Genomic DNA, 70,056 nt, shown 5'->3' with positions numbered 1-70,056 from the left:
CTTATCCCACCATTCACCCATCAAGAAATCTCTCATAATGAGGTAATATATTCCCTTACTCTGTCCCTATACCCTCTTTGGTCATAAGCTCTCCTTGGTACTATACCCTTCTTGGTTATATATCCTCCTTAGTTATGTACTCTGTAGACTGTGAGCCCTATCAGGCAGGGTCCTCTCTCCTCCTGTACCATTCCCTGCCCATGTATTGTACTTATTGTATGCTCTCCTTGGTCCAATACCCTCCTTGGTTATATACTCTCCTAGGCCCTATACCCTCTTTGGTTATATGCCCTCCTTGGTCCAATACCCTCCTTGGTTATATGCTCTCCTTGGCCCTATATCCTCCTGAGTTATATGCCCTCCTTGGTCCAATACCCTCCTTGGTTATATACTCTCCTAGGCCCTATACCCTCCTTGGTTAAATGCCCTCTTGGGTCCAATACCCTCCTTGGTTATATGCTCTCCTTGACCCTATATCCTCCTGAGTTATATGCCCTCCTTGGTCCAATACCCTCCTTAGTTATATACTCTCCTTGGCCCTATATCCTCCTGAGTTATATGCCCTCCTTGGTCCAATACCCTCCTTAGTTATATGCTCTCCTTGGCCCTATATCCTCCTGAGTTATATGCCCTCCTTGGTCCAATACCCTGCTTAGTTATATGCTCTCCTTGGCCCTATATCCTCCTGAGTTATATGGCCTCATTGGTTCAATACCCTCCTTGGTTATATACTCTCCTAGGCTCTATACCCTTCTTGGTTAAATGCGCTCCTTGGTCCAATACTCTCCTTGGTTATATATTCTGTAGACTGTGAGTCCTCATGGGCAGGGTCCTCTCTCCTCCTGTACCATCCTTGTATTGTTCATTAATATTGTACTTGTTTATATTATGTATACCCTTTTCACTTGTAAAGTGCCATGGAATAAATGGTGCTATAATAATAATAAATCATAATAACACCTTCCTTGGTTATATACTCTCTTAGGCCCTATGCCCTCTTTGATTATATGCCCTCCTTGGTCCAATACCTTCCCTGGTTATATACTCTCCTAGGTCCTATACCCTCATTGGTTACATGCCCTCCTTGGTCCAATACCCTCCTTGGTTATATACTCTGCTAGGCCCTATACCCTCCCTGATTATATATCCTCCTTGGTCATATTTTCTCCTTGGTCCTATACCCTCCCTGGTTATATACTGTCCTTGTGCATCTTCTTAACTCTCTTAACCCCTTCATGAAGCATCCTATTTTCCTTTTTGCACTTATGTTTTTTCCTCCCCTTATTCTCAGAGCCATTTTATTTATTTTTCTGTCCACAATGACATATGAGGGTTTGTTTTTTGCATTATGGGATGTGCTTTTGAATAACACCATTTAGTTTACCACATACTGTAAATCGATGAAAAAATGATTCCAAATGTGGAGAAATTGTGAAAAAAATGTAATTCTGACAGGCTTTTTTAAAATCGTTTTTATGCTGTACATTTTGTGGTAAAAATTACCTCTCACTATGATTTACCTCATCAGTACGATTATGACGGTACCAAACATGTCCAGTTTTTTTATTATTTTACTAGTGAAAACAAAAAAATTAGAAGTTTCCAAAAAACTATTTGGGGGGTTGTCGTCATTTTCCAAGATTCGTAAGGTTTTCATTTATCAGTTGATGGAACTGAGTGATGGCTTTTTTTTCGGAGAGAGACAAAATTTTTATTGATGCCAATTTGAGATATAAATGACTGTTTTATTGCTTGTTACAGCATTTTTTGTGGTATTGCAGCAAATAAAAAACCTTAATTTTGGCGTTCTTGAATTTTATTTGTTTTATTTTCATAGATTAGACTTTTCTGAATGCGGCAATACCGCATATAAGTATTTTATTTTTTTTTTTACGTTTTATTTTTATTGAGGCAAATGGGGTGGTTTGAACTTTTTTATTTTTTTTATTTTTCATATCTTTCTAAAACTTTCTTTTTACATTTCAATACTTTTAACAGTCCCCTTAAGACACTATAACCTGTGATTGTCTGATCCCTTGTGCTTTATACAGCAATGCCACAGTTGTATATAGCAGAAATCACAGCCTCCTTTGAAGCCCGGCCACAGGCAGGCAGGAGCACTGCTATGACAAGCCCTTTGGTCTTCAGCAGACCCTTCTGCTGTCATAGCAACCCATTGCTGACCCATTATCACATCACAGGTGCGCCGATGGAGACTTAATATACTCCTATGCCTACTTAATACTCCTATGCCGGAGTGTGTTACTTCCTGCTGTCAGAGTTTGACAATACGATTTAACAGATTAACAATAGCAGGCAAAACTCCACTCCAACCGCCATTGTTATTGTCAGGTCCTGGCTGTAGCACACAGCCATTATCTGCTAGGTATGGGGTGAGCTCAACCCGTAAGCCCTCTCCATACTCCCACTTCCAACATGCGCCGTACATGTACAGTGGATGTCGTAAAGTTTGTAATATCCCTTCTCTGGTTCAGTATCTCTTGTTATTTTGATCTTGTTGCTACTGGTTACACTGGTAAATGCTTGTGCTAATTCAGGGCCTGCTCTTCCCAAATATGACGCTCCTGTTTCTCCAGACTGCACAAGTCCACAGCTATCTACAGTCATATGAAAAAGTTTGGGCACCCCAATTAATGTTAACCTTTTTTCTTTATAACAATTTTGGCTTTTGCCACAGCTCTTTCAGTTTCATATATCTAATAACTGATGGACTGAGTAATATTTCTGGATTGAAATGAGGTTTATTGTACTAACAGAAAATGTGCAATCCGCATTTAAACAAAATTTGACCGGTGCAAAAGTATGGGCACCCTTATCAATTTCTTGTTTTGAACATTCCTAACTACTTTTTACTGACTTACTGAAGCACTAAATTGGTTTTGTAACCTCATTGAGCTTTGAACTTCATAGGCAGGTGTATCCAATCATGAGAAAAGGTATTTAAGGCTGCTTTCACACATCCGGTTTGAGCCGTGCGGCTCAATCCGGCTCAGAAACCTATGCAACGGATGCGGTGAAAACACCACATCCTTTGCACAAGTTTTTTACATGCGGCCCGTCCGGTTTTTGCCGCTTGCGGCATGCTACTGAGCATGCGCAGTGGACAAAACCGCATGCGGCGGCCGGATGCAGTTTTTGCCGCATCGCGCCGCATCCGGCGTCCATAGGCATGCATTGAAAAATGCGCCGCATCAGCCGGATGCGACGCGATGTGTTTCTTTTTGCCGCACAAAAAAACGTGCCAGGCAACGTTCCATCCGGCCGCCGCATCGGCTAAATCTGTCGCAAAAGTATATAGTTGTTAGGTATTTATGAGAAAACTTGTATAATATACCCAATTGCTGCACTATTTAGCCAGAACTGAGAGTCATGAAGAGAAGCCTCTCTTTAACTGGAGCTGACTAATACAAAACAACAAGATATCTAGGGAGGAACACAGGTTCATACTGGCCCACCGGAGAGCAGGACAATCCTCTGGTGGGCCCCTTTGCAGTAATATGTCATTTACACCCCAAACATGATCAGTATTTAGCAAAATACACTTGTTTTACCATCAAATATTTATTTTTTATTTTGCAGAAATATTTGAAACATTTATTTAATCTACATCACTAAAAACACCAAGAAAAAAAATCAAGAAAAACATCACTTGAAAAAACAGACAGAGGGAATTTCTGACCATAGGTTATTGGTGAGAGAAGTATAGGGATAGTATACTCAAATCATGAAAAAATATATCACAAATTTATATAATCACCAATATCAAAATATATTGTACCAATAGAACCACTATATATATAAAAAAGCCCCTGTATAAGACTATTATGTCCCCAAATATTCAATTGCTATATAAATCCTATTAGATCTTTTAATAAATATTCAATATAAAAAATGTCATCAATTTAAATATAAATATCCCTTTCAGAACTATTTTAACAATAATAAGTATTCAAATAGAAATTAATTACCATAAAGTTATAAGGGACACAACTAGTTAATTATAGAAAGACTCAGCCCGTATAAGGGCTTACCTATTAGGGTACACTGGGGTGTAGGGTATACTCGTACAACACCTATTTCCAAGGTAGACCGAATCCTTGTTACAGAGGATCTTAATTACTCAGGTATAAATTATTTGTGCAATACTCACATAATATAAGGTCAGAGAAACCCACCAAGGTTTACAAGCAGTCGGTCTACCTTGGAAATAGGTGTTGTACGAGTATACCCTATACCCAAGTGTACCCTAATAGGTAAGCCCTTATACGGGCTGAGTCTTTCTATAATTAACTAGTTGTGTCCCTTATAACTTTATAGTAAATTTCTATTTAAATACTTATTATTGTTAAAATAGTTTTGAAAGGGATATTTATATTTATATTTATATTGATGAAATTTTGGATATTGAATATTTATTAAAAGATTAAATAGGATTTATATAGCAATTTAATATTTGGAGACTTAATAGTCTTATACAGGGCCTTTTTTATATATAGTGGTTCTATTGGTGCAATATATTTTAATATTGGTGAGAGTGGTGGGGTGTCGCTCCAATTATATAAATTTTTGATATATTTTTTCATGATTTGAGTATAATATCCCTCTACTTCTCTCACCAATAACCTATGGTCAGAAATTCCCTCTATGTCTGTATTTCATCTCGTACTGGCCCACCGGAGAGCAGGAGGATCCTCTGGTGGGCCCCTTTGCAGTAATATGTCATTTACACCCCAAACATGATCAGAATTTGGCAAAATACACTTGTTTTATTATGTACAGACAAGGCAAGTATCTCACCATTATTTTTACAGACTACTCAGTATATTATAAGAAACATAGGTAAATTTGTGAATGTATTATTTGCATGTAGTCAGTGGCCTTCCGGAGTCAATGTTACTGGTAGGCCCCTGCTGCCTCTGTCTGACACTGGAGAAACATATCTAAAGACATGGTCCTTCACCTACAATCTAAATTGGGACTATCGGCTAACAAGAAAATCCTGGGATCAGAGTCTCAACGGCTCATTAAAAAAGACAAACATGCGAAGCGTCATATAAATAAACCCAAAAAATCAATCAGTGACCAATCAAATGTCCAAAATTCTGTTGCGAAAAAAAAAAAGGTTTGGGTGGAATTACAGAATAGCATCATTATCCTATAATTTATTCTATATGATATACAACACTTTAATCATTTACTAAGAGATATTTAGAAAAAGTCAACATTTTTACCTTTTCGTGCTTTTGCAACAGAAAATATCGAAATTGTGTAATCCCAATGTAAGATTTTTTGGGGATTTTACTAGTTGTCATTTGCCCAAAAACAATTTGTGCATTCTAAGAACTAAATATTACAAAAGCCAAAATAGTTTTTGTTGAAGAATCATTTATAGGTGCAAAGTTTGGAAGAGAATTTATAATTAATAGAATTAATAATAATTATTAATAGAATTAATATTTTTTTTTAATTTCACTTGTTAGAGATGAGCCACGTTAGAAATAGTAAATTAATATAAAAAATCATACAAAAATACGAAAATTAGTTAAAATATTAAAACAAAATAAAAAATTTTGAAAATGCACAAAACAAAAAGTATCAATAGGGTTCCAGGTCCACAGACTTAACATTTGATAAAAAAAAATTTGCTTAGAAGTACGGGCAGAAAATGTGCACATCTACCCCCTGAGTTGTGCCCTTCTAAGTCGCCTTTTGAGCAATCAGTGAGGGTCTCAGGACCCTCCAAAAAATAATTAAAAAAAAATTACAAAAGATTCTTAGCTCTTCAAAGAAATAAAAACAAAAAAAAAATGGAAAAGCATCCAAGTAAATAACTAATCATATGACACAATGCAATAATACCATAAAGTAGATAATGATGCTCTATATATTATAATGTATGACACCTACTCTCCACTTACTTACAAAAGTTGAAGACAGTCCTGGTTCTGCTACATTGATTTCCAAGTGGATAAAAGTTTTTTTTATTTTCGAGAACAATCTAACCCGGCCGGCTGAGTCTTCACTGGGTATTCCTGTTGATATACTGTTCCTGGCCCACTCATCTGAGCCACATTGTAACTAGAGAAGACAATACAGGGTTTACCCTTAAGCACAAAATTCTCAAGATGAATCATGTTCAATATACGGCAGATACATTTTGCCACAGAGAGGAAAATTTGTAATAATAGAATAGCTGGGTGAGTCCCAATACTGTCAGATACTGACATAACCAAGGCTGCAACCGGCAAAGAAGTCTCAGGTGTTCAGTGGTGCGTTGATCCAGTAGGTTCATGCTGCAGTTCCTGAGGTCTAGTGACGCCCCAAACCAGTAGGTTCATGCTTTGGATGCAGAGATACAGCGATGCCATGGTCCAGTAGGTTCATGCTTCGATTACTGAGGTCCAGTGACTCCACAGTCCCATAGATTCATGCTCTGATCCCTGAGATCCAGTGGTGCTACGGTCCAGTAGGTTCATGCTACAATCGCTGAGGTCCAGTGACTCCACAGCCCAGTAGGTTCATGGTGCAGTCCCTGAGATATAGTTGTGACGCCCTGGCCTATCAGGTCGTCACAGGGTATTGTGCAATCTGCCCTTCTGCACAGTATCCACCTCCTCCTTGGTTACAGGTTCCTGACCTTTGGTGTGGCCAAGAACAAGCTAATCAAAATCCTAGGAACAATCTGCACCACACCCACCAGACACACCAGTGGCTAACCTGAAGGGAATAGGGTCGCCCACTGGGGGGGCTGGTTTAGGGGGGGTCAGGAGTGTCAGGAGACAGTCAGTTAAGCAGTCACTCTCAAGAGGAGAGGTCACAAGTGAGTTGAGTGGTGACTCTCGAGAGGAGAGGTCAGGAGCTGGGCTCCTTGAGACTACTAGGTGGCAGATGTTGGTGTGGGCCTGGTAGGAGCTGGACCCCGGTCGCAGGGGATCGTGACAAGGGGCACGGCCTGTCGAGGACAGCCGGCGGCCTTGTGCCATCACCGGACAGGGGCCAGGGCACGACGGGGTACGTGGACCCTAGGTCAGGAAGTAGCTTCAGGCATCCTGGCAATTTACCCGATGAGGATGGAGTCTTCAAGATCCGTTCTCTACCTGCTCCAAAATCGGGATACTAGTGCAATGAGAGGGATAGGACTTTCCCACTACATAGTCCAGAAAATCCCAAGCGTGAACCCTGAGAGCAAGCTCACCCAGTTAGCCATACTGGTGAGCGGGTCCCGACCAAGGGACCAACCAGGGAAACTAGGTGCCAAGGTAAAGGTCACAGACTAACAGGCAACACCAACGGGCACGGGATCCAGGCATGCTCCCTCCCAACGGCAGCGGTGTCAAGAACTTTGGTTTACCACGGTTGTTGGTGTCAGCGTTATTGGACTGAGTGAGTACACAAGCGACTCTTACCGCCCCAACGGCACCTCCCCGTCACCTTCATCGAGTCCCGGGGCATTCCCCCTACCCGTGGAGGGTTTAAACACCTGGCTGCCCACACCATCGCTACCGGGTACTCCCAACTGCAGCGGTGGTACTCCACCTTACCACACACCATGGGTGGCGTCACAAACTTCAAACATAACACCCCGTGTAAATATCCCCACTTTATTCCGAGTGGCCGCGAGACCCCGACCCCCGGGTCTGGAGATCCCTCTAGCCATCGCGGATACGGATCCGAGCAGCTCGGCTGCTGACGCGGGGGCGGCACATAGTAACACCATAATCCAGTAGGCTCATGGTCTGGTCGCTGAGGTCCAGTGACTCCACAGTCTAGAATATTCATGCTCCTTTCCCTGAGGTCAAGTGATGTTACAATCCAGTAGGTTTTTGATCAGTCCTTGAGGTTCAATGACACCACAATCCAGTAGATTAATGCTCCAGTCTCCAGAGGTCCAGTGATGCCAAAATCGGAAAGAGTCACAGTCCAGTCCTTGAGGTCCAGAGACGCCACAAACTAGTAGTTTCCTGCTGTGGTTGCTGAAGTCCAGTGATTCCACAGTTCAGTACGTTCATGTTCCTATCCCTACGGTCCCCTTGAGGTCCAGTGATGCCACAATCCAGTAGGTTCCTGCTCCTGTCTCTAAGGTCCATTGATGCTACAATCCAGTAGATTTATGCTCTGGTCCCTGAGGTCCAGTGGCATTATAATCCAGGAGGTTTATGCTATGGTCCTTGAGATCCAGTGATAGAACAATCCAATAGGTGCATTGTCTGGTCCTTGAGGTCCATTGATGCTACAATCCAGTAGGGTCATGCTCTGGTCTCTGAGATCCAGTGACACCATAATCCAGTAGGTGCATGCTCTGGTCCCTGAGGTCCATTGATGCTACAATCCAGTAGGTTTATGCTCTGGTCCCTCAGGTCCAGTGACACCACAATCCTGTAGCTTCATGCTCCAGTCGCTGAAGTCCAGTGACACCACAAACCAGTAGTTCCAAACTGGCACTGGGACGAAGGGGAACTGGAGGTGAAACCAGCCAGTCAACACCTACCAGCAGTGAGTAAACCAGTTGCACTAAACCTCTGTGTGGACTACTTTCTTCCGACGCCCACTACACCATCTATCCTCTGGGGTCTCCCTACTTGTGGAGGGTCTACCACTCTAGCTGCTAATACCATCAGCCCCAGTAGAGACATTCTGCAGCGGCGGCTCCCTACACTTAGCCGCAACACCACAAGTGGAGTCACATATGAACATTATCTCATTATTCCTTGTAAATATCGCCATTACAAAAAGGGTCCAGGGCACGGAACCGGGTAACGGCCACCACCGTGACTTCCCCAAGACCTAGACCGAGTACCCCATATCTCTGGGTGCTACAACCCTCATACAGAAGTAACCGACCAAGGGAGACACTTATTAGGATCTCTGCAGTCAGAGTCTGGAGGCAGGGCATACCCGGAGGCTTCTCTTCAGTGCAATGAATCATCGAGTCTAATAACAAAATGTGAGAATGACCTCAGAACGTAAAAGTCTGAGACACTAGATCCTCCGGAGGAACGAGAAAGAAGCTGAGTCAAATGAAGAACGATAAGGGCTGTATATTTACAGCAATGGATAAATGTGAAACCTGCTACTCCCACCGCTGCCTTCAGTCTTACAGAAACTGCACAAGAAAAGTAGATTTCACTTACTGGATGAATAAGGTGTTGAGATGGAAATTGTGCTCCGTTCTTCAGATATAAAATATGAAATGGAAAGATCTCATTGTTTTCTGTAAGACAGTAAAAAATATAACTATGATTAAGAGCGGGTCTATGCTCGAAACGAGTTGGTCGATGCTGTTAACTTGTTAATGTTGGAATAAATAAAGAAATGGTTTTATTCATGAAGAATTTTGCTGCTTGATATCGAACATTCTAATATGTGTGTGGCGCCCTGGACTAGCCAGGTCGTCACAGGTACTACAACACACCCCCCCACCCTGAGACAGGCACATCAGCCAGACACAAAATCCTTGTTGCCTCCCTCCAGGGGCTGATGTCCACACCAGGTGGGGTGGAGCCAGGCGGTTGGCCCCACCCACTGAGGAGTACACAGTCCTGGAGGCAGGAAAAGGAAGTCAGTTCAGTTCAGATCAGTGAGTGAAAAGTAGAGTTCAGTTAGGGAAGTGGTAGGAGAGGAGCAAACTGACCGTGTCCGGGTGCGTGGCCCGGGCACTAAGAGCAAGGTTGGCAGACGGTGGTGGCCGTCTGCAGGAGAGGCGAATCAACGTGGAACCGTAGGACCGGGGACGGGCGGTGGCCCGCCGATACCGAACCAGGGAGCGAAGTGAAGCCAGCACACTCAGGCAGGGCCTGCGGACCCCGACCAGGCTTGGAGTCACCATTAGAGGTCAAATCCGTCAGTGACCGGAACCCCAGGGGTTTCCTAACAGCCAAGACCCGATTGAAGGCAACCGTCCGACCAGCAAAAGGAAATACAGCTACCGCCACAGCTAGAGTTCCAAGGGCCAGAGCCTGCGGGCAAAAGGGCTCCTCCGGCACATATATACGCTGGGGAGCGGGTTACCGGTAGGAATCCATCGGGGCCGAACATACACAAAGGTGCAGGGAAAGGCAGCCACCACAAACCGTCCAGGAGCAGCCACAGCAGCCGGCTGCGGGACCCATCCATCCAGCCGTTTGGTTTACCAGAGACTTTGCGTACCTTTGTGGCTCAGTGAGTACTACCGTGCCATCTGGCACCGCGCTGCGCAGTCCAAGCGACTCTGCACCCATCCAACCCTGCCTCCCCGTCATCTCACCGGGCCCCGGGACCACCAACCCCTACCCACGGAGGGGGAAAACAACATCCCAGCTGCTCCCTGCAATCGCTCCCGGGATCCCCGTCACCAGCAGCGGTGGTGCCCAACCTCACAACAACCCGTGGATGGCGTCACGGACCAAATCCCCAAACCAAACTTACCCCCTTTCACTCACGGACGAGGAGCGCTGCTAGAGTCCCCGGATCCGGCCCACCGCTCGAGCCACCGAGCAGCCATCGCAGCAGGGCCGGACCCGAGCGTCAGCGAGCGCAGTGCAGCGGCGTCCTTCCCCGCCCGCGACAACTTGGCATCATGAACAGGATCTTACCGTTCTGCCGGCTGGTAGAAGTGCGCCTTGTGCCCCGCCGGCGGTGTCTGGCCGAAAAATTTTAGAATCCGCCATCTTGGACGCGAATATTTTCCCGCTCGAGCGTCTTCTCGAGCAGTGGAGGCGCGAAAGCCGAAGCCCCACCCCTGAAGAGGAGGTGCCGAGAAAAGACCAAGGGGGGCGGTAACAAGATGTCTGCGCCCGACGAAGCCGCTGGGGGCGGTAACAAGATGTCTGCGCCCGACGAAGCCGCTGGAGGAGCGGCAGTCGCAGCCGCAGCGGCACCCGTGGATGGAAATGGACCAGCCCGTGCTCCGGTCGCACGAGCAGCGGAGGCCGTGGCCCCCGCCATTGCTCAGGTGATGCCATTCTCCTTCCTCTATGTGCCCGGAGCTACCTGGCTGCCGCAGTACGACGGGAAACCTGATGCTTTAAAGGTCTTCCGGAAGAAGCTTAACCCGGTCCTTAAACTGTATCCTCTGACCGATAAGCAACGTGCAGCGGTAGTGCTGGGGCAGCTAACCGGCGCGGCTGAGCAGGAGACGGAGACCTGGACCGAGGGGGACCGGTCCTCCGTGGCCACTATCTTTGAAAAGCTTCAGATTGCCTTCGAGACCCGCACCGAAGCTGAGCTGTGGATGCAGTTTTATCAATGTCGACAGCGTCCTGCAGATAGTATTAGAGACTATGCCTTGCGCCTGCAAACCTCCCTCCGTATGCTGAAGCGGGTGGATACCATTAACGATGCGGACAGCAACAAAATGTTAGTCGAGCAGTTCGTGCAGGGGCTGGGATCCCCGGAGGACCGCAAGCAGCTCCGGCTGTGGGCCCTAGAACACCCTAACGTGGACTTTGCCGTGCTGAAAGAACGGGCCATCAAAGTTCTGTAACCCCCAGCGTCCGACGTCCCTGAAGCGGCCCCATGGCCAGCTGAGACGGCTCTCATCTTGGTGGCCCCTCCTCTCCCGGCTCCCTCGGCCCCTGCAGCCCCTGGCGGAATGATGGAGGAGCTGGCTGCCCAGGTCCGTCGCATGGATGGAGACCTCGCCAAGAAGCCAGCACACTCAGGCAGGGCCTGCGGACCCCGACCAGGTTTGGAGTCACCATTAGAGGTCAAATCCGTCAGTGACCGGAACCCCAGGGGTTTCCTAACACCCAAGACCCGATTGAAGGCAACCGTCCAACCAGCAAAAGGAAATACAGCTACCGCCACAGCTAGAGTTCCAAGGGCCAGAGCCTGCGGGCAAAAGGGCTCCTCCGGCACATATATACGCTGGGGAGCAGGTTACCGGTGGGAATCCATCGGGGCCGAACATACACAAAGGTGCAGGGAAAGGCAGCCACCACAAACCGTCCAGGAGCAGCCACAGCAGCCGGCTGCGGGACCCGTCCATGCAGCCGTTTGGTTTACCAGAGACTTTGCGTACCTTTGTGGCTGAGTGAGTACTACCGTGCCGTCTGGCACCGCGCTGCGCAGTCCAAGCGACCCTGCACCCATCCAACCCTGCCTCCCCGTCATCTCACCGGGCCCCGGGACCACCAACCCCTACCCACGGAGGGGGAAAACCACATCCCAGCTGCTCCCTGCCATCGCTCCCGGGATCCCTGTCACCAGCAGCGGTGGTGCCCAACCTCACAACAACCCGTGGATGGCGTCACGGACCAAATCCCCAAACCAAACTACCCCCTTTCACTCACGGGCGAGGAGCGCCGCTAGAGTCCCCGGATCCGGCCCACCGCTCGAGCCACCGAGCAGCCATCTCAGCAGCGCCGGACCCGAGCGTCAGCGAGCGCAGTGCAGCGGCGTCCTTCCCCGCCCGCGACAACTTGGCATCATGAACAGGATCTTACCGTTCTGCCGGCTGGTAGAAGTGCGTCTTGTGCCCCACCGGCGGTGTCTGGCCGAAAAATTTTAGAATCCGCCATCTTGGACGCGAATATTTTCCCGCTCGAGCGTCTTCTCGAGCAGTGGAGGCGCGAAAGCCGAAGCCCCACCCCTGAAGAGGAGGTGCTGAGAAAAGACCAAGGGGGGCGGTAACAAGATGTCTGCGCCCGACGAAGCCGCTCGAGGAGCGGCAGTCGCAGCCGCAGCCGCACCCGTGGATGGAAATGGACCAGCCCGTGCTCCGGTCGCACGAGCAGCGGAGGCCGTCGCCCCCGCCATTGCTCAGGTGATGCCGTTCTCCTTCCTCTATGTGCCCGGAGCTACCTGGCTGCCGCAGTACGACGGGAAACCTGATGCTTTAAAGGTCTTCCGGAAGAAGCTTAACCCGGTCCTTGAACTGTATCCTCTGACCGATAAGCAACGTGCAGCGGTAGTGCTGGGGCAGCTAACCGGCGCGGCTGAGCAAGAGACGGAGACCTGGACCGAGGGGGACCGGTCCTCCGTGGCCACTATCTTTGAAAAGCTTCAGATTGCCTTCGAGACCCGCACCGAAGCTGAGCTGCGGATGCAGTTTTATCAATGTCGACAGCGTCCTGCAGATAGTATTAGAGACTATGCCTTGCGCCTGCAAACCTCCCTCCGTATGCTGAAGCGGGTGGATACCATTAACGATGCGGACAGCAACAAAATGTTAGTCGAGCAGTTCGTGCCGGGGCTGGGATCCCCGGAGGACCGCAAGCAGCTCCGGCTGTGAGCCCTAGAACACCCTAACGTGGACTTTGCCGTGCTGAAAGAACGGGCCATCAAAGTTCTGTAACCCCCAGCGTCCGACATCCCTGAAGCGGCCCCATGGCCAGCTGAGACGGCTCCCATCTTGGTGGCCCCTCCTCTCCCGGCTCCCTCAGCCCCTGCAGCCCCTGGCGGAATGATGGAGGAGCTGGTTGCCCAGGTCCGTCGCATGGATGGAGACCTCGCCAAGATCCTCGCCGCACTCCAGCTTCCGATGAGATCCAAGCCCCCGGGGAGGATGCAGCTCGCCGACAGCCCGGAGGACATCCCCTGGATGCAGCGGAGAAGGGCCAATGATTCACGGTATGGACCTCCAATTTGTTACAGGTGCAGCAAGCCCGGCCACTACTCCCGACGGTGTCCGTTAAACGAGCAACCCCTGGGGCCAAGGGCCAATCCTCAGGAGTAGAACCCAGTGGCCCCCCAGACTTGTGGGACCGGTACATTGGAGCCCGTCCCATCATCCCTCTGGCAGTAGACGGCGTCCCGCTGAGGGTGTCCAGACACCACCGCTGCTCTGGACGGGGATCCCGGGAGCGATGACAGGGAGCAGCTTGGATGGTTCTCCCCTCCGTGGGTAGGGGGGTTGGTTGTCCCGGGGCCCAGTGAGGGAGGGATGGCAGGCGGGCTACGGGGCCTGGTGAGGTGCAGGGTCGCGGGGGCAGCGCTGTGCCGCACGGCACGGTGGTACTCACTCAGCCAATAATGAATGCAAAGTCTCCGGTAAAACAAACGGTTGGATGGACGGGTCCCACAGACGTCTGCGGTAGCTCTCCCGGTAGGTTGGTGGTGACTGCCTTTCCCTGCACCTGTGTTGTGTTCACGGTTCCAATGGCTTCCCACCGGTAACCCGCTCCCCAGCTTGGATGGATACTGAGGGAGCCCCTTTTGCCCGCAGGCTCTGGCCCTGGGAACTGTAGCCTTGGCGGTGACTGTATTTCCCTTCACGGTTTGAGCTGTTGCCTTCAATCGGGTCTTGATTGCTGGGAAACCCCGAAGGTTCCCTTCTCTAACGGATTTGACTGGTTTTACGGCGACTCCTAGCCTGGTCGGGGTCCGTAAGCCCTGCCGAATAGTGCTGGCTTGTCTTCGCTCCCCAATCCGGTACCGGCGGGCCACCGCCCGTCCCCGGTCCTTACGGTTCTCTTCAATCAGCCTCTCCTGCAGACGGTCACCACCGTCTGCCAACCTTGCTGTATGTGCCCGGGCCACGCACCCGGACACGGTCAGTCTCCTCTACTACCACTTAACTCTCTAAAACTCAAAACTAATCTGACTCCTTTTCCCGCCTCCAGGACTGTGAACTCCTTGGTGGGCGGGGCCAACCGCCTGGCCCACCCCCTGGTGTGGACATCAGCCCCTGGAGGGAGGCAACAAGGATTTGTGTTTGACTTCGGTGTGCCTAGCCGGGGTGTGGGGTGTGTTGTTGTAGTACCTGTGACGTCCTGGCTTGTCCAGGGCGCCACATTGGCGCTCCTGGACACTGGATCCCAGGTAACCACGATACCATACACACTGTATCAGCGGTATTGGGGGGATGATGAACTTGCCCCTCCAGACGGTAGCATGACAATGATCGCAGCTGATGGGCTCCCCTTGACCCAAGTGGGATACAAACAAGTGGCCATGACCATAGGACTGGCTGAACTGCAGCACCAGGGAATGATTGTGATAATGAATGAACCCAGCGACCATAACCCGAAGGTAGTGCTAGAGACTAATGTGATGGAGCACTGCATGAGTGAGGTGCTGACCCTCCTGCAGCAGCTGGCCACCACCGCAGCAGGAGGCCGACAGAGGGCTGTGCAGCATGAGATCCGGGCCTTGATGTATCGGCAGCAAGTGAACTCAACAGGAGGGGAGATAGGGGGAGTGAGAGTGATGGATGCGGCCCCTTTGATTGTGCCTCCCAGGAGTGAAATGATGATTTGGTGCAGGGCAGCGGTAGGTCCCCAGGGGCGTGATTACCCAGCCATGGTGGAGCCCATGCCCTCCAAACACTGGCCCACAGTAATGGCCGCCCGAGGGGTAGTAGACGTTAAGAAGGGGAGAGTGCCCGTAAGAGTGTTAAACTGTGGGGAGGAGGAGGTCAGGCTTCCCCGATACGCTACCCTTGCCAAGCTGCTTACCCTGGACCCCCACACATCCAGGAGGCCGTTCCCCCGACCTCACCGCCTTCTGCCAGTCACTACACATCCCCTGAGCGGTTAGATGAGTGGTGTCAAGAGTTACATGTAGGCACTGATGTTACCCCCACACATCACAAAGAAGGGGTATACCGGGTGGTACAGGAGTACGAGCAGGTTTTCAGCAAACATTCATTAGATTTTGGGCGGATTAAAGGGGTCCAACACCACATCCCCACCGGCGAGCATCCCCCCATTAAAGAGAGATACAGACCTATCCCACCCGCACACTACCAATGCGCCAAAGACATGTTGAGGAACATGAAGGAGGCGGGGGTTATTCGGGATAGCTGCAGTCCCTGGGCCGCCCCGCTGGTGCTGGTAAAGAAGAAGGATGGCACCATGAGGATGTGTGTGGATTACCGGAAGATTAACCAGATAACGCATAAAGATGCCTATCCTCTGCCCCGTATTGAAGAGTCACTGGCCGCACTGAGAACCGCTAACTACAGCGGCCTTTACACACTGCGATATCGGTCCCGATATCGCTAGTGTGGGTACCCGCCCCCATCTGTTGTGCGACACGGGAAAATCGCTGCCCGTGCCGCACAACATCGCCCAGACCCGTCACACATACTTACCTGGCCGGCGACGTCGCTGTGACCGGCGAACCGCCTCCTTTCTAAGGGGGCGGTCCGTGCGGCGTCACAGCGATGTCACTGAGCGGCCGCCCAATAGCAGCGGAGGGGCGGAGCTGAGCGGGACGTAACATCCCGCCCACCTCCTTCCTTCCGCATAGCGGCCGGGAGGCAGGTAAGGAGAGTTTCCTCGTTCTTGCGGTGTCACACAGAGCGATGTGTGCTGCCACAGGAACGAGGAACAACCTCGTTACTGCTGCAGTAACGATTTTTGAGAATGGACCCCCATGTTACCGATGAGCGATTTTGCATGTTTTTGCAACAATGCAAAATCGCTCATCGGTCTCACACGCAACGGCATCGCTAATGCGGCCGGATGTGCATCACCAATTCCGTGACCCCAACGAGTTTGCATTAGCGATGTCGTAGCGTGTAAAGCCCCCTTACTTCTCCACCCTGGACCTCACCAGTGGGTACTGGCAGGTGGCTGTGGCGCCCGAGGACCGCGAGAAGACTGCCTTCGCTACACCCATGGGACTCTGTGAATTCAACAGCATGCCGTTTGGGCTGTGCAACGCCCCTGCAACCTTCCAACGGCTGATGGAATGCTGTCTGGGACATCTGAATTTTGAGACCGTCTTGCTGTACCTGGAAGATTTAATTGTATACTCACAGACGTATGAAGCCCACCTGGAGTACCTAGCTGAGGTGTTCACGTCCCTTGCCAAGTACGGGATGAAATTGAATCCCTCCAAGTGCCATCTATTGAAGCCCAGGGTGCAGTACCTCGGACATGTGGTGGGCGCGGAAGGCGTCGCCCCAGACCCCGAAAAGATCACTGCCATTCAGGACTGGCCGAGGCCGACCACGGTGAGAGAGGTGAGACAGTTCCTGGGTCTGGTGAGCTATTATCGCCCCCATGCAAGACCTCCTCGTGGGACAGGCCAAGGGTGGCAGGTCCCCTGGAACCCCGTTGGTGTGGGAAGAAAAGCATGAAGAGCCCTTCCGTCAGCTGAAGACGGCCTTGACCGGGGAAGAAATCCTGGCGTACCCCGACTACAGTCTCCCGTTCATCCTCTACACCGATGTCAGTAATGTAGGGTTGGGAGCAGTCTTATCCCAGGTCCAGGACGGAAGGGAGAAGGTGATCGCCTATGCAAGCTGGAAACTCCGACCTACAGAAAGGAACCCTGAGAACTACAGCTCTTTCAAGCTTGAGCTCTTAGCACTGGTGTGGGCCATCACCGAGCGATTCCGCCATTATCTAGCGGCAGCCAAATTCACTGCTTATACGGACAATAACCCGCTAACCCATCTGGATACAGCTAAGCTGGGTGCATTGGAGCAGTGGTGGGTGGCCAGGTTGGCTAACTATGGCTTCACCATCAAGTACCGAGCCGGCCGAAAAAATGCTAACGCAGACGCACTCTCCCGGATGCCCCACCTGTTGGGAGAGGGGCCGGACGATGATGACCTCGAATAAATCGAGTTGCCTGTGTTCCACCGGCCGCCAGCCGAGAAGTTGCATGTCCAGCAACAACAAGTGAACTTAGATCCGCTGCCCAGCCAAGGGTGGCGAGAAGCCCAGGACCAGGCACCTGCTGTCCACTTGGTCAAGACCCTGGTGGAACAAGGCTCTGCCGGAATAGACCCTGCCGCCCCCGCCGAGGCCCAACGACTGTGGAGAGAACGAGCCCGGCTGTACCTGCACCAGGGGAAGCTGTATCGGGAATTGATCAACCCGAAGACCCATGAGAAGGTTCGCCAGCTGGTGGTTCCCCAGGCTAACGTGCCCACTGTTCTGCAAATATACCATGATGGTGCCGGACACTTTGGGTGGAGGAAGCAGGAGATGCTGTTGAGGGAACGGTTCTATTGGAGTGGGATGCGGGAGTCGGTAGAGGCCTGGTGCTGGGAGTGTGGTCCCTGCACGCTGAGAAGGAGGGACGAAGCTAGCCAGAAGGCCCCCCTACGCCCAATAATTACCCATCAACCGCTGGAGATGGTCGCCCTCGACCACGTGAAGCTCACCCCTAGCCGAAGTGGGTACACCTACGCTCTGACCATTGTAGACCACTATTCGAGATTCATGGTGGTTGTCCCAGTTAAAGATCTGACCGGGCGTACTGCAGCCAGAGCCTTCCAGGCCTACTTTTGTCGACCACATGGGTACCCGGAGAGGGTGCTGACCGACCAGGGTCCAGCTTTCGAAGCAGAAGTGTTTCAGGAATTTTGCCAGTTATACGGCTGTAAAAAGATCCGGACCACCCCGTACCACGCCCAGACTAATGGCATGTGTGAAAAGATGGACCATCTGGTCTTGGACCTCCTTAAGACCCTGCCGTTGGAAGAGCGGAACTTATGGCCGGAAAAGCTGCCCGATCTGGTAGACATGTACAATAATATTCCTAGCAGCTCCACCAAGTACACGCCCGCGTACCTAATGAGAGCCCGACCAAGCCGGTTGCTGGTGGACCTAGAAATGGATCTGGAGGCTCCAGAGGCCCTTCCTTCCACTGCTGACTGGGACGCCCGGCGGAGGGCGCAGTACCGACAAGTCCAAGAATACGTAGAAAAGAACTTGTGCCGGAGTCGGGGACAGCAAGAACAGTGCTTCAACAGGAAGGCCCCTACAGGGCCCTTTCAGCCTGGGGATGTAGTACTGAAGCAAAAGAGAAGAACCCATAAGCTGGATGACCAATGGGAGAAGACCCCGTATGTTATACAACCCACTGAATGGGAGAACGGGAAGGCCTACCAGATCAGTCGTGACCAGGGGAAGACTTCGGCCATGGTTTCCAGGGACCACCTGAAGAGGTGCCCACCACCGTTGAGGGTGGCAACAGAGGTTCCGGCCCCCAGACCGGCTGGGGAGAAAGAAAAAGAGGTAATCTACACCATGATGGGCGATTTCCTGGCAGACTGGCCTACGCAGAACGGGGCAGTGATTCTTCCCTTGCTACTGTTACCACAACCTGTGGAGGAAAAAGAGATGGAAGTAGCCACCAATGAACCAGTGCCCAGGGATGCACCTGTAGCCAGCTCCCCTGTGTCTCCGCCTGCCCCACACGATAGACGTACAAGATAAGGCAGAAAAGGGGTTAATGCTGCGCATCAGCCAAATGAAGACGTATAATGTTGATGAAGATGAGTATTCTTTTTTTTCATAGGTCAGACCTATGAAATAAAAGAATACTCATCTTCATCAACATTATACGTCTTCATTTGGCTGATGCGCAGCATTAACCCCTTTTCTGCCTTATCTTGTATGCTCATCCACGTGGGGCTGCAGCAGACGCCATTATCTCATGCGCACTGGTTGTTGTGACTGTCACAACTGATCCAGGTGAGTGTATATTTTCCAGGTATACCCCACTGATCACTTTGGTGTTACACTATCAGCGCTCCTTATTTTCAGATCTATACCCACACGATAGACGGGAAGAGGAACCAGTTGTTTCCTCTGCCCCACTGCCTGTTCCCACTAACAGTGGGCCCCGAAGGTCCACACGCCCCAACCTAAGCCGACCCCCACTTAGGTACAGGGAAACTACCATTTAGGGGTGTTATATGTTGAATGTGTAAATGAATGAATCAACTGAGAAAGTAACCTGATTGACACCGTGATTGACCCGGCCGTTGCCGGCAAGTTGTTCCTGTAGGGACCCTGTGTACCGTTGGCATGAGGAACTCTTCATGGACATGCCTGAGAACTTGCAGGGCACCCACGAACTGGTGGGATTATAAATATGTTGGGGCATGTTTCCGTTGCCGCCTCCGGTGTGGATGATTTGGAGGATGGGCCTGGAAGAAAGAGATGGCCCAGGCCTGCCACTACCGCAACCGGTGGCAATCCTCCGGGGGTCAGGGGTCCCCCATGGATGTGGGGTCCCCTGAAGTGACAGCTGGGTGCGAGACACCGAACCCGTTCCAGCTCGGGCAGCCTGGATCTGGACTGGGGTCAAGGGGTGCTGCCCACTTCTTAGGGGCAGCATCAGGGCTAGGTTGCTTGGGTGGGAGAGCAGAAAGCCGTCCGTCCGTTATTATTAAATGTGTATGTATATCTATGTGTTTTGCAATGTTCAAGTAACCTGCCTCCCGTAAGGGAAGATTTAAACTGCATAAACTGTTGATGTTTTTATATTTTTACAGTTCAAAAAGAAAAATAAAACCGGTGATGGACGGGCAGCCCGCGGACGGTCTGCATTTAACCAACGGGGAATGTGGCGCCCTGGACTAGCCAGGTCGTCACAGGTACTACAACATACACCTCCACCCTGAGACAGGCACATCAGCCAGACACAAAATCCAAAATCCTTGTTGCCTCCCTCCAGGGACTGATGTCCACACCAGGTGGGGTGGAGCCAGGCGGTTGGCCCCACCCACTGAGGAGTACACAGTCCTGGAGGCTGGAAAAGGAAGTCAGTTCAGTTCAGATCAGTGAGTGAGAAGTAGAGTTCAGTTAGGGAAGTGGTAGGAGAGGAGCAAACTGACCGTGTCCGTGTGTGTGGCCCGGGCACCAAAAACAAGGTTGGCAGACGGTGGTGGCCGTCTGCAGGAGAGGCGAATCAACGCGGAACCGTAGGACCGGGGACGGGCGGTGGCCCACCGGTACCGAACCGGGGAGCGAAGTGAAGCCAGCACACTCAGGCAGGGCCTGCGGACCCCGACCAGGCTTGGAGTCGCCATTAGAGGTCAAATCCGTCAGTGACCGGAACCCCAGGGGTTTCCTAACAGCCAAGACCCGATTGAAGGCAACCGTCCGACCAGCAAAAGGAAATACAGCTACCACCACAGCTAGAGTTCCAAGGGCCAGAGCCTGCGGGCAAAAGGGCTCCTCCGGCACATATATACTCTGGGGAGCGGGTTACCGGTTGGAATCCATCGTGACCGAACATACACAAAGGTGCAGGGAAAGGCAGCAACCACTAACCATCCAGGAGAAGCCACAGCAGCTGGCTGCGGTACCCGTCCATCCAGCCGTTTGGTTTACCAGAGACTTTGTGTACCTTTGGCTGAGTGAGTACTACCGTGCCTTGCAGCACCGCGCTGCGGAGTCCAAGCGGCCCTGCACCCATCCAACCCTGCCTCCCCGTCATCTCACCGGGCCCCGGGACCACCAACCCCTACCCACGGAGGGGGAAAACAACATCCCAGCTGCTCCCTGCCATCGCTCCCGGGATCCCCGTCACCAGCAGCGGTGGTGCCCAACCTCACAACAACCCATGGATGGCGTCACGGACCAAATCCCCAAACCAAACTACCCCCTTTCACTCACGGGCGAGGAGCGCCGCTCGAGTCCCCGGATCCGGCCCACCGCTCGAGCCACCGAGCAGCCATCGCAGCAGCGCCGGACCCGAGCGTTAGCGAGCGCAGCGCAGCGGCGTACTTCCCCGCCCGCGACAAGTACACAAGCTGGAGACCACCCTCTTTCGTGATGGCATTCCATACCTGGGAGCCGGACCAGGATTTGTCCGTGCACCGCACCCTTGGCTGAAAAACATTTGTGCTATAGAAACTGGTGAGCTAATATGAAAACTTTACTTATGCAGTATACTTAGTCTATAATCCCCTAAAATTATGGTGCAGGCCAGAAGCTCCCCCATCGCTACTACTATAACAGTGACATCACTTAGGGGTACTTTGCACACTGCGACATTTCTTGCCGATGCTAGTGATGCCGAGCGCGATAGTACCGCCGCCATCGCACATGCGATATGTAGTGCGAGCTGCCGTAGCGAACATTATCGCTACGACAGCTTCACACGCACTCACCTGGTCGGTGACGTCGCTGTGACTGACGAACAATCCCTCCCTCAAGGGGGAGATGGGTTCAGCGTCACAGCGACGTCACGTCAATAGCAGCGGAGGGGCGGAGATGAGCGGGATGTAAACATCCCGTCCACCTTCTCCCTTCCGCATTGCCGGTGGACGGTGGACGCAGGTAAGGAGATGTTTGTCGCTCCTGCAGCTTCACAGACAGCGATGTGTGGAGCTGCAGGAACGCCAAACAACATCGTACCTGCGGACGCACCGACATTATGAAAATGAACGGCGTGATACAGATCACCGATTTTTGACTGTTTCACACTCGTTCATCTTCTCTCCTAGGCTTTACACGTTGCGACATCGTTACCGGGGCCGGATGTGGGTCACTTTCAATTTGACCCCGACAATATCGCAGGTGCGATGTCGCAACGTGCAAAGTACCCCTTACTATTGAGGCCTTCACACCAAGAAACAATAAATTGATCACAATTATTAAAGAGACAGAAAGTGGATTTAAAACTCCCATCGACCCCCAATTGTCATGTGGTGTTCTGCTCTACACTCACCAGGTGTCATGGAGTCTTCAGACCCTGTTCATACTGGAGAGTCTGACACGCCACCTGGTGCTTTTGAGTTGCTCACTCAGAGACGGGCGTCGACCATGTTTTGTGCTCACTGGTGATTGGTTTAGCAGGAGTTAATTCCTGCTGGCATGTGGATTGCTGCTCGGGTCACGGTTGCTGAAGACCTATCACAGCTGCCTCCGCACTTTAAAAGATGGTGGAACATATTCCTCCATGCTGCTTATAGCTCTAGCTTTGCTCTAGCGATACCTATCCGTCCCACACACAATGCCCCTCTGTATAATATCACTCTATACATGCATTGCCACTCTTTATAATATCCCCACATACACTGCCCCTCGGAATACTTTGTTAAGATGGAGGTAGTGGGCACCCAGTGTAGTAAATAAATAATAAATAAAGGGATGGGTGCTAACTAGTGATGAGCGAGTACTAAAAAGCTCGGGTGCTCGAGGCTCGGGCCGAGCCTCCCAAGATACTCGTGTACTCGGCCCGAGCACCGAGCCCAATGTTATCCTATGGGAGACCCGAGTATTTTTGTGAAATGACCCCCGGCAGCATGTAGAAACCATAAAACTGTAAATTAAATAAAAAAACGTACGTGTGTGTGTAAGCGTGCATATAAATATACACGCGGAGTGGAGTGCGGGAGGGGCCGTAGCCGAGCGGGGAAGTGTCGGGCTAAAGGCACGGTCATTCTGTGAGGGCCGGCCAATCACTGCAATTCCACAACAGGGCTGTGGCATTGCATTGGTCTGCCAGCCAATCCCTGCATAAGGGCTGGCTCTAAAAAGAGCGCCAACATGAAGACCACGAGTACAGCATGAGTATCGCGAGATTACTCGGTCCCCGCCGAGTAGCCCGAGTACAGTGATACTCGTGCGAGTACCGAGTAGTAACAAGCATACTCGCTCATCTCTAGTGCTAACAAAAACTGTGCAAAAAAATGAATTGTAACATGAGAGGAATTACCTCACAATAAGATCATTGTGGTTGTCTATAGCCACTGCAGAAGTAACTGGGGCCTCATTTATGTGAATTGCCTCACAGTAAGATCGTTGTGGTTGTCTTTAGCCATTGCTAGAGTAACTGAGGCCTCATTTATAAGAATTGCCTCACAGTCAGATTGTTCTGGTTGTCTATAGCCACCTGCAGGAGTAACTGGGGTATCGTTTATGTGAATTGCTTCACAGTCAGATCATTCTGGTTGCCTTTAGCCACTGCAGAAGTAACTGGGGTATCATTTATGAGAATTGCCTCACAGAAAGATCATTCTGGCTGTCTATAGCCACTGCAGAAGTAACTGGGGCCTCATTTATGAGAATTGCCTCACAGTCAGATTGTTCTGGTTGTCTATAGCCCCTGCAGGAGTAACTGGGGCCTCATTTATGTGAATTGCTTCAGAGTCAGATCATGACTTAGGAACGTCTGACTGACGGCCCTAACTTGCCGTTCTGACCCAAACCAGTTATCCACCTTTCACCACTTTTCCACTAAAATAAGACACAGACTGCGTGACATTGGATGTAAAGGCCACAGCAGCCTCGTTTATTAACACCAAAATAATCAATAACATTTTATTCATAAATATAGTAAATAACTCCATAAGCATAACCACCAGCAAAGGAGGGGGGGTAAGTGAAGAGTCCCTTTGTCCATGATTGCAACACCAGCTCCACCATGTGCCCTCAGCCGCACCACACCGACTCGAGGACACCCAGCCGAGTGTTGCTCCACCATGTGCCCTCAGCCGCACCACACCGGCTCGAGGACACCCAGCACATTAACATGCCCTGCTGTGACCCAGCACAGCAGGGTCCCACGTTAACATGTCCCGCTGTGACCGAGCACAGCAGGGACCCACCAACCATACCATTGCACACCAGGGGTAACCCGCTCCTGCACTGGGTTCCCCCCCGCTCTTTGTGCAATCCACCGACTTCAAATACCCCCCTCCTTTCCGCCACAGCGAGCACGTATGACACCTTGTACGTGCGAGCCCCACCACCAAAACCCGACCCGAGCCGACTCCTCGGGTCGAGCAACCAATACTGCGGGACCAATGTCAATCAAGCAAAATGACCTCCCAATAGACTTTACGATGTCAACCTGCACTAAACCACCAATACAACAAGGTCAGCCGACCCAAGACCTACAACTAGCCGAACACATCGTCCGATCCTATGTACCGCCTGCGCGACCAGTCCCCAACGAGCCACCAGAGCCGCCGCCCCCATCTCCCCGGAATAGGGGGCAAGCTTGGCCTCGTTGAGACAGCTACCCTGCAGGCGCCACTGAAATTTACACATCCACTGATAATCAAACAAAGCCAACCATTATTGGTGTACCAGTACAACAAGGGCAGCCGCCCCAAGACCAGCAACTAGCCAACCACGCCGTCCGATCCTATGCACCGCCTGCGCGACCAGTCCCCAACGAGCCACCAGAGCCGCCGCCCCCATCTCTACGGAATAGGGGGGGGCAAGCTTGGCCTCGTTGAGACAGCTACACTGCAGGCGCCGCTGAAATTTACACATCCACTGATAATGAAACAAAGCCAACCATTATTGGTGTACCAATACAACAAGGGCAGCCGCCCCAAGACCAGAAACTAGCCAACCCCGCTGTCCGATCCTATGCACCGCCTGCGCGACCAGTCCCCAACGAGCCACCCGAGCCGCCGCCCCCATCTCCAAGGAATAAGGGGGCAAGCTCGGCCTCGTTGAGACAGCTACACTGCAGGCGCCTCCAAATCACATATCAGCTGGTAATTAAGCAAAGCCAACCTTTATAGTTGGAAACAAAACAACCTCCCCTGTTTCTCCAACCTCTGGTAGATCCTAAGACATACCAAATAATGAACCGCTAGACAGTCATGCCCCTGCGAACAACAACACGAGCACGCCACCCAGGCAGGAAGAAATGGCCCAGGGCAATCAAGCCCGATGTCACGGATCAAGCACCCCGGATGCCCCCCCAGCGACCACGTCTCCTCCACCCACGTGCGGTACCAAAACGCTGCTGTTCCCGTAAACTGTGTATTATCACACCGATCCTGGAATTACCACCCAGTCCAATAGCCAAAACCATTCCACCCCAAAGACACAACAACACGGGACCAACGACAGTCAAGCCGACCACCGACCTGAAGAAAAGACCTTAACTATATCCCACTGTGTAACCATACTCCCACCACCAGATGATTTCCCTAATTAAGTCAGCATACACCCTTCTGACCACCGCATAATGCTCAAAGCCCCGCAAAAAGGGGGGGGCGCATAAGCACAGTTAATCATTGGTATCTCCGTGTGCTTTGAACCTGGAAGCACAACCCTACCGTTGCCACCCTCTCACCAAAGGCCAACTGCACACCACACCCCATCCCCGCCAAACTGCAGACTCAATACAACTCACAAAATGAGAGAACAGAAACTCCCACTCGACCCGTAATCCAGAGAAACACAAACACCATATTTCTCCGAAATTGCAGACACCATAAGCCAGGGCCAACCGTCAACGTTGCACCCACGAGTGTCTGGTGCCTCCCCGCCATTCAGCCCTAAAGCGCCGCAAAACAACCCCCCAAACGGGGCACCGCCCCAGACAATTACCACGTCCTTAAACCATAAGAGCCAGTGCATACCGCACTGGCTACCCCAGCCATCCAGCCCAACATTGCGGGAGGTAATGGCATAATTGCAACCTACTCACACACTACTTCAAATACCTCACCCGCAGCTGCGCCGCACCACTGTGCACCCGTGATACCTGCCGGTCCCGACCAATACGTAAGACCAAAGGAACCGCCCGGCAATGTACTGCCGGGAGGGGCTGCACCACCGCGTGGCAGCCCGCGAAACCCACAACAGGCCCCACAGTCTGTCCACATAATCAACAAATGGAGCAACACCCGCCAGCAGCACTACCTGGCTGGAAACTACCGCAAGTCGCCAATAGGAGGCCCCCCCCCGACACCAATAAGCCACACACTAGATCACCCAATGCAAATGTCACTTATTCCTTGCACCGACACATTACCCGAGCCCCCTACCCGGGGGGCACCAGGAAGAAACACACCAAGACGAACCATATACCCATAAGGCAAAGCCAAGTCAGCTGTACCCAGAAGAAACACCCCAAACCCATCGTAAACGAGAACCACCTACTCTTATTATAAACTCCTGTGGAGCTACTATCAACCGCCAGAACGAATGCCGCCCAATACGGACTGCCAACGTTAAGCCGGCAACCCTACTAAGAACCGCATACCAATCCGCGTGTATAAAACTTGTTAAAACTGCCCCTGTGCAGACACTGCCGGCAGACTCCCGTAATCTCCCCATGAACCCCCAAACGGCACGTGAACCCACGAATTCAAGAAGCCAAACTGGACCACAAAACAGTAGCATGATATACACGGGAACCAGATAATGGCCCGTAACTGTACCTCAAACATAGGGCCCCACCTATACAAACCACACACATCGATTTATCCCACACATTCTAACTCTGCAAATACACTCTGGGCATGAAGAAACAGCTTAGCAAGCCCAGGTTGTCCCAGAAACAGAAAATAAGCACTCAACCATCCCGAATATTGGAATAATACCCAACTATGGGAACGAACCCGAACCATAGACCCCAATAACCGGCATTGCGCAACCATAAAACATCCAGCTCCACACAATACATGTACGAAAGATATCGGAAACAAACACTGAAAAACGATTACAGGCAAAGGCAACAAAATCGTGACTTTTTTTTTTTTTTTTTATCGCCTCTTACTCCTGTCAATAGACGGCTAGCCTGGGCACCGCATACAGGTGACTGGTCCACTTCAAGACCCCCAGAAAGGTGTCGTCCACCGCCGCAAGGAAGGACAGATATCCAAAACTGCTGTCCCCATCATCTCGACCTTAACATCTGGCCGCAACAAAACATGCCGCGCCCCAGTGGACCAGCAAAATACCCCCAGTACTCACACAACACCAGTTGGAGAACCGGGCTAGCCCGATGCCCATAAAACTTAAAGCACTCCTCTTAAAACACAACCACCTTCCCCTTCACCTCTCAAATAGCACACACCCCATGCAACGCTCCAAAGTAAGACGCCGAATGCAAATGCGCCCCCGCACGCCGGGCCACCATGTCAGTGGACTACCATCAAACTCTTATCACATATTATGAACCGAGATAATCCTCTAGCTAAAAGACCCCCATGACCATTACAGAAACCATGGAATTGCCGTGACCATGGCTATCCACAACCCATTTGTAAGTATTCGTATCCCTGCCTCAATCAAGAGAATGCAAGCGCCATTACGCCATCCAGAATAAACAAAGTCGTCACCTATAAATAGCCCTACCATAGCAAGGCACCCGGGACCACGTAGCCACCACTCACACACAAAATTCAACGCCGTACTCAGGGTCCCCAACCTCCTGCCGAAACTTGCTGACAAACCCACTACCGCCCTAATGCACCCAAAATCATACCTATCGACACCCTTACCACCCACCATAATTCAAGCATTAATGCAAGGTTTTAAGTGAGCCGTAACTTACTAGGCTGACTCCATGGGATCCCACGGAACAGCCGTCACATGTCCTCCGCGTCGAGCACCGCCATCTTCTCCACGGGTAAACGCAGGTTGCAGCCCTCCAGGGCCGCAACGCAACCGGCCGGACTGGCCGGCCAGCCGGGGACGCTTGTCAAGTAGTCACCGGCTCGGAGCCACAACTTAGGAGGGGGTGGTGCGCTCCAGCCGCACATCCGCCAGCTGGCATATGCAGACGATCGCATGACAAGCCCAGCTCTGGGTCAGCCCTGTCGTTTGCTGACCCCCCGAGCCAGCGCCAGACGTGCCGCCACTGCCTGCTGGACCCCGTTCAGGCTGTTCCACCTAGATCCCTGGCAGTAGTAGACGACCGAGATGCCAGGGGCATGTGACTGCGCCGCCAGACCCCGCACCGCGCCATGGGTCACGTGGCCGCGCCGCCCAGGTATCACGCTAACCCCCGCACCGTACTGATCTGAGGCTGTCAGGGCCAGTGATGTCACTTACCACTGCCCGCACCGCTGCTGGACGGTCGTCTGGGTCTGCGAAATCCTCCCCGCATCCTGCTCTGCAGCCGCCGCCGATCGCTGCAGGATTCATCGCCGACACTTCCGGGTCAGCTGACACCAGCGCCGAAGCACGTGACCGCATCGCCAGACCACGTGACCGCGTCGGGTCACGTGGCCGCGACGCGCGCGTCACCAGTGCGCGCCGCAACCCGGAAGTGGAGGAGAGGCCGGTCACGTCATACCGCCCCGCTGCCGACATCCGATGCAGGTCACTGCGACGTCTTCCACTGGGACCGCAAGTGACCGCGCCGCCGGCCCACGTAACCGCGCCGCCCGCCCACGTGTCACCGCCGACCCACGTGACACTGCCGACCCACGTGACACCGCCGACCCACGTGACCGCGGCGGGTCAGGCGAGCGCGGCGGGTCAGGCGAGCGCGGCGGGTCAGGCGAGCTCGGCGAGCAAGTGAGCGCGGCGGGCCACGCAGCCGCGACGCGCGCATCACACTGCGCCCCGCGAACCGGAAGTGGAGGGAGGCCGGCCATGTCACTCACCGCCCCGCTGCCTTGATGCCCGTGGCCCGACTTCCGGCCCAGGCCCCGCTTTGTCCCGTTTCTTTAATCTGCCGCCGCTGCCGTGGGTCTTCCGCTGGGGCTCCTTCTCCGCCGTCGGGTCCTCGGCGGCGTCTCCAGGCTGAGGCGCTAGGAAACCGCGGTCTTCACTGCCGCTTCGGAGGCAGGGGGGGGGGTCCCCATCTGCAGAGCCGCCGACTTCACCGGGCCATCGCTGCAGCTGCTGCTCCTCCTCTTCATCTGTACCCCGAAGCCCTCAATTTTCAGGATCCAAGCGAATCAGCGACAATTCAAGACGTCTTCCAGGTAGTGAATGACCTCCCACCTCCTAATTTAGCCCTGTATATACTCCCCTACACTAGCAACCCCCTGACCAATTACATGGCCCCACAGCCCTATAACTCCACCTCCCACTTTTCCCGCACAAAATACCCTGTACCTTAACCCCTTGCTAACCCTCAGGCCTAGCATCCCTCCTCAGTCATGTTGCCCTCCCTTGAGCCCTTTCAGGGCAGGCGTCCGGGCTTTTCTTTCTGGTTGCCTTTAGCCACTGCAGAAGTAACTGGGGCCTTATTTATGAGAATTGCTTCACAGTAGGATCGCTCTGATTGCCTATGGCCACTGAAAAAGTAACTGGGCCTCAATTATGGGAATTGCCTCACAGGAGGATCATTGTGGTTGCCTATAGCCACTGCAGAGGGACCTGGGCATCATTTATGAGAATTGCCTCATAGCAAGATTGTTGTGGTTGCCTATAGCCAATGCAGGAGTAACTGGGCATAATTTATGAGAATTGCCTCACAGTAAGATTGTTCTGGTTGCCTATAACCACTTCAGAAGTCACTGGGGCCTCGTTTATGAGAATTGCCTCACAGTAAGATCATTCTGGTTGCCTATAGCCACTGCAGGAGTAGCTGGGGCCTCATTTATGAGAATTGCCTCACAGTCAGATTGTTCTGGTTGCCTATAGCCACTGCAGAAGTAACTAGGCCTCGATTTGGAGAATTGCCTCACAGTAAGATCATTCTGGTTGACCAGAGCCACTGTAGAAGTAACTGGGGCCTCATTTATGAAAATTACCTCATAGTACTATTGTTCTGGTGGCCTATAGTAACCAGAGTGCAGCTTTCACCATTGAAGCTGCTGATGTAAAGTGAAAGCTGAGCTCTGATTGGTCGCTATGGACAACTAGAGCCTTATCATGCTTACCAATAATATAATGCTGGACGCAACCTTCTGTCCGAAGCGCGTTGCCCGGCGTGTGCACAGTGCTAAGTTCACGTTGCAGATGAATTCTTCAATAAAATGGCTCTGAGTCAGTCTGTGTGTACCGCCCCGCGCTTGGCTGCAGCCAAGCCGCTCGGATCCGGGCTCGTTGGTGGGTGGCTCAACCGCCTCCGGACCCGGGGTCACGTCGCTCTGAAAGGGTGCTGGCGCTACGTAGGGGGGTGGTAGGTAGGTGTACGGCCGGAGCCGTGTTTAAGTTCGTGACGCCAGCCATGGGATGTGGTGAAGGTGTAGACACCACCGCTGCAGTTACGGGGCACCCGGGGGAGATGGTGATGCAGCAAGATGTTAACCCCTCCGTGGGCAGGGATGATGGCCCCGGGACCCATTGGGGAGAGTAGCTGGGCGGTGCAGGGCGGTGCGCGGCCGGATGGCACTGTTGTACTCACTGTTATTGACACACACAAGTCTCTGGTAAACAAAGTTGATGGTGGTCGGTGCCCGCAGCTGGCTGCGTCTGGTCCCCCACCCGGTTCGGTGGTCTTTGCCTTTCTCCTGCACCGTGTAGTGTATGTGTAGACTGCCTGCGTTTCAGCGACGGGAGTCCACTCCCCGGCTGTGTATATGTCGGAGGACCTCTTTGCCCGCAGACGCTGGCCCATGGGATCTCTCTGCCTGTGCGGTGGCTTTCTATCCCCCTCAGTAGACTGTTGTCTTCAGTCGGGACTTGGGTGGGAAAGGACCTATAGTCCAGACCGCAATCAGTGAATTAACTCAGTCCAGTCGGTTCTTGACCTTGTTTCAGGGTCTCAGTACCCCCCTGTGTGCTCCGGTTTCCAGTCGGTTCCCCGGGTCGGTACCGGTGGGCCACTACCTTGTCCCGGTCCACCATGATTCCACCGAGCTGTCTTCCCGGCTCCTGCAGGCAGAGGCCACCGTATACCTCCTAGCCAAGGTGTGCGGGCTACGACCCTCACACCTGTAAGTCTGACACAAGCCTGTCCTCCTCACTCCTCTGACACTCAAACTGATCTGACTGTGTTTCCTGCCTCAGGCCCTCTGAACTCCTCGGCGGGCGTGGCCAACCACCTGGCTCCGCCCCCCTGGTGTGTCCATTAAGCACTGAGGGAGGTTACTAGGGTTTATGGTTTGGCTGGTGTTACCTTGTGTGGGACTGGTGTTGTGCGGGGCACTATCTGTGACTACCTGGCTAGTCCAGGGCGTCACATGTGCATATCCATCAACTCCATTTTATTTAAGACCCTGTGTCTGTGTCTGCGAATATCACCAGTTTGTTTCAGATAATATTCACAGACACAGTGTCTTCAAAAAAATGGTGCTGGAGATTGCGGTATACGCATGTGCTGACTCCAGATCCATTTTTTGGAATGAGTCAACAAAAATGTAAACGTGCCATTGTGCAAGCGCCTGCCATAGGGATGATGGCGGCGCAAAATATACATAAAGGTGAGGAAAGCAGCCAGTGAAATAGAGGAATAGATAAAGAAGACCCAACCCAAAAGTCCTGCACCAACAAGGCAACTTAAAGGAAGACCACAGAGTTTACACCAAAAATCTGCAGTACAGAGAAGTGTTTGCACAAGAAATAGATTTTATTTTCAGCTAATGCTTCAATAAGATTGAAAATATTCTTCTGAAAAAGACAACAGGAAATCAATACATTTCATAATAAACTAAAGTAAATAGTTTGATATGATAAATCAATTTTTGCTATGTAATCTGAGTACAGCATAAGGTAGGGGATAAAACACTAATTGCAGCCATATCTCACTTATCAAGCTGTGTGCTGTTGTTTACTTATAATAAAGGTTTTATCACTAGCACACTATCACTGCTCCAACTAGCTGAAACCATTCATTTCTCCATACAGTGTGGGGGAGAAAACTGCTCCCGAGACATTCAAAAGTACAACTTGTCTAGCAGCAAACAAGCCCTCGTATGGTGATCTTGATGGAAAAATAAAAACATGATGGTTCTTGGAAGAAAGGGAGTAAAAAAAAACCCAAAAATCGAAAAATGAAGGGGTTAAGTGAGATGGAAGAAAGATGATGAGTTCAGTTTCGGCCACATTGAGCTTTAGGATGTTTATTATTAAATATTATTATTATTATTATTATTATTAATAATAATAATTCTTATTATTATTTTATTATTATTATTATCATCAGTTTATTGCAAGCTTAAGAGGTGTAAAAAACGCTGAAAGGTAAAAAATCTTGTCAGAAAAAAAAAAATTATATTTCCGGTGTAATAGTGTTGCAGAGTGAGATTTGATGATGACCGTCGTATATATATTCTCTTATGACTCCCCTAGTAGGAGTTTCTGTAGCTCCGTAACTGCTGGTGCACCCAATAGCTTATATACCACTAGGTGGCGCTGTGATATTGTATACAGTATATCATCTTTCACTATATAGTATTCAGTATATGTAACCCAGGATATCCCATGACATAACATGTTAGACACCAAAAAGTAGATGCCATCCTTCGGCCATCTGTCTTTCTTGGACTCCCAGTTTAGAGGTTTGATCATAATTTGAGAGTATGGCTTATAGGAAGGGGTTAAATCTATTCTTACTGGTATATACTGTATATTTGTCTTTCACCAGTTAAGGAACATACCTGGAAATACATAGTGTTATATACTGTACTGTATAGTGCAGGGATTATAAGGGAATGGAGTTGATACCATACACACGTACTATGGTCAGGCATGGCTCTGTTTTTGGAGGAAAGCAGCCATGATTTTCTAATAAGTGAATCAGTCATTAGGTTTTTGCTATTTTAATCTGAGGGCAGCATGATGTAGGAACAAAAAACCTGATTGAAGCAATATGTCATTTGCCCATCTATAACCAGTGTTTTATCAGCAGGAGATTATCATTGCAGGACTAGCAGTCCCATGCCAGGTAGTCCAGCTAATCTGTGTAACCCCACCCCCACCATTGACTGACAGCTTTCTGATAATGTTCAGTGTACACAGGAAGCTGCCAATCAGTGGTGTGGCCGGGGTTATACACAGCTCAGCATTCTGAGCTCTGCTTAGGCTGATGGGAGGAATGCTGAGTCAGAAAAGGAGGTAGTCACAGCTCTCCAATGGTTAATAAAAAACATAAAGCTGACCAGCACCTCCATACAGAATAAAGTGTGAACAGGTGCAAGCTGTATGTTATATTTGTGTATTGTGTGTATTGTGCAGTCATAGCAGCTTGCACCTGTTCACACTTGCTTTATTCTGTGTTGGAGATGCTGGTCAATTTTTTTTTATTATTTTTATTGCAAGGTAGCCATTCTCCCCCGCCAGCAACCACTACACCTGCGGTGTCTGACTAGTGACAGCCCGCAGGTCCTCTCTCTGCGACTGCTCTCTCTCCCTGAGCTTCACTAACTGACTCGGCTCACTACTCCTCTCCCCACTGTGCCTGCCTCCGCACCCTAGCAACCAGCCTCTCTACCACACCCCTTGAATGGAGATGGAGGCCATGCCCCCTCCTGGGTCTCCCAGGGGTCCCTTCAAAGGTAAGTGTGTGAGACCTAGTTACTATGTGTCCGTGTGTCCACACCCTAATCAGCCATCAGGATTACCTGTTTTGCACTGACCCAACAAATTTATGAAACTTTTTGAAAATTTGTAAATTAGGAAAAACCATCACTCCAAACTCTCTCCAAATAAAGAGCTAAAAAAATAACAAAATAGGAGAACAAATAAAACAGACTTTAAAAAAGATGTAAAATAGAAGAATAATAAAAATGAAAAGAAGCGAAAAAACAACAAAAACAAGACAAAAAAAGCACAAATGAAATAATGAACCGGACCCTAAGTTTGTCAAAAGCTATTGTTGATGCCCCTGGACTAGTCAGGTTGTCACAGGATTCTGCACGATCTTTATCTTCCAGTGCAGAGCTCAACAGCCATGGTTCTGGGTTCCCATCTTGCAGTACTGCCTCCACCAGCATTCACAAATCCTAGTTTCACCTCGCACCACACCTGTCAGGAACACCAGTGGGCTGCGAAGTTGGAATAGGGCCGCCCATCTAGGGGTCAGGTAGGGAGGTGGAAGGTGACAAGTGAGTCAGGTCCAGGGGAGCAAAGTGAGAGGGAGTTGAGGGGGAGCTGTCGAGCTGTGAGGAGTTCGAGGAAGCTGGGAGTTGGAGCTCCCAGGGGAGAAGCAGACTAGGTCGCAGATGGTGGTCTGGACCCGGAGGAGTCGGAGACCCGGTCATGGGAGATTGGGACTGGGTGCTTGGCTAGTCTTGGACGATAGCCAGCAGCCGCAGTTCAATAACCAGGCTGGGACCGAAGGCACGTCGGGGTACATGGACCCTAGGTCGGGGAGAGGCTTCAAGCAACCCGGCAATTAACCTGTGGAGGACAGGGCCTGTATGGACTGTTCCCACGAAGCTCAGAGATCGGGGGCACTAGTGCAACAAGGGGGATAGGTATTTCCAAGCAAAGAAGCCCACTGAAATCCCAAGCGTGAGCCCTGACAGCAGGCTCCTCCACTTAGCCATAGTGGGGAGCGGGGCCCGGAAAGCTCCAAGCTGACGGGTCACCAAGGACATGTGACACCCTTGCAAAAACAGGTAGTCACAGAAAGAATTAATACTCCTTAGTACCACCTGATCCCACACTGGTACAGTGAGGCAGCCGCACCCTCCCCTTAGTGTAGTAACAAAAAGAGCAGGAGGGGAGGAGTTGAGTCAGTCAGTGGAAGGAGGGAGAGGAGAGCAGACAGGGGTTGTAGCTCCTGGGCTGCTGGGGAAGTGAAGAAAGGCGAAAGCTGAGTTCTAGGAGCTGAAGTGGAGAGTACGCTCAGGGGAACCCGTAGTGGACCGGGGCAGGATAGTGGCCCGCCGGTAGTGTGCACGGGACTCTGGACTTGTGCAAAGAGAGGACTTCCCCTGTCCGAAACAGAGAAGGTGACTCTTAGCTGGAGTGCAGGAGAGAGAGAGGGCCCTGCTTCTTGTACCGGGTGAGTGATCCGAACACCCCCGTACCAAAGGCCTACGGACATCGGCAATTTCTGGTTAAGTACTGGACTCTGAGTATTTCTTCCATCTGCGTTCCTGACCCTCCACATCAATACAGCCTCATCCAGCACCACGACTACCAACTGTAAGTTCTCTACTTTCTGCCTCCTAAAGACTGCTCCCTGCAACCTTTCACAATACCCTGGGCCCCGGGACCACACCTCCCCTACCCGTGGAAGGGATCCCACCTTGCTGCCCTACTCCATCAGCCCCGGAAACCCCCATATAAAGGCAGCGGCGGTGTCACCATCCATCACCGCAACCCACGGGTGGCGTCACATACAATCTCCCTTGTAAATATCCCTTTTTCACTTGTGGGTGGCGGACCGCTGTTCGAGCCCGGGTCCGGTTCCCACTCGAGCCACAGTAAAGCCCCGGATCCAAGCATCCCCGAGCAGCCCTATTGCTACGGTCTGGCCCCAGCCCGCAACAGACACTCTAAACATACTGTGCCCAGAGGCAGGCCACGGACCACCAGGCAGTGCTGCAGGGGACGGGACCCGGACAAGCTCAACAAGAGGGTAGCGGCACCCAGAGACTTGGTTTACTACGTTGTCAGCGTCTGCTTTCCTTCTGAGTGAGTACCTGATTAACCCCTGCAACCAGCGAGCCTGCGCTCCCCCTGCACCCCAAACCACCATCCAGAGTCCCGGGGCCTTCCCCTACCTGTGGAGGGTAACGTCATCTGGCTGCCCCACTCCATCACCCCGGGTACTGCCAACGGCAGCGGCGGTACTCCCTATTACCGTACACCACGGTTGGCGTCAAGAACTACCTAAATCCAATGTAAATAACACAACATCACGTTTCGGCGTGACCCCGAGCCCCCGGGTCCGGAGACCCTAAAGCCATGAGTAGCGATGTCCGGATCCGAGTGGTCCGACCGCTCCTGGGGCGGGATGCGTCCGGGACACTATCCCTAGGAGTTGTTGTGCCAGGCACTAATGAGTGGGGTCAGGGGTGCACACCAAAATCTTAGGTCTCCACAGCAATAGACAACACCAAAAAGAAGGAAAAAAGGAAGGTAAAGAAAAATGTCACCTGTGGACCGAAATATGACGAGACGCAGAGGTCAACATTCACTTCTGAGGGTTTTACAATTTTTTCTTTATTTATAAACCAAAGAAATATACAATTATCCGGCTGGGGTTCTGTACAGCTCTGTGCACACTGAGGGGGTTTTTTTAGGCAGTCGAAACAATGACTTTTCTAACGGAAACCGCTTCAGAAGTTCTCCTTCCTTGAGAGTTTTTGTAGCAATTTTTCAGTCCTGAAGCAGTTTTTTTTAAGCATTTTGGAGTTTGAAGAAGTTTGTTTTTTCTAGAAGAATTTTCTACAGCATTTTCTGATTGGACGGTGCCCATTTTGGAGTGGATTCCATCAGGAAGCTATTCAAACAAGTGACATGTAAATTGTTTGTTTGTTTTTTAAATTAGGAATTTTGCAAAACCGGAAGAGGAAAAAAAAAATGTTCACAACAACAAACGTATGAACAGCAAAATGGTTTGACATTAGAAATTAAGAAGTTTTTCAAACATTTTTTAGGTGGATTAGCTTAAAAAAACTAAAAAAGTAAATCTTTGCACATTTAAAGTTACCATCCTTAAAAAAATAAACAGAATTGATTATCCATAGTAAATAAAAATTAACAGACTTTTTAACTAGTGATTTAAAGGGGCTTCCAACCTAAAAAAAAACCCAACAAACATTTAAGGGATTCTGATAGCAGCCACTGATTGGCTGTTTTCTGTGTACACTGTATGTTGATGGAAAGCTGCTAATCACTGCTGGGGGGCGCAGTTGCAGGTACAAGACTACTAGTCCTTCAATGATAATCTCCGGATGATAAAACACGCATTTTAGGGCTCATTCACATGACCGTTCCGTTTGTCCTGGCCAGTTCTTGTTGTTTTGCGAACCTACTGACAGGACCATCTTTTCAATGTCTTTTGTGTAGGATCGGATGACACACGGTAGCACTTCCTTGTACATCCGATCCTACAAAAAAACACATCGGATGCCGTATGTCCATTCCGTTATTATGGAAGATGTCCTATTCTGTTCCGTAATAACGGACCGTAACTCAATACAAGTTAATGGGTACGCAAAATCCCCAGAAGCCACACGGAAGCACTTTCCCGTGGCTTCCGTTGGGTGCCCCTGCAGTCTGTGTCCCGCTCTCACACCAGCTCTGTAGCTGCTTGCACTACAGTGTCAACATCTGCCCGCGCACCAGTGTCAGCAGTTGCGGGGATGATGAGCATTGCCATCAATAGGTTACTAAAGTTCATTACTTGCGGTGATGAAGTCCTGAACTCCTGACATTAGCGCTTGTCACTGACTTCTATGACCGCCGCGTTCTCAGATCACCTATTGCAGGCGCCCCGAGACTGTAACTAGCGGTGACTTCATGGGCTGCTTGCGATACTTGGCTTGTGAACGCGGCGGTCATTGAACTCAGTGATGAGCGCTGATGTCAGGAGTGCAGCGGCTTCCATCACTGCAAGTAATGTACCTAGCTAACCTCCTGAAGTCAGCGCTCCGGTCATGCCCTGCAGTGACCTGGGGTGACCTCATGATGTTAGCTCAGGTCACTGCACTGCTCTCCCGGTCAATGTGGAACGTTCTGTTCTTCATTGACTGGGACAGTGAGTATGGATCATCATGGAACCCCCTTATTGGATTACGCCAGATCCAGATTTGTTTTTCATTTCCAATAAATTAGTGAAAGAGGGAATGTTTTGGGGAGAGTTTTTTCAAATTAAAATTTGCTTGTCATCTATTTTTTTTATTGCTGACTGGGTAAGTGATGTCGGGTATCTGATAGACGCCGTGACATCATAACCTCTGGGCTTAATGCCAGGTAACATTACACATCTGGTATCAACCCCATTTATTACCCTGTTTGCCACTGCACGAGGGCAACGGGATGAGCCGGGTAAAGTCCCGAGACTGTCGCATCTAATGGATGTGGCAATTCCAGCCGGCTGCTGTCTGATATTTTTAGGCTGGGAGGCTCCCAATGATGTGGGTCTCCCCACCCTGAGAATACCAGCCAGCAGCTGTGAGGCTTTATCTTGGCTGGTATCAAAATTGAGGGGACCGCACGCCGCTTTTTTTATTATTTATTTATTGTACTGTATGATATAGACCCGCCCACCGGTGGCTGTGGTAGGTTGCAGTCACACAGCTGTCACTCAGCATGGGGACACGTCTGACTGTAAGCAATCACAGATGGGGGGAGGAGTGAATATGTATGAGCCTAATGAGTGGCCGGCTCGGGAAGATCAAAGAGCTGCCGTGGAAGCAGTGGGACAGCCGTGCTGGTGATCGGTGAGTATATAGCGCTTGCTCCTACCCCTTTGCCCCAGATTCTGTTCCCCATAGACTTTACATGAGGACCAGAATCTGGCCACTACCCTGGACTTCATGTAACTCTCCTTCTGTTATTTTTTGCAGTCCGCGGATGACACACGGACCGTATACAGAATGGAACGGGACGGATGTGGTTGTCACATGCATCCGTGAAAAAACAGGACAGCCCAGTAAGTGACACATCACTGGAATCAGGGTTTCTGTCCCTATATCACTCTCAGATTACACAGCAAAAACTGAATGTACAAGGTAAAAACAGTAGAATTTTTGGAACATTTGGAGACATTCTATATCAGTACAAAAAGTCAAAATAACCATAAAAAACAAAACAAAACACTCCAGCAATGCCACATACAACATCAAATAAGTGCAGAGTGAAGGCAGAACAGATGGTGTCAGGGCACAGGGCAAACATATGACAGATCCTTATCGAGTTATTGAGCGGTATCATTAAATCTCTTTCTATGTCCAGACGTCATTTTTCATGTTGTCAATGTCTTGAGCTGTGTCCGGGATATGTCCCTGTGCGATAACGAGCAGACCAATATAATATCATCCCGGAAGAAGAAGCCATGGACCAATGAAGAGAAGATCAGAAGAGTCTCAGAGGAGCAGATTGTTCCTGGTACCCATATATTTACATAAATTTACATATCAGCATCATGGACGGCCACGTTGTGACAATTATCTTCTGTACATCTTCAGGATCCAACATGGACTGTGATGAGTTTTTTTGTTACTTTGGAGAACTGTGAAGAAATAAAAAATGAAGAAAAATCAATAAAACAATCAATTAGCAACTGTGGTTTCAGGGGAACTCGCAGCAGAATGTTTATGTCTCTCTCTAGCTCCTCCCCCTCCATAGAACTTTACAAGCACCAACTGTCATCTCCTATCTCAGTAATGGGAAAAGCTGATCAGTCCAGGAGGAGGAAGAAGCAGATTTCTCTAAAAGATATATTACAAAGTTTGTTATTTTCATTTATACTATTGATTTATGAGGGGGGGGGACTTCTATCTATCTGTTTGTTTGTCTGTCTATATCCTTATCTATTCATCATCTATCTATCTCAGGGGTCGACACATCATTGGTGCAACCTGTGCGGTTGTCCAAGGGAGCCCATATATTGTTCTTACACAAAGGTCCCTTTTGTGCCAGTGATTAATTGATCTATCTGTATCTATTGTGATGGGGTTAAGGTCCAGTCACACTAAGCAACTTACCAGCGATCCCAACAACGATAGGGATCGCTGGTAAGTTGCTAGGAGGTTGCTGGTGAGATGTCACACTGCGACGCTCCAGCGATCCCACCAGCAACCTGACCTGGCAGGGATCGCTGGAGCGTCGCTACACAAGTTGCTGGTGAGCTCACCAGCAACCAGTGACCAGCCCCCAGCGCCGCGTGGAAGATGCTGCGCTTGGTAACTAAGGTAAATATCGGGTAACCAACCCGATATTTACCTTGGTTACCACCGCACGGAGCTACACGTGCAGAGAACAGGGAGGAGCGCACACTGATCGCTGGCTCCTTGCTCTCCTAGTTACAGCACACATCGGATTAATTACCCGATGTGTGCTGCAGCTAAATGTGCACAGAGCAGGGAGCAGCGCACAATGCTTAGCGCTGGCTCCTTGCTCTCCTAGTTACAGCACACATCGGGTTAATTACTCGATGTGTGCTGCAGCTACATGTGCACAGAGCAGGGAGCAGCGCACAATGCTTAGCGCTGGCTCCCTGCTCTCCTAGCTACAGCACACATCGGGTTAATTAACCCGATGTGTCCTGCAGCTACATGTGCACAGAGCAGGAGCCGGCACTGACTGAGAGCGGCGGAGGCTGGTAACAAAGGTAAATATCGGGTAACCAAGGACAGGGCTTCTTGGTTACCCGATGTTTACATTGGTTACCAGTGTCCGCAGAAGCCGGCTCCTGCTGCCTGCACATTCAGTTGTTGCTGTCTCGCTGTCACACACAGCGATCTGTGCTTCACAGCGGGACAGCAACAACTAAAAAATGGCCCAGGACATTCAGCAACAATCAACGACCTCACAGCAGGGGCCAGGTTGTTGCTGGATGTCACACACAGCAACATCGCTAGCAACGTCACAAAAGTTGTTCATTAGCAGCGATGTTGCTAGCGATGTTGCTTAGTGTGACGGGGCCTTTACTCACTGCTTTCTCAACGAGATATCAACAGGAAAGACCAGCCGGTTTATTTCAGCAACATATAAACCAGCTCTCCAGCAGCAGCCCTCTTACATACAGTAAAGGTGGTGTCACACATAGCGACGATGACAACGACGTCGCTGCTAAGTCAATATTTTCTGTGACGTAGCAGCGACGTCCCGTCGCTGTCGCTGTGTGTGCCATCCAGCAACGACCTGGCCCCTGCTGTGAGGTCGCCGGGTCGCCGGTCGTTGCTGAATGTCCTGCTTCATTTTTTTGGACGTTGCTCTCCCGCTGTGAAGCACACATCGCTGTGTGTGACAGCGAGAGAGCGATGGACTGAAGCGAGCAGGGAGCCGGCGTCTGGCAGCTGCGGTAAGCTGTAACCACGGTAAACATCGGGTAACCAAGAAGCCCTTTCCTTGGTTACCCGATATTTACCTTAGCTACTAGCACCGCCGCTCTCACGCTGCCAGTGCCGGCTCCCTGCTCCCTGCACATGTAGCTGGAGTACACATCGGGTAATTAACCCCATGTGTACTCTGGCTAGGAGTGCAGGGAACAGGGAGCCAACGCTGGCAGCGTGAGAGTGGTGGACACTAGTAACTAAGGTAAATATTGGGTAACCAAGAGAAGTGCTTTCCTTGATTACCTGATATTTACCTTAGTTACGCTTCCACGTGTCGCTGGGGGCTGGTCACTGGTCGCTGGTGAGATCTGCCTGTTTGACAGCTCACCAGCAACCATGCAATGACGCAGCAGCGATCCTGATAAGATCAGATCGCTGGTCGTGATCGCTGCTGCGTCGGTATGTGTGACACCACCTTAAGCCCTCAATATAAGCCTTTTTCCTGCTTCAAGGAACATAACTCAGTATACACTCCGTTTCACTTGCTCGGATACACTTCCCCTCTGAAGTAGCCCAGTTGAGGTATCTCACTCTCCACTCACTGACCCCAGTCAGTACACACAATCTCTCTCTCTCAGAGGTTCCTTTCTGGAGGAATCACAACCTCCATGCAGTGACCATGTGCCAAACAACCAGTTTTGATCTTAACACATGAGACACATCCATTGGCTGAGGAATGGGGATAGTCACACCAGCCTGTCTCTCAAGCTACCAGTAAAACCTGTCCCGGGAACACCCTTTTAAGCCTTGTAGCACTACAAGTACCAGAGTGGACATCCAGGTTTACACCACCTTCATGATATATATCCTCCGCCATGTTACACTATCTATATCAATCACATAAACCTACTCTCAAGCAAAGAATATAAGCCCTCTTCCTCCTTCAAGGCACATGACACTGTTTACAGTCCTTTTCACTCTTTCAGGTTCTTATATACCTCCTATGAAGTATCCCAGTGGAGGTATCTCACTCACCACTCACTGAACCTGGTCAGTACACACAACCCCTCTCTCAGAGGTTCCTCCCTGGAGGGATCACAACCTCCACACACTGACCATGTGCCAAATAACCAGTCTTATCTTAAAACATGGGACACACCCATGGCTGGAGGTATGTGGATGGTCAGACCAGCCAGTCACTGCAGCTACCTGTACAACCTGTCCCTGGAATGCCCTTATAAACCTCGTGGCACAACAAGTACCACAGCAGACATCCAAGTTTACACCACCTTCATGATATATACTCTCTGCCCCTCTGCCACGTTACATATATATATATATATATATATATATATATATATATATATATATCTTTACTGTATAAGAATATGCTGATAAATATCTTATTTTTGCCTCTTAATTATCCTTTCCCATAAGACAGATCATTGCTGGGCCTAGGTGGTCTGCTGTGGTAAAGTCCGCGGGATCAGGGCAGGTCCCTCCCTTGCTTTCTCAGTGACACAGCGAGTACTCGCCATATATGTGGTTTCTTCGTACTATAGACTAATCTTCTCGGGGATAATGCAGAGCAGATAGGATGAAAGAGACGTCGTCAGTCGTCTTCATGATGAATTTTCTACAGGTGTCGTAATGTGGGATCATTATATAGATAATATTTAGTTATTATGGGGGAACTCATCCCTCGTTGCAGCACATTGAATATGGAATAGCCCTTTAATTCCGGGGTGTTCATCCTGACCATAGAGAAATACGAGGATGGTGTCTGGGAAAGCCTCATGTGTCTGATACCAGAGAGCAGATGATATCGGGATGTAAGGCAGCAGTTTGTATATGAGGTGTTTGTTGTCGTTCTTGTGGGATCTCATGTGGCTTTATACCCGGTTATCAGATCGAGCTCACAACACGCTGTCACCACAAACACAAAACACTTACTACTTTCTGAAGTACATGTATGTCCTCCGGTACACGCCTGCAACACAGAAAACACAGCACAGGTTACTACACATCACACTGCCATGTAAAGAAGCTACAACCGCACATAATACCGCCTAACAGTGCACCACAGATCAACTGCTGCATGCCAGTGCAACAGCGCCCCCTAGCTGTGACTCTAATGCCTGCAAAGCTGTGATAACCTTCATGGCAGAGAGAACCCAGTCCGGACGCCACCACCTTTATACAGTAAAATATATATATATATACAGTATGTATATACAGTACAGACCAAAAGTTTGGACACACCTTTTCATTCAAAGAGTTTTCTTTATTTTCATGACTCTGAAAATTGTAGATTCACATTGAAGGCATCAAAACTATGAATTAAAACATGTGGAATGAAATACTTAACAAAAAAGTGTGAAACAACTGAAAATATGACTTATATTCTAGGTTCTTCACAGTAGCCACCTTTTGCTTTGATTATTGCTTTGCACACTCTTGGCATTCTCTTGATGAGCTTCAAGAGGTAGTCACCGGAAATGGTCTTCCAACAGTCTTGAAGGAGTTCCCAGAGATGCTTAGCACTTGTTGGCCCTTTTGCCTTCACTTTGCGGTCCAGCTCACCCCAAACCATCTCGATTGGGTTCAGGTCTGGTGACTGTGGAGGCCAGGTCATCTGGCATAGCACCCAATCACTCTCCTTCTTAGTCAAATAGCCCTTACACAGCCTGGAGGTGTGTTTGGGGTCATTGTCCTGTTGAAAAATAAATGATGGTCCAACTAAATACAAACCGGATGGAATAGCACGCCGCTGCAAGATGCTGTGGTAGCCATGCTGGTTCTGTATGCCTTCAATTATGAATAAATCCCCAACAGTGTCACCTGCAAAGCCCCCCACACCATCACACCTCCTCCTCCATGCTTCACGGTGGGAACCAGCCATGTAGAATCCATCCGTTCACCTTTTCTACAAAGACACGGTGGTTGGATCCAAAGATCTCAAATTTGGACTCATCAGACCAAAGCACTTGTTGCCTGTCCTTAGCAGTGATTTCCTAGCAGCTATTTTACCATGAAGGCTGCTGCACAAAGTCTCCTCTTAAGGGCTCTTCTCCACTGGCGTTTTTTTTCTCCAAATCCCATCACTTGTAAAAACGGATTGCAATCTGTGTAATGATTTCCTATGAGGCTGTCTCCTTTTACCCGTTTTTTTATGTCTATACACGGTTTCACCTTGAAATCCCAGCATGCTGCGATTTGATGATGCGATTCTCAGCTCTCTCACCCCCATGAAATCCTATGGGGGTGAGAGAAAAGTCAGAATCCGGGTGACATGCGCATGTCACACGGATCCTGACACTTGCATACTGCGTCAGCCTGGCTACCGGAGAAATCTCCTGTAAAACCAGTCCTGGCCGCGGTTACCTGCACTGAACCCTGGAGCTGACAGCTGAGCTCCAGAGTGCAGCCTGAACAGCGAGCACCGAGTGATTGATTCCCCGGCGATTGCTGTTCAGGTCAGCACAGCTGCAAACAGATCAGGCAGACGCTGGAGCTCAGGTTACAGCTCTGGAGCTGAGTGCAGGTAACCGCGGCCAGGACTGGTTTTACAGGAGATTTCTCCCGTAGCCAGTCCTACGCTGCTTACCTAAAAACTCACATAGCATTTGTATGACGCTCACATGTCATACGGATGCTATGTGAGAAAAAAAACACACAACGTACACAGATCACACGCAGATCACACGCAGGATACTCGACTCACATTTTGAGCCGAGTATCGCTGTGATTTTTAACACGCCAGTGGAGAAGAGCCCTAACAGTTGTTCTAGAGATGTGTCTGCTGCTAGAACTCTGTGTGTCATTGACCTGGTCTCTAATCTGAGCTGCTGTTAAACTGCGATTTCTGAGGCTGGTGGCTCGGATAAACTTATCCTCCGCAGCAGAGGTAACTCTTGGTCTTCCTTTCCTGGGGCGGTCCTCATGTGAGCCAGTTTCTTTGTAGCGTTTGATGGTTTTTGCCACTGCACATGGGGACACTTTCAAAGTTTTCCAAATTTTTCGGACTGACTGACCTTCATTTCTTAAAGTAATGATGGCCACTCGTTTTTCTTTACTTAGCTGCTTTTTTCTTGCCATAATACAAATTCTAACAGTCTATTCAGTAGAACTATCAGCTGTGTATCCACCAGACGTCTGCACAACACAACTGATGGTCCCAACTCCATTTATAAGGTAAGAAATCCCATTTGTTAAACCTGACAGGACACACCTATGAAGTGAGAACCATTTCCGGTGACTACCTCCTGAAGCTCATCAAGAGAATGCCAAGAGTGTGCAAAGCAGTAATCAAAACAAAAGGTGGCTTCTTTGAAGAACCTAGAATATAAGACATATTTTCAGCTGTTTCACACTTTTTTAAGTATTTCATTCCACATGTGTTAATTCATAGTTTTGATGTCTTCAATGTGAATCTACAATTTTCAGAGTCATGAAAATAAAGAAAACTCCTTGAATGTGAAGGTGTGTCCAAACTTTTGGTCAGTACTGTACATATATAATGTCCAGACAGCATGAGTTTACCACTTATTTGTGGTAATGTACAGGGGATTAGGGATTAGTATTTAGCAATATGACTGAGTAATATTGGGGCTTAGGCTTATAGGGGCCACAAAAGTAATGTACACCCCTTATTCCAGAGAAGCAATAATACAGCAGCCGGTCACGGAGGGCCACATGTACAATGGTGAGAGCAGAGTCTAGAAATGTGAGAGGGATAATGCGTCAGCAGAAAATTACCTATTGTTTGAATTAAGTTTTTTTTTTATTGTTTTTTTTCCCATATCACAATCTGCATTAAAAAATAATCTAAAAAAAAAATAAAAAAATAAATAAATAAAAAATAATCTAATGTATATTGATTTCTACACTGTCCACTAAATCATGAACTCATATTTCCTGTACTTTTCAGCAGTCAGAAAGACTTTAGCAGCAATAGACTAACAAAGACACTACAGGGAGGGGGAAGAGGTGAGCTGTGACATCATCTATTATGAAAGGTGGATCCTGTGTTATTTACTGTTTATAGAGGTGTTATCAATCATTGTGTAGGAGGGGGAGGAGGTGAGCTGTGACATCACCTATTGTGAATGATGGATACTGTGTTATCTACTGTATATAGAGGTGTTATCAGTCATTGTGCAGGAGGGGGAGGAGGAGAGCTGTGATATCCCCTATTGTGAATAGTGGATCCTATATTGTCTACTGTATATAGCAGTGTTTTCAGTCATTGTACAGGGGTGGAAGGAGATGAACTGTAATGTCAGCTATTGTGAATGGTGGTTCCAGTGTTATTTACTGTATATAGAGGTGTTATCAATACTTGTACAGGAGGAGGAGGTGAGCTGTGAAATCACCTAGTGTGGATGGTGGATCCTGTGTAATCTACTGTATATAAACGTGTTATCAGTCATTGTACAGGAGGAGGAGGAGGTGATACCTTACCTATTGTGCATACATCACATATTGTGTATGGTGAATTCTGTGTTATCTACTGTATATAGAGGTGTTATCAGTCATTGTGCAGGAGGAGGAGGTGAGCTGTGACATCACATATTGTGTATGGTGAATTCTGTGTTATCTACTGTATATAGAGGTGTTATCAGTCATTGTGCAGGAGGAGGAGGTGGGCTGTGATATCACCTATTGTGAATGGTGGATCCTGTGTTATCTACTGTATATAGAGGTGTTATCAGTCATTGTACAGGAGGAGGAGGTGAGCTGTGTTATCACCTATTGTGAATGGTGGTTCCTGTGTTATCTACTGTATATAGAGGTGTTATCAGTCATTGTACAGGAGGAGGAGGTGGGCTGTTATATCACCTATTGTGAATGGTGGTTCCTGTGTTATCTACTGTATATAGAGGTGTTATCAGTCATTGTACAGGAGGAGGAGGTGAGCTGTGTTATCACCTATTGTGAATGGTGGTTCCTGTGTTATCTACTGTATATAGAGGTGTTATCAGTCATTGTACAGGAGGAGGAGGTGAGCTGTTATATCACCTATTGTGAATGGTGGTTCCTGTGTTATCTACTGTATATAGAGGTGTTATCAGTCATTGTACAGGAGAAGGAGGGGGTGAGCTGTGTTATCACCTATTGTGGATCCTGTGTAATCTACGGTGTATAGAGATTTTACCTGTATGCCAAGTTGATGAAACTGCTGAAAAGTCTTTTGTGCAGAGGTATAAGTCTAGCATTAGACCTAGTGACCAGTGTGAAAACTGCAAGATTGTTTAATACATAAGTATTGAACACGCCAATGATTTTATAAGTAAATATATTTCTAAATGCGCTATTGACATGAATTTATCAGCAGATGTCAGTAACAACCCATCCAATCCACACAGGCAAAGAAATCAAACCATAGATGTTCATAAATTAAATTGTGTAAAAAAGAGAAATGACACAGGGAAAAATATTGAGCACACTTACTGAAGTGTGTTACTTTGATCAGAACCCTTTGCTGGTGATGAAACTTCCAGACTTATCCTGTATGGAGAAATTAGTTGCCTACATTGCTCAGGTGGAATTTGGCCCAGTCTTCCACACAAACACTCTTCACATCCTGACAGCCACGGATCCTTCTATGAACTCTGAGCTTCAGTTCCTTCCAGACATTTTCCATTGGATTCAGGTCCGGTGATCGGCTTGGTCATTCTAGCAGCTTTAGTTGATAGTTTCCTTGGCTGTGTGTTTGGGATCATTGTCTTGCTGAAGTGTCCACCCTTGTTGCATCTTCATCATCCTGGTAGATGGCGGCAGATTTTTATATTCAATTATATGAAGTTTGCCAGTGCCGTATGAAGAAAAACAGCTCCACACCATGATGTTCCCACCTCCACACTTCACTGTTGTTGGTGTTTTGGGGTGATTTGCTTTTTGGCCTCCAAACATGGTGTATTATGACCTCCAAAGAGGTCAATTTTGGTCTCATCTGACCAGAAAATATTCTTCAGTATTTCACAGACTTGTCTAAATGTTGTTGAGCAAACTTTAAAGTTTTTTGAACCTGCATTTTGTTCACCAATGGATTCTTGCGTGGTGATTGTGCATACAGACCATCAGAGGTTGAGTGCATTACTTATTGTTTTCTGTGAAACAACTGCACCTGCTGATTCCAGGTTTTTCTGGACATCTCCACAGGTGGTCCTTGGCTCTTGAACAACTCTTCTGATAATTCTTTTCACTCCTCTGTCTGGAATCTTGCGAGGATCACCTGGTCGTGGCCGGTTTATGGTGAAATGATAATCTTTCCTGTTCTGGATTATGACCCCAACACTACTCACTGGGAACTTCAGTAGTTTAGAAATTTTCCTTTAATCAATGTCATCCGTATATTTTGCAACAATAATGTTGCAAAGATCTTGAGACAGCTCACTGATTTTACGCACCATGATATGTTTCTTGTGTGGCACCTTTGTATAGGCCATCAGTTGAACCAGCTGATATTATTTTTCACTAAGTGTAAGGATTGCTTTCTAATTATGGATAGATTTCAGCTGGTGTCATGACTTTCCACGACTTTTTGCACCTCTCTTTCTGCATGTGTTCAATACATTTTCCTTGTGATATTTCTCATTATTACACATAATTTATAGACATCTATGGTTTGATTATATTGCCTGTGTGGATTGGATGGGTTGTTACCGACATCTGGTAAGAAATTCTGCTCTCATCTGAATGTGTTATGGAGGCATCTCTGGTTGAACATGAGTCCTAGTAGGTGGTGGATACGGTGTAACCTTCGCACTATACTGTGTATATATGAATCTGTATTGTATGGATATAGCAGGAGTAGACTTACGGTAGGTATGAGAAGTCAGCAGGTATAGGCCTATCATGAGCATGAGGGCCAATCCTGACAGAGGGGCCCAGATAACAGCGCTGCAGCTCACACCTAAACATAATATAAAAGAATTGCGGGATTATAGTAAAGTATATAAAGCACAGGCAATTTGTGTCAATTGTGAAGAATATCACAGTGATATCAACATTAATCTAGACAGGATCAACATTCTTGGCTGATTCATTTCATAATATCTCGCTATAAAGTTCAGAGCACCAAATCTTCAGCACAGGTATAGATACAAAGATAACATAGTGACTACCTGCAGCCACCACTAGGGGGAGCATAAGAGCTGACTGCATACTGGTAGACAGAACTCAATAACTGAATGATATACGGTAAGCTCCTGAGCGCCCTCTGGTGGTGGCATTATTAGAGGCTCTGGCCACTGCTATGACTTTCCACCATGCTTTACACTGCAACCCTAGTGTTCTCCATATAGCTCCAAATTGAATGCACTGACATGTGATATTTCATTAGAATAAAATCAACTATGGGACCAGAGTAAAATGGAGAGGACGGGGGGACGGGATGGCTTTGAATAAATAAGGAATAACGTTTGGAACGCCATTCTATGTCTGAACTGGGTGCAAAAACCTAAAAAAAACTAAAAAAAAAACAACAACCTAAAAAAAACCTAAAAAAAAACCTAAAAAAAACCTAAAAAAATACAGGGATGGCTTTGAATGTCCTTTCTCCTAGTGCCAGAATGATTGGTTGGGGTCCCACTAACTCCATAACTCCATGTTTGAGCCCCCCTCCATCCTTCATCCATTGTCTACAGAGCATTACTCCATTACTTAGATTTCTGCAGGGTATAACATCTCCAACTCCTGCCCTTGTAAATAGGCAAAAGAAAGACAAGTATATTCTCTGTGTTCAGCCATTATCGTTTACCTGCTACAGGTGTCGTAGAAATTTTCTTGCATTTACATTTTTTTACATTTTGTTGCTTCTTTTTAGTTGTCTTTGGCTTTATCGTTGTTGTAGGTAGAAAATCAACTGTAAGAAAGAAGAAAATCCAGCTTATATACAACGGCCATGATCAACGGCGAAAATGTACACGAAGTGTAAAAGATAAAATATTAGTGATAGATAGATAAATAGAAGGAAATATCGAAAGAGGGATAGATAGATATATGGAAGGATAGATTGATAGAGGGATAGATAGATGAGAAAGAAAGAAAGAAAGGTGAGAAACACAAAGAAAGAAAGAAAGAAAGAAAGGTGAGAAACACAAAGAAAGAAAGAAAAAAAGAAAGAAAGAGACAATAAAATCTTAAAGACAGAGTAACAAGAAAGAAAGAAAGGTGAGAAACACAAAGAAAGAAAGAGAGAAAAAAAAGAAAGAAAGGTGAGAAACACAGAAAGAAAGAAAGAAAGAAAGGTGAGAAACACAAAGAAAGAAAAAAAAGAAAGAAAGAAAAAAAAGAAAGACAATAAAATGTTAAAGATAGAGTAACAAGAAAGAAAGAAGGGTGAGAAACACAGAAAGAAAGAGAGAAAAAAAGATAGAAAGAAAGGTGAGAAACACAGAAAGAAAGAAAGAAAGAAAGAAAGGTGAGAAACACAAAGAAAGAAAAAAAAGAGAAAGAAAAAAAAGAAAGACAATAAAATGTTAAAGACAGAGTAACAAGAAAGAAAGAAGGGTGAGAAACACAAATAAAGAAAGAAAAAAAGAAAGAAAGACAATAAAATGTTAAAGGCAGAGTAACAAGAAAGAAAGAAGGGTGAGAAACACAAAGAAAGAGAGAAAAAAAGAAAGAAAGAAAGGTGAGAAACACAGAAAGAAAAAAAAGAAAGAAAGAAAAAAAGAAAGACAATAAAATGTTAAAGACAGAGTAACAAGAAAGAAAGAAGGGTGAGAAACACAAAGAAAGAAAGAAAAAAAGAAAGAAAGACAATAAAATGTTAAAGGCAGAGTAACAAGAAAGAAAGAAAGAAAGATCTCGTACCGACCTGAAGCATCATACCGACACATCAGTTTTACCATATAGTGAACACTGTGAATAAAATACCCCCAAAACAATTGTGCAATCACACTGTTCTTGCTATTTTGTCTCTTAAGGCCCAGTCACACTAAACAACTTACCAGTGATCCCAACAACGATACAACCTGATAGGGATCGCTGGTAAGTTGCTAGGAGGTCGCTGGTGAGATGTCACACTAAGCGACGCTCCAGCGATCCCACCAGCAACCTGACCTGGCAGGGATCGCTGGAGCGTTGCTACACGTGGAAGCGATGCTGCGCTTGGTAACTAAGATAAATATCGGGTAACCAACCCGATATTTACCTTGGTTACCAGCGCACACCGCTTAGCGCTAGCTCCCTGCACGCCTACTCTGCTACGTGTGCAGGCAGCAGGGAGCCGGCTTCTGTGGACGCTGGTAACCACGGTAAACATCAGGTAACCAAGAAGCCCTTCCCTTGGTTACCCGATATTTACCTTCGTTACCAGCGTCCGCCGCTCTCATTCTGCCAGTGCCGGCTCCCTGTTCCCTGCACTCCTAGCCACAGCACACATGGGGTTAATTACCCGATGTGTACTCCAGCTACGTGTGCAGAGAGCAGGAGCCGGCGCTGGCAGCGTGAGAGCGGCGGACGCTAGTAACGAAGGTAAATATCGGGTAACCAAGGGAAGGGCTTCTTGGTTACCCGTTATTACATTAGTTACCAGCGTCCGCAGGCTCCCTGCTCCCTGCACATTTAGTTGTTGCTCTGTCGCTGTCACACACAGCGATGTGCGCTTCACAGCGGGACAGCAACAACTAAAACTATACTACATTTCTAATTGGAGATACAGTGCCTTGCGAAAGTATTCGGTTCCCTTGAATTTTTCAACCTTTTCCCACATTTCAGAAGCAACAACAAGTGGGACACAATTGTGAAGTTGAACGAAATTTATTGCTTATTTTAAACTTTTTTAAAAAATAAAAAACTGAAAATTGTGGCGTGCAATATTATTCATCCCCTTTACTTTCAGTGCAGCAAACTCACTCCAGAAGTTCATTGAGGATCTCTGAATGATCCAATGTTGTCCTAAATGACTGATGATGATAAATATAATCCCCTGTGTGTAATCAAGTCTCTGTATAAATGCCCCTGCTCTGTGATAGTCTCAGTGTTCTGTGTAAAGCACAGATAGCATCATGAAGACCAAGGAACACAACAGGCAGGTCCGTGATACTGTTGTGGAGATGTTTAAAGCCGGATTTGGTTACAAAAAGATTTCCACAACTTTAAACATCCCAAGGAGCACGTACAAGCGATCATATTGAAATGGAAGGAGAATCATACCACTGCAAATCTACAAAGACCCGGCCGTCCATCCAAACTTTCATCTCACACAAGGAGAACACTGATCAGAGATGTAGCCAAGAGGCCCATGATCACTCTGGATGAACTGCAGAGATCTACAGCTGAGGTGGGAGAGTCTGTCCATAGGACAACAATCAGTCATATACTGCACAGACCTGGCCTTTATGGAAGAGTGGCAAGAAGAAAGACATTTCTCAAAGATATCCATAAAAAGTGTAATTTAAAGTTTGCCACAAGCCACCTGGGAGACACCAAACATGTGGAAGAAGGTGCTCTGGTCAGATGAAACCAAAATCGAACTATTTGGGCACAATGCCAAACGATATGTTTGGTGTAAAAGCAACACAGCTCATCACCCTGAACACACCATCCCCACTGTCAAACATGGTGGTGGCAGCATCATGGTTGGGCCTGCTTTTCTTCAGCAGGGACAGGGAAGATGGTTAAAATTGATGGGAAGATGGATGGAGCCAAATACAGGACCATTCTTGAAGAAAACCTGTTGGAGTCTGAAAAAGACCTGAGACTGGGACGGAGATTTGTCTTCCAACAAGACAATGATCCCAAACATAAAGCAAAATCTACAATGGAATGGTTCACAAATAACCGTATCCAGGTGTTAGAATGGCCAAGTCACAGTCCAGACCTGAACCCAATGGAGAATCTGTGGAAAGAGCTGAAAACTGCTGTTCACAAACGCTCTCCATCCAACCTCACTCAGCTCCAGCTGTTTGCAAAGGAAGAATGGGCAAGAATTTCAGTCTCTCGATGTGCAAAACTGATAGACACATACCCCAAGCGACTGCAGCTGTAATCGTAGCAAAAGGTGGCGCTACAAAGTATTAACTTAAAGGGGATGAATAATATTGCACGCCCCAATTTTCAGTTATTTATTTTTTATTAAAGTTTAAAATAAGCAATACATTTCATTCTCCTTCACAATTGTGTCCCACTTGTTGTTGATTCTTCACCAGAACATTAACATTTTTATCTTTATGTTTGAAGCCTGAAATGTGGGAAAAGGTTGAAAAATTCAAGGGGGCCAAATACTTTCGCAAGGCACTGCGTTTGCTAATATTATTATTATTATTATTATTATTATTACTACACCTACTACATATATATATATATATATATATATATGTAAATAATGCATTATTTTAATTTAATTAATTATTACATTAATATATAACTTAATTAATTATTGCTCATTGTATTAGTTTATAATTAAAAATCTTGCAATTTTCACACTGGCCACTAGGGCTTTTTTTTTAGACTCTTATTTCAGGACGTGCACATGTACATTAGCAGCAATGAACACAATGTGATCCTATCTTTGGTATTGAAGCATCTAATGAGCATGTGCAGAAGACATTATGAAGGGAAGAGAAGCAGGTCAGCTGTGACATCGCCTATTGTGTGTGATTGGTGGATCTCAGTTGTGCGTTGAGGTGTTACCGGTTATTGTAATCCTGCCTCTAATGATAAAGAAACAGCTGAAAACTCTTTTTAGGAAGCCCCAGTGGCCAGTGTGAACATTTTAAGATTGCTAATTTAGTTTTTTTTATACAAAGCTTAAAAAAAATGTGACAACCTGGTTTTAATATCTTATTTTCTGATGATACACTCATTTTGAGAAATGGGGGTATGGTCTGGGAGCGCTCTTCTAACAGGTCTGATGTTCGGCTGATCACTCGTTTACTGGCCCAACGTGCATGGACCCCATCACGAGAGAAGAATCACTCACCGACACTTAGAATCGTCCCATTTCCAAACACGTACTCCTGTTTGATCGATGTTGCGGTCATGCAGTAGTAGACCCCGCTGTCGGTATGATCCAGGTTGGCTATACTCAGGGTGAAATAATTTTGAAATTGGGTTCTTTTCATTTTGAACTTATCTGGTGATATTTTGTGCCCGTAGGAAGCTTTGCCCAATTGACTTGTTGAGCTAATGATGAACTCCAACTCTTCGTCCCTCTCCGTCTTTCGTAACCAGTAAAGTCCCAGATTTTCCATGGATTCTTCCTTGACTGTACAAGAAATTTCTACGGCTTGATTAACTAATTGGATCATGGGTGATGGACTTTGGCTTAACAATGCAGACAATGAATTAACTCCTGCATGAAAAGAGAAGACATGAAGAACATGAAGGACAAACCCAGAGTAAAGGTCCACATGATGCCAACTATCGGGCACAGACACAATAAACATCTAAGTAGTTTTTGAGGACATCCACCAAACTTAGGTGGACCATGGAAGACATCCTAACACCAGAAAGTTTCCAATTTAAGAAAAGCAATTCCTAAATACTTCAACCTGAATTTTGTTTGGATGCAAACTGTGTTGACATGGAGTCTTGTAGTGTTTTTGGAGAAGAAACTGAGCAGAACCCCCATATTTTGAGCAGTTTTAAGATTTGGAGCAGGATTTGAAGAGGTTCCTGCTCCAAAAAAATCTGTGTGCACATAGACGTTAAGCAGAAACTCCAAATTTTTCAGAACCTTTGAGTTTTTAAGGGATATCTTGTAGAGTTTTTCACTAAAACAACAGAGCAAAAAAGACACAAGGTGAACACATTCTAAAGATGTTCACACTGACGTTTTTTTGGCTGATTTTTTGGATTGGAAATTCAGTGGAAACTCCAAGTTTTGGAGGAGTGTTGTGTTTTAGAGGAGGAGGAGAACCCCCAAGTTTTTAAGCAGTTTTGAGATTTGGAGCAGGATTTGAAGAGGTTCTGCACAGTTTCTGCTCCAAAAATCTCCTTGTGCCCGTAGACGCTAAGCATAAACTCCACGTTTTTCAGAATGTTTGAGTTTTTGAGGAATATTTTGGAGAGTTTTCACTCGAAAAACTAAGCAAAATTACTCAGGGTGAACACATCCTTACACAGAGCAGGTACTCCTCCTCCCCAGCGCCGGATCTCCCCTACTGCTCTGCTCTCCAATCAATGAGCTAATCAGCTCTGCCGAAGACCCCCCTTGGTTACTATCTTGACCCTCATGTTATGCCCAGCCACAGAAAAACTTCATGGGAAACCATGATTAGTGCCACTGTACATACTACAATCATCACCGAAAAACAAAACTAAAGATAAAACAGGTTTTATATTAATCCTTTTCCGCAGCAGCCGGTTTTCGTTTTTTCCTCCCCTTCTTCAAACTTGTTTCCTAATTTTTCCGTTTGCATACATGTCCAAGGGCTTTTTTTTTCAAGGAGAGAGTTGTAGTTTTTAAGAACATCATTAAATTTAATGCGTTTATTGATATAAGTTTGGATTCATACAATGATTACTTTTTATAGCATTTTTTGTGGAGGTGCACTGACCAAAAAAAGGGCAATTCTGGTGGTTTAATTTTTGTATGAATGATCGTATGGTTAAAATAATTTTAGATTTTAATAGATCAAATTTTATAGACGATACAGAATTTTTTTATGTCTATTTTTAATGGGGGAGGGGAATAGAAAGTGATTCAAGTTAGGATCTTTTTTGTTGATTTTTGCTTTTTAATTATTTTTTTAGTCCCATTAGTAGACTTGAATCTGTGGTCATCTGATGGGTTGTTCTATATGCAGAATATTGTATAATGATCTATCAAAGCCAGCCTGATGGTAATCTCTTATGAATCCCAGCCTGAGGCTGATCTCTTATGAAGCCCAGCTTGAGGTTGATTTCCTATAAAGGCCAGCTAGAGGCTGATCTTCTATGAAGTCCAGCCTGATGCTGAAGTCCTATGAAGGCCAGCCTGAGGCTGATATGTTATGAGGCCCAGCCTGATGCAGATGTCCCATGAAGCCCAGCTTGAGGCTGATCTTCCATGAATCCCAGTCTGAGGCTGATCTCCTATGAAACCCAGCCTGATGTTGGTCTTCTTTGAAGCCCAGCCTGATGCTCAACTCCTATGAAGGGCAGCCTGATGATGATCTTCTATGAATCCCAGTCTGATGCTTATCAAGGAAGCCCAGCCTTAGTCTGATCTCCTATGAAGCCAAGCCTGATGTTGATCTTCTATGAAGGCCAGCCTGAGGCTGATATCTTATGAGGCCCAGCCTGATGCAGATCTCCCTTAAGGCCCAGCCTGAGGCTGATCTTTTATGAATCCTAGTCTGAGACTAATCTCCTATGAAGCCCAGCCTAATGTTGATCTTGTTTGAAGCACAGTCTGATGCTAAACACCTATGAAGGGCAGCCTGATGATGATCTTCTATGAATCCCAGCCTGATGCTGATAAAGGAAGCACAGTCTGAGGCTAATCTCCTATGAAGCCAAGCCTGATGTTGATCTTCTATGAAGCCCAGCCTGAAGCTGATCTCCACAGGACCTGCCGAAGCACATTTGTGCGAAACGGTGTGCCATCATCCTCACCCCTCTGCCTCTCCTTACCTCCCCCCACTTTTGATGTATCTGCTCTGCGTGCACGAATAAATGGTGGATACAGAAATATGGTGACTGCTGCCTTTCTCCCTTTGGATGGATTCTACAGATGGTCTTTTTTTATAGGATTGTGGACCCGTATTGACTCTGGCTTCCCCACAAGGTACAACAAAGTCAGTGACGGCTGAGGATTTTCAGCAGTGCCTGGTGTTTCTCCTGCATTTGGTATACATCAGTATACAAACAGATTCAGATTATGGGGCAACAGGCAGGAGTATATGCATTAATAAAGCACATACTATGCACAAAACTGCACGGAAAAATAGGTATATAACTATAACAAGAAAAATAATAATTTCCCGTCAAAGACCTATGTAATATATAAATGGCTGTAGGAAACTCCGCCATCACTCATGCGTAGACCCTCCGTCACTGTGCTATTGAAGTTTATGGAAAAAGCAAATGAGCAATCACAGGTTTAAGTCCTTCATGGGACTAATAAAGAAAAAAGTATATAGTAAAAAAAATATAATAAAAAAAACTTGTTTGTCCACAAATATCCTATCAACCAAAATGTAAAACTACCGTATTTATCTCAGAAGGTAAGTGGCACAAAGATAAAATGAGAATAAAAAAAAATGGCTTTATTTTGTTGCTGAACCTTCCCTCTAAAAATGCAAGTAAAGCAACGTATTAAAAAAGTAAAAAAAATAAAATAAAAATAAAAAAAGCTCCGCAGATACAAAAAAACAAGCCCTGACACAGCTCAATTGATGGAAAAATAAAAAACTCTTGGTTCTTGTGAGATTTTATTTATATATATATTTATATATATATACATATATTTATATATATATTTATATATACATCCCCGCCAGTTTAATTTGTACAGAATTTTTTAAGCAACTATATTAATATTTATAAAAAAAAACCCTTGTAAGTCTATGTTTGGTATCACTGTAATCGTACTGATGTGAAGAATCAGGATATCAGGTCATTTTATTGCACAATGATTGGCGTAGAAATAAAAAATAATAGTGGAAATGCATTTTTTCATCATTTTACTTGGTATTTTTCCCTTTTTTTCAGTTCAACATAAAGTAAAATAAATCATTCCATTCTTAACTTCAACTTGGACCAGAAAAAATAGTTATGTCAATGAAAAAATAAAAAAAGAAAGATATGGCTCCTGGAAAAAATGGAGGAAAAAAGTGAAAATTCAAAACTTCTGAATTTTTTTTTCACTTATATACTTTTTACATTAATACTTCTTTTCCGTTTTTATGTACAATTTGTATCCATGATGTCAATAACATATAATTTATGCTATTATTTTCCTCCTTATTTAAAGCTGCAATGGCCACAATTCTGAGGTGCCTCAAAAACATTAAATAAAGGAGCATTTATGTTAACAAATGATCTTAATAAAATGGGATAGTAAAGGGTTAATGTAACACAGTTGACACCTCCATTGATTACTGGTATAGAAAGTGAGAGCTCGGTGTTAGTCATTGCGGGGGGAGATCTGTTTTACCTGTGACTCCTACATGGATGGAAGCCCCGACTTCTGCTTCATACACGTCACCTAATATGATTCATGGAGAATTTCAGCGAGGATTCCCTGCAGAGACCCCACTACGTTCAGAAGAAGGTGCGAATTCAGAAAAATATTTGTGTTTATATTATTATTATTATTATTATTATTATTATTATTATGTTTATATTATTATTATATGTGTTTACATTTTTATTATTATTATTTTATGTGTTTATATTATTATTATTATTATTATTATTATTATTATATTATTATGTGCTTACATTATCATTATTATTATTATTATTATTATATGTGCTTTCATTATTATTATTATTTTTATGATTATGCGCTTACATTATTATGTGTTTACATTACTATATTATTTTATGTGTTTACATTACTATTATATTATTTTTTTACATTATTATTATTTATTATTATTATCATTTTATGTGTTTATATTATTAGTAGTATTATATGTGTTTACATTTTTATTAGTATTTTATGTGTTATATTATTATTATGTGCTTAAATTATCATTATTATTATTATATGTGCTTTCATCATCATCATCATCATCATCATCATCATTATTATTATATTATGATTATGTGCTTACATTATTATTTGTTTACATTACTATTATTATTTTATGTGTTTACATTACTATTATTATTTTATGTTTTTTTACATTATTATTATTATTATTATTATTATTATTATTATTATTATGATTATATTTTACTTATTTTTTTAAAAGATGTAAGTTCCAAAATATATTTTTATATTTATTCTTTATTTATATCTTTTTTTGTATGTATTTTTTCCAGATTTTATTTTTACCAAGTATAATTTATCTTGTACCTGGTTCTGTATTGGTGTAATTTATTATATTTCATATACAGAAATAACATGATTTCCATAGTGACTATTGTCAGGAGGAAAAGCATCCCAGAATTTGTTTATTTAGTGTGTCGGATATCATCATTATGTCATAATCCTACATCTGAGTACGGACTGTGATACATGGGCCCTACGAATATCTCCTTACTCAAGTTAGACATGATTAGGTTTGCCTATGAGGCTATCAAGTTCAGGGGCCGGAGACCAGAGACCGGTCCGTGTAGGATGGATTATGAATCTGGTCATAGGGCTTGTGCACCGGGCAGGGCCTTAAAGGGGTTTGTCCCTCACACAAAGTTGATTTTAATCAATAGATCTTGGAGCAATAAAAATTTCCACAATTGGATGTGTTTATATAAACTGTTCCTGTGCTGAGATAATCTTATATATGTGCCCCTGCTGTGTACTGTGTAATAGCCGTATCTGATCGTACAGGGGCATGATCTGATCCTACCACATCTCTTCAGCCGGGGGAGAAGTAATAAAGTATACAGCCATTACAGCAAAAGATCGCAAATAATTCTTTCTGTGAGGTAAAACATTTCTCTGCCTGTTTTTTAAAAAAGGTTTTTCCTCAAAGAAAGAATAATTTGTGATCCTATGCTGTAATGTCTGTATACTCTCTTTTGCTTCCTCCCCTACCCAGGAGATGTGGTATGATCAGACCATGTCCCTGTACGGTCAGACACGGCCATTACACAGTACACAGCAGGGACACATAGATAAGATTATCTCAGCACATGGACATTTTACATAAACACATCCAATTGTGGAAATTATTATTATTCCAGGATCTATTGATAAAAGTCAATGTTTAACGGCACTTTTTTCGTGGGGAAACCCCTTTAAGCCTCGTGCAGATGCTGTCCATGAAAAAAAAGGATCACATTTGGACCACTATTATTCAGTGAGGCCAGGCAGATGAACTTTTTTTTTTTTCACTGACTGATTCGGCATGTGAAAAAAATCACATCCTCCAATACTCAGATGGCACTCGCCCAATCAAGTCTACGTGTCCATGAAAAACATCTGACAATATCCAAGTGTGGTCCGATTTTCACAGACTGAAAGAATGGAGAAGATGGAGGAACTTATTTTTTTTCTCCAACCCTTAAGAAAAATGGATCCCACTCTGATCAGATTCTGAGTAGCATAATGGTCTTGTTTTTCTCGGATGTGGAGAATACGGTCGCCTGTACTTACCCTTAGAGTACACTCACATAAGCGTATGACTTGCGCAAGTCTCGCATCGCATCACCCGGCACGGCCGCACACTCTCCAGACAGGAGTTGGTCGGCTGCATGTATTTGTATGCAGCTGAGCCGCTCCTGTCCGGAGAGTGTACGGCCGTGCCGGGTGATGCGATGCGAGACTTGCGCATGTCATACGCTCATGAGAGCGTACCCTTATCTACAGACTGTATACAGCAGTGCCCAGAACCTACCGGCTTTGCACGAAGCTCTTAGCACTGTGGTACTACCTGCTGTCCAGCGCCATGTGTTCAGGAAAGAGTTTAACCCTTGTCCAGTACCATGACAAAAAAAATCACTGGTTCAACCAATCTGCATGGGGTCATATTGACCCCATATTCCAAAAGTCTACAGGAACTCTTCTTGGTGTATATTCTCATGAGTCCCTATTCACCAGACTGGCAGGTACCCTATGGTTTTTGGATACCACAGCATCTACCCAGACTATAGTCACCGTCAGGAGGAAATTGAGAGATTTTTTTGAGTGGAAAGGGTACGTGGACACGGCATCATTTTTAGGCAAAACCGCCCCCAAAAATTATACATAATGCACAGCAATGTATAAAACGACACTACTGTGGACACGTTCCGTCTTTTGTTACTTCTTGTAGTTGCTTCAGGATTTGGAAACCGTGAAATGGTTAAATGTAGCACTTCTCGGGAGGCTTCCATTAGGAATCTGCTTGCTAAGTGTAGTTTAAAAAAAAAAGATGTAGATGGTGGAGCGGATACAAAAACGGTGGCAAAAAAAAAGCACTTTAGGAAAAAGATGGCCAGCTTTTTCCTAAAGAGTCTTGGCCTAAGAAAACCACGATGGTTCCACTTGTGTCTGAAAGACATCATGTGCACAAACCCAAAGACTATATTTATATAGCATTTTTTTTAGGTGGTCAAGTGGAAACCGTTTCGGTAAATGTTTCCTTTTTCGTGGATTTTTACGCTTTCTGAAGCACTTCTGCAGTTTTTCGATTGGCGCGGATTTCATTTTCAACCAGGCGTTGTATAAGGGTGTGTTCACAACTGAGTCTTTTTTTTCTTAGTTTTTGGAGCGGAAGTTCTCCAAATTCCACCTTCAAAATACAAAACTCTTCAAAAACTTGGACTTTTCACTCAGTTCTTACTAATTAATGTGAACATATCTTAAAACGTCTTCATGCTTGAAAAATTATGAATTATATGAATTAATAGGAAGAGTTTTCTAGACTTCGGGAAGGATGTTTGGAGCAAATCCGTTCCAAGGAACCACTGCAAAAATTCTGCCTGAATCTCGGCTAAAACAGCCACGTACATGAGCCATGAGGATGTACATTATGACAAGCCATGTGCCATGGTGCACGAATATGTTCTGTGAAGACACCGAGGTCCTATGGACTAAACATGCCCAGAGTGGACCGGTATTTCCGAGATTAGGGTCAAGTTTGCATGGAGGGGGAAAATTTACTCTGTACGCCTCTGATTTCACACAAAGTCTAAAAAATTTAAAAAAAATTCCATTAGACAAAAAAATCTTCCCTGCAATGCCAGAAAAGCTCCGAACCTATGGCCCCTCATGGAGCATAGCATGGCGGGACAGAGTGTCCCAGCGACTCCATGGCCTCTTGCACAAGCCGTATTATGGCACAGCACCATCTCTGAGCTGTAGAGGCAGAATATATGCCTCCATAGGCCCCTCATTTTATATGGAGACACAATCAACTTTCCTTTTGTCAGATTTCATGCCACTTGTGCAACGTTCCAGCAGGTGCCGTATTACGGACGTATTCTACTGTAAAACATTGCACGTGAAGGAGATTACCTACATAATATGGTGCCATACGAAGCACCATATAGCGGCATATAGAGTGCCTATGAGAAATACTGTGAAAAATTCCAGCAAGAAAATCTTCTAAAATCCAAGACTTTACTTATTCCATTAAAAAAAATTCCATTACAAAAGGTGCATAAAAACACAAGGAAATTTTTTTCCGACGCCACATCATAAAGGTCCAGACACAGACATGTTTCAGATCAACCTCCTTTTTTCAATGTCAAACATGATGTGGCGTCGGAAAAAAAATTCCTTGTGTTTTTATACACCTTTTGTAATGGAATTTTTTTTAATGAATAATTAAAGTCTTGGATTTTAGAATATTTTCTTGCTGGAATTTTTCACAGTATTCCTCAGTGTCTTTCCCGGTTTCTCACCAGGATCTTCTCTAGAAGACAATCTTCTAGATGGGGTGAGCTGATCCTAAGTTTTTTTTCTTGTTTGTGATAGAGTGCCTAAAGTTTGCCATTTAGGTCACATTAAATGGAATAAGAATGGAGAAAACAGAACAAGAGGAGAACCTGGATAATCTGGTTATAAGTGGGAATGATGGCAATACTCAACGTCAAGCAGCAGCTGCAAAAGCTACAAAGGTGAAGGGTGTAAAAAAAAAAAGATGGCTATAAACCTATCACCAGATATAATATTTCTGGTACATAAATGTTTTTTAAAACCACACCTTAAATGTGGAAAACAGTTTGGGGCTTTTCATTGTTTAAAGGATAGAGTAGGGTCGGAGACGGTTTGAAAGCGGGCAACTAAAACAATACATGAGATTCAAGAGTTTTCTTTTAACGAGACTCCTTCAAGGGGAATTTATTTAGGGTTCTTTTAGACACCCCGATCCTCAGTCCGATCTGGGATCACAATTCACTGCCTGGCTGCGCGTCTCCGTAGTGTGACTGATCCATATATTTCTATGAGGCTGTCACTCTCGGCTTAGGAGAGTCAGTGCATTGTGATCCGAGATCGGGCCGATGAGACATGCATGAGACAAGGAGATTTAGACATCCACTGTGGAAAGGCTTCTTTACAGTAAGAGTAGTGAAGCTTAGGAACGGAGATCTGTTAACAGTGATATGGCTTAGTTGTTTTCTATGGTTTAAACAAGCATTGGTCATGTTGGAGTTGCAGTCCGCCATGCATCTCCTGAGCTTTGTTGTAATATCATCCAGGTTGACTAAGGCCGGTTTCACACATCCATGAAACACGGACCTTTCTCATATTGGATGACCCAGTTCCACCTGAGCTCATGGCCTCATAAGCACAACTGAAGCAGTTTGCTCAGCTTAGGAGACCCGGCGGGCAGTCAGAACCTTCCAATCATTGACTGTGTACTCAAACCATGTGCAACCTGCCTACGGATTTAGGGAAATAGGGACTGTTAACTGTTGGCCAAATGATCGTTTAGTTGATAGGTGACCCACTGGTGGACACACACCGATAAGGACCCCTGTGCAAAAACAATATATGGGCCCTTTTCAGTCCAATAACTCATCAAAATACACAATACCACCTGGATTTGAGGTAGAAATGTGGTCCCCCTGACCACTTGGGCCCCTGTGCGACTGCACAGGTTGCACCAATAATATGTAAGTCGCTGAGTTGGCCTATTTCTATAGCAATGGTCATCATAAAATATCTAACAGGTCACGAAAACACTGGAGTCCAACTCCAGTAAATGTGAGACACCGGTTCCAAAACCATCCCTCCCCGATGACAATGTCTCAGGGCATGTGCCCATGGCATCAATTATATGTCGGTGTACGCTCATAGCTTTTGAAGCAGATGACTCTTCAGCAAAATGCCGGCAGTGTTTTTCTCCGAAGTGTCTTCTTCGTCATCCTCTTTGTTAATTTTGCGGCGATCTTGCTACTGCCATCTTTTTTTCCTCACTTTATGTATAAAATAGTGGCGGCTTCCGAGCCATTACCTATTTGCTCTTTTTTATTCAATGCCTTTTTTTATTCTTTAAATTTTTTAAGCCGTCTACAGACACATCGGTTTATTGTAACGATATATTTTTCAATAGGCTCGTTTTCTGTTTGCTGATCTGTTGTATTTTAATAGGTCCTAAGTGTCAAAAAAAATATAAAACATATAAAAAAATTATTTGGATACGTCATCCTCAGACTGTGAACGTTGGGTTTCTTCTTCAACATAGTCTTTAGGTGTTGGTGGCCTACAAAGAAGAGGTAAAGGCAACCATGGAAGTATTAGGTTGGGCATTTTGTTTTCCCGTAAGGTACAGTTGGATCTGCACAATTCTTCAATTTTGTAGCAATTTACCCCAATTTCCCATTACCCAGAGCTGGAGCTACATGGTGAATCTATATAGTGCAACTTTCCAACTCGTTGTCCAGGAATATCTGTATTATCTGCCGCTTCTGTGGCCTCTGGAACGTTGCGAGAGAAGGAGTGACCATGTAGCTCCAGACTTACCATCCCAAGTGTTTTCTTTTGTTTTCCCGTAAGGTACAGTTGGGTCTGCACAGTTCTGCAATTTTGTAGCAGTTTACCCCAATTTTCCATTATCCAAAACTGGGGCTACAGGGTGAATCTATATAATGCAACTTTGCAACTCGTTGTCCGGGAATATCCGTGTTTCAGTGCTGCTTCTGTGGCCTCTGGAATGTTGCGAAATAAGAAGTGACCATGTAGCTCCAGACTTATGGTCCCAAGTGTTTCCTTTTGTTTTCCCCGTAAGGTACAGTTGGGTCTGCACAGTTGTGCAATTTTGTAGCAATTTACCCCAATTTCCTATTACCCAGAGCTGGGGCTAGAGGGTGAATCTGTATAGTGCAACTATAAAACTCGCTGTCGGGGAATGTCAGTGTTATCTGCCACTTCTGTGGTCTCTGGAACGTCGCGAGATAAGAAGTCACCGTGTAGCTCTAGACTTACTGTCCCTAGTGTCTCCTTTTTACCTGACTACCATTTTTTCTTACATAAAAGTTATTCCACGGTGGAAATAAGCTTTATTTAAGCAAAGTACCTGAATATCAAATTCTAAGAAAATATTTACCAAATTTCTGGGACCACAAAACTCAAAAACCCTTCGGAGAATAAATCCCGTAGACTCCTTAAAATGAGGTAGAGCATATATTTTTTTTCGTGTCCCGATATCCTAATTTTCGTCACAGCTGTTTATTTGCGCCTTTGTTATGTGTTTACTGCAGTTTTCTTTTTCTTTTTTGATCTTTTGCTACAAACTAGCTTCTGACCCACATTGATCGCCATCTCTCGACGTGAGGAGCATCTGCTTCGCTTTTCCTCTTACCGACATTTTACTGCTGAACTCCATTCTCTTATAGCCTTGTATTTACCCCATATTGCTGATTCATGCAAAGTTTTACAAAGAAATTTGGCATGTTCCATTGGATGTGTTTCGCTGGTGCCAGTACACGCAACGTCCAATATGGATTTTTTGCATCTGACATTGTAGTTGTGCCGGAATTGAAGGCCATATTCACACGCACCATTTTTGTTGCAACGCTGCATGGTTTATTTCTAAAGAAGAACAGTTTCTTAGCTTTTTTTTGGGCAAAATCACCTTGGCAAAATTTTGGATGTCAATTTCAGCTCGAATTCACATCACTATGGCTATACTTTAAGGTTTTTTATCCAGGCACATGACGGCATACAAGCCGGGGTGTTTTCCGCAGTAGATATCTTTGCTGACACTTGTGTGGATTTTCTGGTGAGGGCGCAACTTATTCCCAAGGGGAGTATCCCAATTTTAAAGGGCTTATCCTTGCTTATCCTCCTTCTGTGCACAACTGTCTCAAAAGTAGTGAGATTATTATTATTATTATTATTATTATTATTATTATTATTATTATTTATTTATAGAGCACCATTAATTCCATGGTGCTGTACATGAGAAGGGGGTTACATACAAAATACGTATACAAGTTACAGTAGACAGACTAGTACAGAGGGAAGAGGGCCCTACCCTTGCGGGCTTACATTCTATAGGATTATGAGGAGGAGACAATAGGTGGGGTGTAGGTCGGGCGGCAGCTCCGCACGGTGGTCGGGCGGCAGCTCCGCACGGTGGTCGGGCGGCAGCTCCGCACGGTGGTCGGGCGGCAGCTCCGCACGGTGGTCGGGCGGCAGCTCCGCACGGTGGTCGGGCGGCAGCTCCGCACGGTGGTCGGGCGGCAGCGAGTTCATTGTAGATTGTAGGCATTTCGGAACAGGTGCGTTTTCAGGTTCCGTTTGAAGTTTGCAAGGGTAGGGGATAGTCTGACGTGTTGAGGCAATGTTGAGATCATTTATTTGCCGAGGCAGATTTTATTTTCGAGAGTAGAACACAAATCTGCCCCCAGATTTCGTTCAGCTCATTTTAACAAGGTTGCAGAAACTCTGGTCATATACATGGGATGTGAATTGTGGTCAGATTTGAGTATATTTTGGAAGAAAATCAGCACCAAAATCCGGGTCAAACTCCTCAAAGACATCTGTGCAAATCGGTGCGATTTACTGGAAAAATGGCAAGGAATGGCGAGAAGCATTGGAATTGTTGACGGTCTCCTCGAAAAATTGTTATCTAGGGGTTTGTGGAAATTGGTGCGATCTTGAGTCGCGATGCACGGACTGTACGCGGCTCTCCTGACCCGAGGTCACAGCCTCATAGCAATATATGAAGCGGTCATGCTCCACCGGTTGGGAGAGCTGTGGACCGTCCATGCATCACAGCCCAAGATCGCACCAATTTCCACAAACCCCTTGACAATGATATCTCAACATGACGATCAACAATTCCAACAATTTTCGCAATTCCTTGCCACTTGTCCTGTATTTGGGCCTCATGCACAAGGCAAAGCCTCAACAATTTTATTTTACAAAGTCATAGACACTCCATATGTCACGATTCCAAAATCCAAAATATTCTACTTTTTTTTCCCAAAATTGGAAATTCTAAGCCAAATACTAATAAACATAATTATAGATTGATCTTTGCTAAGTGTTTTGGCTCAAAAGACTCTGAAAATTGTTTTCTATCGTATTGTTGTTTTTGAGGCACAAACTTGAGTGATAGAAGCAAACAAAAAAATATAAAAAATAAATAAATTAAAAAATATCCGTCTATTTCGTGGTCACTATCATGTGGTCATATAGTATCCAGATTATAGGCGAAATTATATTAAAAATATCACTTTCCCAGTTATGACTGGTAACCATTATTTATGCTAAACAGAAGAAAAGTAAATATTTTTAACCCCAATGATTCCGAATATAAATGATTCTGTCAATATTTCTTCATTATTTTCTTTTTTTTTATTCTATTATTTTTTTACATTTTTTTATTCTATTATTTTATTCTATTATTTTATTTTTATTTATTTTATTCTATTATTTTTTTGTAATTTTTTTTTCTTGACATTTTAGGCCAATTTTAGCAAACAGCATAAAAAACGTAGAGATAACTTACCAATGCTACAATAAAATAAATCTAAATATTTGTGTAATTTTTTTTTTACATTATAAAACACCATTTCTGTTTATCGGCCCCCGCGATAACAACAGTTGTCCTGAAGGCTTTTTTTTTTGCTTTCACTCTCAAATTGAGAGTGGCCCAGAATTATTATGAAGGCCCAGTGTAGGAGGTTAGAGACTGTCATAATAATATCTTGCGTAAAAAAAGGGATAATTTTTAGGCAAATAAAAATAATAAAAAAACAAACAAACAAAAACAGTAATTAAATCATTAATAATTTTTTTATTAATAATTAATAATCATCATTAATAATTTTGAAAACTACTGGCTCTGTTTAATTATGAAGGCCCAGTGTAGGAGGTTAGGGACTGTCATAATAATATACTGTGTAAAATCGTGATTATTTTTAGGCAAAAAAAGTATAAAAAAACCCCAAAAACAGTAGTTAAATTATTAATATGAAAACTACTGGCTCTGTTTAATTATGAAGGCCCAGTGTAGGAGGTTAGGGACTGTCATAATAATATACTGTGTAAAAAAGTGATAATTTTTAGGCAAAAAAAGTATAAAAACCCCCAAAACAGTAGTTAAATTATTAATATGAAAACTACTGGCTCTGTTTAATTATGAAGGCCCAGTGTAGGAGGTTAGGGACTGTCATAATAATGTCCTTCATAAAAAAAGTGATAATTTTTAGGCAAAAAAACGACAAAAAACAAAAACAGTAATTAAATTATTATAATGAAAACTACTAAAATACAAAATACTAAACATTTTTCTTCCTTCCCTCTGCGATCAATTCAGGACGTAACTAATAAACATCCGTACAAATTCAATTTCTGTTTCATTTTAGCAGCAGACGTCTAAAACTGGACTGAAATTTTTGAGAAAGTTCTGAACTTTCTGATCATTCCTCCACCCAGTTCTGATCTGATCTTTAATAGTCAAGTAAATTGTACATTTAGAATTTTCTTTCAAATATTTATCCAAAAATGTAGGTAAATCTTTTTTAATTAGTGAATATTTTTGGGATTTATTTTTCTAAAAATTGGTAAGAAAGAAAATATTTTCCCCCTTCGTAAAGATTCTTTTACGATCTTCTATCGTACAATTGTATATTTTTGGTGCATTCATTCATTGGAGATTTTGGATATATCTGGGTTTTTTTTATCTATGATTTTGATATATTTTCTTCTAGAGGTTAAAAAAAAAGCAAAGGACATCTAAAAAACATGGCAATAGAAGGTGGATGATAACAATATCCGATATAAAGCCAAACCATCCTCCCTCTAACCGATCGCACAACACAAAGGCCCAATGTGATGTCAGGAACTGAAAATATTGTTGGTTTTTTTTTTACGAAAAATAGAGTAAAAATGAAATAGGTAAAACTATATACAATATATATATAAAGTAATAAAATACTATTATCTATATAGTTAGAAATAGACAGAATAAACACTGTTTGAGATCACCGCCAACAATTTGAATAGAACCAAAAATACACAATGTAGGGAAACTAAAAATGTAATATAAAAAAAATTGCTGGTGCCATAAAACGTATTTTTTTAAAAAATTGGAATTTTAGATATTTGTTATCTAAACAGATGATCAATATGAGATATATAGCCTTCCCAGGGTTCACCCATAGGTAATGGGCCCACAACAAGCGCCGATCGTCCCATTAAGAACTCGAAGAGTTTAACGACAATATGGCAGTTATGACCCTAATGTGACATTGGGCAAAAATCCGGACATTAGTCCAAAAGTTGGCCATGACTGTGTCGTAAGTGGCCACTGGTATATGATGTCCAAGAATCCGGTGAAGTGAGGTGGAGGACATTAGCCCAGACGTTAGCCATGACTATGTCATAAGTATCCCCTGGTATATGATGTATATTACACTGGTTTTATGAAGGTTTGGCTTTGATCAAAACTTTACATGAGTCAGTAAAAAAAAAAGAAATTTCACATCTAGCTGCCACTTATGTCCTAGATTTCTTATCGTTTCATCTCTCCCCCCGTAACCTCCTTACCGGTGACAAAGAAACCGATGAGAAAGAAGCAATGTGCAATGCAGGATCCCCTCCGTCCAAGCTGCTTCATCTTTGCAGAAAACATGGGTGTAAGACGGTTGCAGCTGATTCTGTGTAAGCCATGAACATCATCCTCCTACAGACACACGTGCACCGGCCCACAGCCAATCCCCTGCATCACATCCTCTACAGAGAAATCAACAAGTCAGCAAGACATCCTGGAAGGGTCTAGTCAACGGTGGCCACCGATGGGGTTAGAGAGCTTCATGTATGGACATCTGTACAGCCCTGACCTCCCCATAGAGGCACTTTCCATCACACA

General features: G+C 46.1%; 1 protein-coding gene across 1 annotated transcript; it reads right to left on the bottom strand.

The window, feature by feature from the left end:
• Positions 1 to 37,753: 37,753 nt before the first annotated feature.
• On the bottom strand, positions 37,754 to 69,814 carry CD8B (CD8 subunit beta). The gene is made up of 6 exons (XM_075332657.1): positions 69,735 to 69,814; positions 54,129 to 54,500; positions 49,959 to 50,063; positions 49,020 to 49,112; positions 43,148 to 43,184; positions 37,754 to 39,426 (listed from the first exon to the last, which is right to left on the bottom strand). The coding sequence occupies exons 1-6, from the start codon at positions 69,802 to 69,804 to the stop codon at positions 39,414 to 39,416; spliced, it is 690 nt and encodes a 229-aa protein (XP_075188772.1). The 5' UTR covers positions 69,805 to 69,814; the 3' UTR covers positions 37,754 to 39,413.
• Between the last annotated feature and the right edge of the window lie 242 nt (positions 69,815 to 70,056).

Source organism: Anomaloglossus baeobatrachus, chromosome 1 (assembly GCF_048569485.1).
Source record: "Anomaloglossus baeobatrachus isolate aAnoBae1 chromosome 1, aAnoBae1.hap1, whole genome shotgun sequence".
Classification (NCBI taxonomy): Eukaryota; Metazoa; Chordata; class Amphibia; order Anura; family Aromobatidae; genus Anomaloglossus; species Anomaloglossus baeobatrachus.
Note: the sequence above shows the minus strand (reverse complement) of the source record. Positions and strands in the feature narration are given on the sequence as shown.

Bases quoted from the DNA above. Each gene is read 5' to 3' on its own strand.
- CD8B (XM_075332657.1), bottom strand. From the start codon at position 69,804: ATGAAGCAGCTTGGACGGAGGGGATCCTGCATTGCACATTGCTTCTTT. The intron at 49,113-49,958 runs GTAAACGATAAT...TATTATGTTTAG, and splicing joins TTCTACGACACCTGTAGCAG to GTGTGAGCTGCAGCGCTGTT. The intron at 43,185-49,019 runs GTAAGTCTACTC...TCTGTGTTGCAG, and splicing joins GCTGACTTCTCATACCTACC to GCGTGTACCGGAGGACATAC.